Source organism: Bombina bombina, chromosome 11, assembly GCF_027579735.1.
Source record: "Bombina bombina isolate aBomBom1 chromosome 11, aBomBom1.pri, whole genome shotgun sequence".
Taxonomy (NCBI): domain Eukaryota; kingdom Metazoa; phylum Chordata; class Amphibia; order Anura; family Bombinatoridae; genus Bombina; species Bombina bombina.
This window is the reverse complement of record NC_069509.1, coordinates 150,281,164-150,353,252: the sequence shown is the minus strand read 5'-3', so window position 1 is coordinate 150,353,252 and position 72,089 is coordinate 150,281,164. Positions and strand designations below refer to the sequence as shown.

At 35.6% G+C, this 72,089-nt stretch overlaps 1 protein-coding gene across 1 annotated transcript; it reads right to left on the bottom strand.

Moving 5' to 3' along the window:
* Nucleotides 1-24,576: 24,576 nt before the first annotated feature.
* LOC128641718 (putative nuclease HARBI1) lies at nt 24,577-62,313 on the bottom strand. Its single transcript, XM_053694244.1, has 3 exons — nt 62,204-62,313; nt 26,003-26,568; nt 24,577-24,950 (listed from the first exon to the last, which is right to left on the bottom strand). Exons 1-3 carry the CDS (start codon nt 62,311-62,313, stop codon nt 24,577-24,579), a joined length of 1,050 nt encoding a protein of 349 aa, XP_053550219.1.
* Nucleotides 62,314-72,089: the final 9,776 nt, after the last annotated feature.

The window sequence follows — 72,089 nt, the reverse complement described above, 5'->3', positions numbered from 1 at the left end:
TAATTCTTTATCCTAGTTTCTTTGGTTGTTTTTTTTTAACACACTGGCTCTAGTTTGAAACAATTATGCGAACAAAAATGGTTGTCTTTCTCTCCAAAAAATGTACAACTATTCATAACTGATTTGAAGAACTTTGTTCACAGATGTAGTATATTCATCATATATTATCATAGGAATTAGTCAGTTCTCTCTATATATGGCAAAATGCTCCCTGTAAATAAAGTAATACGAGAGCCTTTATTTTAAAGCATATGCCTGAAATTATTGCATTGAAATATAAGGTTATTGGGTGATTGGCTGTGTTGTGTGCATATTTAAATTCTTTTTTTAACCTATGAACTGAAAAAAACCTTGAATATTATATAGATTATTTGTGGGTGGAAATGCAAAATTATTTGAAGTTACCACAAAAAGTTAAAAGGACATGATCCCCAAATGTTGGAGCACTTTATAGTGAAGAAGCATATCTTTAAAAAGTTGACTAGAAAATATCACCTGAACATCTCTGTGGCAAAAAGAGGATACTTTACTTCAAAATTTCCCCAATAGCCAAATCCCATTGTAAAGGGACTTTAAGCAGCCAATCAGGATGCTAGTCCCAGGACTTGCAAGGGAGTGTGCATCTGGCATGTGCATGCAAAGTCATGTTATTTTTCACCCTAATTTAAGGAAGTTTACTATGAAATATTGTGATATTTCAATTAAATCTCATGAGATCACAGTACAGCAAAATGTGACATCAGCACTGATAAAGCTAGTTGGCTGGTGTTTTTTTTTTTCATCTTGCAGCTGTCAGTAGCTAAAGATAATAACTGTTAACAGAGCTCTTACTATTGTGAGTTGAAGACATTTTTTGGTAAAATATCTTTTTTACATTGAGATGCTCAGGTGATATTTTAGTGTCAACCTTTTACAGTTATGTAGCAGTTTCAACTGATATAGTATTTGGGTATTATGTCCCTTTAATGCATGACTGCCTTTATATAAAGCTCTATTATACAGATATTAAAGTAATTATTTTATATAGCTAGTACATATCTGGACTACTTTATGAAATATCTGTATACAAATAAATGTTTTAAAGACTTTTAAACAGTAATTTTATTATCAAAATCTCAGAGTTTTGCTATTTTAGATCAGTCTAGGGATACTCCTTCTTGAAAACTCTGAGTATATTTAGCTTGTCTTTTTACTGTGGCTATCAAAACCAATACGCACATGAGAAACTGGACTAATAAAAATTGTGTAACATTCTTAAAGAGTCACTAAAAGTAAGTTTGTACTTCAATATGTTACTAACATTGCAGTACATTGAGAACATTTTCCTTGATAGACTTTCCAGGTTAAATGAAAAGATGTAGATTAACACCCAATGGGCGCCATGTACTAAATGGCGGGCGGACAGCTTCTCAACTCGCGAAGCTGTCCGCCTGCCTTCGCTACACATGGGCAGTGGATCTGTTGATCCGCTTGCCCGTATGTATCATTACACACTGATCGGAGTGTGTAATGCCCGCCCCTTTAATTGCGCGACCAATCACGCGACTGAAGGGGCTGTCAATCACCAAGAGGGAGCGTGCTCTCAGTGATTTTGCCTCGCCAGCTAAGAGGTGGCGTAGGGTGTAGGAAGCAGTGGTTTAATGACCGCTGTTTCTTACATTGCGGGAAGCAGGCTCGCATATGCGAACCTGCCCCGCAAAGGCTCCAGAGCAGCTTTCGCTGCTTCATACATGGAGCCCAATGTGGGTTTGTGTTTAAAGGGACATTCCGGTCAAAATTGAAATGTACATAGATCAATTACACCTTTGAATAGAAATATATTTGCAATATACAGTACATGTATTGGCAAAAATGCTTCTAGTAAAAATTATCACTGTTTTAATGTTAACTATTTTCTTTGCAAGTGCATGTGAAGCATTGCTAGATATTCTCAGTGCACCACTATTTTAAATACTGCAGCTGTTCAGAGCACCAGTGGGGCTTGCATCAAGTTATCAATTAACAAATTCAGTCTTTACTAGATGATACAAGCAACTTAAGCTCTCTGAGCAAGAACTGTGTTTAAAATGCTGGTGCTTGGTGTATACTAAAATACACTTTTGAAACAACTATAGCTTTTATTAGCAGCAAGTAAATGGGAAATTAGATTTAATACTAAAAAATGTAAGGTTCTACTTTTTCAAAGTAGAAATAAGCAGGCAATGTATTATTTAAATGGGACTAGACTTAGCTAAACTGAGGTGGAAAGGAATTTGGGAGTAGTAACAAATAAAAAGCTAAAGATTGGTGCACAATGCAGGGCAGCGACTTCTAAGGCTAATAAGATACTAGCATGTATTAAAAGTGGCATGGATGCAAGGGAAGAAAGCATAATTCTGTCACTATATAAATCCCTGGTAAGACCTCACCTTGAGTATGGAGTGAAGTTCTTGTGACCGATCTAAAAAAAAAGACATTGCAGACCTAGAAAAAGTTCAGAGAAGGGCCACAAAGCTAATAAGGGGAATAGAGATTTTATGCTATGAGGAGAGGTTAGACAAACTGGGTCTGTTTTCTCTAGAAAAAAAGGCGCTTGAGAGGTGATATGATTACTTTATATAAATATATTCAAGACCCATATACAGTGATGGCAGAATCTCTGTTTATTCCAAGAAAATTGTTTGTGACATGAGGTCACAATGTAAGACTTGAGGAAAGGAGATTTAATCTCCTGCAACTGAAACTTTTTTCACTGTAAGAGCAATAAAATTGTGTAACTCATTACCAAAGGAGATAGTGAATGGCAATACCTTAGATACCTTTAAAAATGGATTGGATACATTTCTGGCTAGAAACATAATTCAAGGATATGATTGCTTGTGTTATTTGGGTCGCCTTTTAATGGGATCAATTTAAACTCAACTGGAGCTTGTTTGTAAGCATATTAGATTTGTATAGGTTGAACTCAATGGACTTCGGTGTTTTTTCAACCTCATCTACTATGTTACTATGTTTCTATGTATGTTACAGTTTTGCTAATACACGTATATAACAAAAATGCTTCTATTCATAAATGAAAAGCATATATGTGTATTCCAGTTTTGACTGGAATGTCCCTTTAATTGCATTGCTGGCCACACCTTTCCACAAGCTATTTTTTTCCACATCTCTACAAGCAGGGAAGTGAGACGAGCCAATCAAAAGCGGTGCCAGGACTCATTGAAAGAAATCCCTTTTTAATTAGCATTACTTTTAAATGACAAGTCAAGCAATGAGACAGCACACAAACGTACATTTAATATGCCTAGTATGTGGGATGCATTCTAGCCTCTCTGGGGGGTAGGATAGAAAAAATATTATGAGGTAAATGAATTTAATATTTCATTTAATGTAATTTACTATTTTAATTAAACATTTTGCAGTGGATTTAATTTTGACTTGTGGCCTGATGTTGCAATCCTAAAATCATTAGCAGGCTCTCTAGTCTGGTTTTTAAGACATAACTTCAAGTCAGAGGTAGAAGTGGCCTCCCCTGCTGGCAAAATTCAAATGGGAACACCTAGTTGCTCCCTGGAGAATTTCAGTGCAGTGGAAAGTACCACTTTTTTTTTGCAGGGAGGTTCATACATTTTAACACAAATATAATGTTTTCAGTTCCTTTGATCTGTTATCAGCAAGTCTCTTTCTTGTGAAGACTGTAATTGGACATCTTTGCTGTGATCATGGTTTTAGATGACAGAAGGTCTGTATTACATTTGCTGACAAAATGTCTACCAAATAAACTGATATATTTTTTCAATCACATTACTCCCACTGATGGGTCTGTTGCATAATGAGGACAATTATTGGGATTAAACTGAACAACAATTATGCTCTTGTTAACTTTTGCCAGGATTTCAAGCCAAGAGCGATAGCAACTGGAGAGCGATAGCAACTGGCCAAATTATGCAAAGCAGAGATTCCCAAGATGCAGGTTCCAGGAATCAAGCAGCAGTGCTGGAAATTTGTGGCGCCAAAATCTCTCTTATTTAATTGGTTCCTTTTGATCTCAAGTAGGTCACTCTAAAAGATCAAAAGGAACCAGTTCTGATGCAAAGTCTGTGGTGCCAAAAACAATATAGTACACATCCTTTTTAAACAAAAGTCAGAAATGTAATTTATATATTAAAGAGGCATGGAAACCAAAATTAAACTTTCATGATTCAGCTAAAGGGTACAGTAAAAAAAAGCTTCTGTTATTAAATGTAAATCTCTTTGCTTGGTATCCAGAGGAAGTTTCAAGGGGGTGTATGTGTCTTGAGCATTGCATGTATAATATTTTTCCAAACATTATTGCAAAAACTGCTGCCTTATAGAGCTAAATATATACAGTACATGCACGCTCCTGAGCATACCTCAGTATGTTCTCCTGAAAAGAAGCTAAGTTTCATCAATAGGAAACAAGAGAAAGAGTTAAATGTGGTAATAAAAAATAATTCTGAAAATTAACTGGTTCTCTCTCTCTAGTAATACAAGTTTAAAGTGAATGTATAACTGCTAAAAAATGTTATTTAAATGAATATAAATATTTTATTTAAAGTGAATGTAAATTTTGATGCTAAAGTGCCCGGTTTTTAAAAATTTGATTAAAAACAGGGGCACTTTATATATATATATATATATATATATATATATATATATATATATGTGTGTGTGTGTGTGTGTGTTTTTATTTGTATATATGTATATATTAATACATATACACATACATATATACACATGTATACACATACATACACACACATTTTGGAGTCATTTCCACTCAAATACCTTAAAACTTGAAAAAGCATTTTTAATAAATTTTATTATTTTATAATGTTTTTTACTGTGTATTTAATGTAAATATTTCACATTCCAATGTTATTCACATAGAAGAAAATATTATTTGTATTTTTAAATATATATATATATATTTATTTACATCTGTATATATCTATACCATTATATATTCATATAGATATATATTTTACAAAAATGTATCATTTATATATAGAAAGATATATTTAAAAATAAAAATAACATTTTCTTTTATGTGAAGAGCATTGGAATGTAAAATATTTATAACTACCGTAGGGTTTAGTACCATAGGTCTATTGCGGTGTCGGGTTAACATGTGCGTGATAATTGTTATTTTTTTTTTTCTTTAGCACACTCCATTAAAAATTTAACATAATTGCAATATCCAGAGTCCTGAAGTTAGCATGTATCAGGTTTTTCTTGTACGCAAAGAAGCTACTTTCAACTTGTAACCCGCCCGTGATAAAAGTTTACTTTGGGCGGTGTTTGCGTGCAAGCGAAAAAATTATTTTGAGTTCCAGTTGTTATCTAGCTCAATATACTTAAACATTTTATAGCATGTGATTTTTGCTTTAGAATGCTTACTAACAACAACAAATATGGACATGCATGCAACACGTACTTATCATTTAATGTTAATTTTTCATTAGATTTTTTTTTTTTTAAACTGTCTACATATTGAAATGCTCTGAATATTCATATTGTTTTCCTGAACCCGATCAAGTAGAAAGATATTACTCAATATAATTCCTTATCTCACACCAACAGTGTATTAATCAATATGAAACTGCCAACAAAATCATGTACAAATTCCTGGCACAACAATTAGAACAATTTATATTTGATGAAGATAATATAAGTTCTTTAGCAAAGCAATCCTTCAACCTTGAAAATGTGCCATGCTCCACAGGAAACAGTTAAACTCCGTGGAAGAAGAGGGTGTGCTAAAGACAAAAGGTGACTAAGGAGGGAGCAGATGTTTGTGCTCCCTAGGACCTCACGTTACACAAAATAGTGATACAATTAAACTAATTATTTGCCATGTAGAGACATCTAAACATTTTGCTAAGGGCTTGGAGTCAATGTTTTTGGTTTGGAATTTTACCGTAGGGTCTCCAAGAAACCGTTAACAATGCTCACTGACTAGGTAATAGACATTAGCAATAATTTATATGCATAGTTAAGTGAACAGCACATAGTGAGACATTTATATCGGCAATAAGACCTATGTAAGCTTTCTTTATAGTATAAGTAATCATTTGCAGTATCATTGTAGACATTTTATGTCAAAACCAGCAGCACTGAAATCAGTTAGTATAAAATGCCAGTCTACCAAATAGTATTTTAAGGTTAGCTGTATTTACTACGCTTATTCTTAGGGTTTGATGATTGAAAGCTCTCTGGGCTGGCAAGATTATTAATGAATGCTCGCCAGTCCTTCTGTTTCCCTGGTGGAATGATCTAAATCCATTTTTTACCCTGAAAACCGGGTGTCTCGCTAAGGGGTGTATACTGCATTTTCATATGAAATGTGCACAACAAAATTCGTATTTTAAAAATTATACAAAACAAATATTTGTACCGCATTCACACAAAAATAAGCAGGAAAAATTGTTTTGTTACAGTGCATCAAAAATCGTAACAAAATTCGTCACCAAAAATCGTATGTTAACAAAAAAGTAAAATTTGTATGTAATTTACACAGGAATAAATCAAATTAAATATGCACAGCGTAAATCGTAATTGTAGTACACTGGATGTGCAAAAATCACACAGAAATTTGAATTTATAAATACAAAATGCAGAGCGTAATTGTTGTTTTTTCGTAAAATGGGCTGAACATGGGCGTTCCATGGGCGTATATGGCAATGTCTCACTAATCCCACCGTAATTCTATAAAGATTTTCGCACTGCAGATATCACAGTTTTTTCTCACCAAGTAAAAGGTGGCAAGCTTTTCTCAAAACAATACAAACACTTATAACCCCAATAGAAAAACAAATGCGTATTAAAATATAGGCAAATGTAAGATGTTATACGCAGAAAGCCGCGTAAAGTGAGTTATATTGGCTGCAGGATTTTAATTTTAAAGTGCTCCCCCTGCTCCCTGCTAACTTCGCACTAAGGAGCGATGTTTCCCTAACCAGCAAGCTCCAATACTTTTAATTGGAGCCATCTCGCAACTCGCAGGGACTGCCCCTTTTTTACGATCATTGCACCGGGGAAGCCCTGCGAGTGTCAGCGAGAAAAAGAAGGTTTGAGGTGGCGAAGATTATATCATCGAGCTCTTAATATTTTTTGTCTATGACAATGTTTTACATTTGTTTGCCCGGTTAACAAAACATCTGTCTGCCTGTCTGTCTATTTATCTATTTCTGTATTTTTGTCTACATATACACTCATACACAAGTATTTTGGCACACAACATGCATGATGCTTGTAAAATAAACATAAAAAAAGCAATATTTTTATTATTTGTTTTTATTATTTATTGTTAAAAACACAAAAATAAATAAGTATAACAAATATACAGGAACTGTGAAAATGTTATACAAAAAAAGTATTTGTACTAAATAGAAGACTCAAATGCAATTTTTAAAATTAAAGAATGAATGTTTCCAGACCACCCCCCCCCCCACACACAATTAAATAAATGATTTGTTTATAAATATATATCTATACTATAATTGCGTTTGTAATGCCTGTCGCCATCGGCAGTTGCGCACGCATCCTCAATGGAATGTTGACAGCACAAAGACAAAAAAATTCACCTGGATGCAGCTTTGCTTGTAACACAAATTATGTGTATATATTATATAAAGATTAAGTACCAAATGGGTGGGAGAATTCGCTGGAATAATTAAAACATAACTTATTCAATACGCAAAAAAACAGGAAATAAAATAAAGGGGTGTGCAATTAAAAACAATAGCTACATGGGGAGTGATATAGAAGGTCTACTATATCACAATAAATAACTGAGTATAATTACCATTAGTTGATATGCATACTTGGGTATTTACAATTTAAGTTGCAATGGATAACAGGTCCCTGGAAAGATTGGTAACTGTGTTACCTAGATTATAAGTGATAACCTTAAATAGTTAGTTTGCAGGGGATGTGTTCAACATATAAAGATAGAACATTCAATACATATGTTGAATGCTATCTGTGTGTTACCCAAAATGTCTTGTTAGCAACAGATATCTTTATCGGATTGAGCACAATAGTACCTAAAGTGCAAATATCATTTACTTAACAGTCAGTGTGATTGGTGCATACTTAGGTATCCTTACTCCACAATCCCAGACAACACAGAGTTAAGAGTAATGTTTTGTATAACCGAGAGGTTAATTAATATATCATCTCAGTTTAATTTGGCAACCTAACCGGTTAATCAAAAACAGTTGGTTTACAAATGTTTGCTAGATAGTCTGGTTTTAGTTTATCTGCAATAATTATGAGAACATTGGTTCATTAGACATTTATTTACATGTCTAATGAACCAAGTTACAGAGTATTGGATAACAAAACTGTTTTGTGTCAATTAGATTTGCAAAATAATATCCATAGAGTAACTGCAATTGTGCTAAAAGTATAATGTTGTTTTTATACAAATGGCTAACTATATCACATAACATGTGAAAACAGGTACCTGGTACTCAAATGGTATTTGTGTCAGTTTTAGTATAATTCAATGTTAAATGAAGTAAGCCAAAATTATTTTGCTTAGTTTGGTAATACTGCCAATATCTCATATATATTAATCTAAATTAATTTGTAGCGATATATGAAGCTGAGATACACCTATAATTGCTAATGTCTAGCGTCTGCAACACCTGTAATTTTGTGATACAATCAGTATTCAGCTTTGACCGTAACACTGTGTTTCTCTTGAAGGTTAGGTAATATTACACTCTAATGTACAAAGTTTTCTAATAAATTGCTAACAGTAGTATGCGAATATATATTAATCGATCATTCCCATTAGCAGCCTCCTAATTAATCTGTATACCATACACATTGGATATTCTGTGTGCAAAGTGAAAGTAAATTCGAGGTTGCTATAGTGATATAAGAAGGATCGCTAGGTAAAGATAACAACAAAATCACCCCAGGTTTAGATAGCCCTAACGAACACAGGAGCTCCCTGACTCCTCACCATTTCCCTAACATGTTTCGGAGAAAGCCCTGAGAACGGCGAAACATGTTAGGGAAATGGTGAGGAGTCAGGGAGCTCCTGTGTTCGTTAGGGCTAGCTAAACCTGGGGTGATTTTGTTGTTATCTTTACCTATCGATCCTTCTTATATCACTATAGCAACCTCCAATAGTGATGTTGCGAACCTAAAAATTTGGGTTCGCGAACGTCGAACTCGAACTTCCGCAAAAGTTCGTGAACGGGCGAACTGCCATAGACTTCAATAGGCAGGCGAATTTTAAAACCCACAGGGACTCTTTCTGGCCACAATAGTGATGGAAAAGTTGTTTCAAGGGGACTAACACCTGGACTGTGGCATGCCGGAGGGGGATCCATGGCAAAACTTCCATGGAAAATTACATAGTTGATGCAGAGTCTGGTTTTAATCCATAAAGGGCATAAATCACCTAACATTCCTAAATTGTTTGGAATAATGTGCTTTAAAACATCAGGTATGATGTTGTATCGATCAGGTAGTGTAAGGGTTACATCGAATGATAAGGTATGGAGGGAATGGATTCAATATAAATGGACCCCAAAATAATTTATAAGCTAGTATATAATATATCTAGGGTAATCAAACCCATGTGTTCCTGAATTAGCTAGTCACTATAAATCTGGTGGGGGGTGCTCTTTATCCGGTTAAATGAGTAGAAAAAACAAAGAAAAAATGGATATACCAGAGCACTCTTAGTGTTCAATTGTAGAACAGTGAGGTAATATGCAGTGGGTGTAAGGTAAAACTTAACATTTAATTGTATTAGTTAAAAAGGTAGTAATGACTACCTGTGTAGTGCATTAAAAGCTGTATTGTGGTACAGTAGAGCTGGTGAACCTAGGAGAGTACCCTTAAAGACGTAGCTGCAACAATGTAACCAAGGTTAAGTCTATAAACAAAGAAGGGAATAAGTCTGCTGCAAAAACACCATAAAATGCTCGCGGATTGCACTTAAAATCTAGAAAAGAGGACAAGCCTCAACCAATTATGCTAAGCTGGTGCAATACTGGAGCAGTGTATATGGCAGCAGAAATTCCAATATTCACAATTAAGGAATGGATACAAAGTATAGCGCTAAGTAACGTCTATGAGGTTGCAGAGCTCTCAATTAAGCGCCTGATGCGCATTTCGCCCTATCCGGACTTTGTAAAAGGCTAACCCGACTGGGTAAAGCCTCACTGTTTAAAAATGGCATGATGGCCAATCAAAGGGGTTGTAGTCCTACACACCCCTTTCACTATCGTACACATGAGCGTCACTCCTAATTGGCTATTGTTTACCACATGACTCCACTCGAGTAGAGTCACATGGGGCAGGAAAATATTGACAGCGCTTAAGATTGTAAATACAATCTGCGCTAGAATGAAAGACAGTGAGTATCATCAGCTAAGGGTGTCACAATGATTCCTGTACTGAGTAATAGTTAATATATCCGCATTTTAAATTAATTTATGCAATAAATACATATGCGGGCAGGGAGATCTTACCATTATTTCAATGACTAAAATAAATATGCGATTATTGGAGAATATTTCTTACAAATATCTATCTTTATATGCTCCCATCGTTTGCAACTATCAGTAGTTATTGAGTACAGATTGTACGTTATTGATCCAAAATTATGGGGTTACTCTCATGTGCGGTAGTCTCAAATATATACCAATAAGGGCTATGTATAGGTATTATTATATGTGTGTAAAGAAACCCGATTACAAAGATATGGATGAAACAGCTGGTGTAATATATCACCCGGGGTGTCTGTATATACTTTCAATCATTGGTTCAAAGACTTCACATCTTATCTATACTCAAAGATTAATCTCTACAATAGTGACCTTATTATTGGATTAAGTATAATTTCAGTATTCTTAACCTTCAACAAAGGATAGACTTGAGAATAAAGTCAATGGTTTGTAATTTTACATTTCCACTAAGGAATGGATATAATAAAAATGTTAACCTCTTAGTTAAGTGGCAAATATCCAGTTTGTTTATTGGGTTCGGTATATTTTCAATATTCTTTTACTTCAACAAAGGATAGGCATAAGAATAAAGTCAAAAATTTGCAGTTTAGTATTATTTCTTTTCACTAAGGATATAACAAAAATGTTAATCTATTAGTGGCAAATATCCAGGTAAAACCTGGTCATAGACTAAAGTCTCATATAAATGCTCTATTCTTCTGGATCATGACAGCAAGGTGACAAGAGGAAGTGTTCTAATGTCAATGTTATTTATTACACTTCCAATAAACAAGTAATTCATTTTTGTTGGTTTGGATTATAGGAAGGAGTTATATCCGTCCTGTTCGTTCAATCCATGTGGTGTTAAAGTTTTCAGCCAAAAGATCCATCGGCACTCAGCCTGTAACAACATATTTTCCATATTTCCTCCTCTAATGCCTGTCTTAATTACTTGTAAAACTGCAATTTTCAGATCTGGTTTGTTACCATGTTTGAGAAGATAGTGTTTCGCCACTGGTGTTAGGGTTTTGCCTTTCTTATTGTCTGTTTCACAGTTTTTTATGCTATTGATGTGTTCTCCCAGTCTGACGCGGAGTTCCCGTGTCGTAATGCCTATGTATTTCACTCCACATTTACAGAAAAGGCAATAGACCACATTTTTGGTTTTACAGTTTGCAAAACTGAACATTCGTTTAGTGTCGCCCACACAGGTAGTAAATTCTCTTTCGTTTGTCATGAATTTACAGAAACTACAGTTCCCACAGGCATAGGTTCCAGTAATATTCCTATTACTTGGATTTCTTCTTGTAAAGTGACTCTTGACCAGTCTGTTCCCAATGGTGGGAGCTCTTCTCCAACTGGTTAAAATTCTTTCTCCCAAGCATTTCGATAGGGATTCATCTGATTTCAGTATGTTACTGTGTTTGTTCAGAATTTCACTTATTTTTGTGCAGTTAGCATTAAAAGTCGTCACAAATCTAATTTCGTTGGTAGTACTTTTTGTTTTGGTCTTAGGAGTTAGAAGGGAGTCACGTAAGGTTCTTTTAGCCCTTTGGTAAGCTACACGTATTACTTTTCGGCTATAACCTCTTTCTCTCAACCTTATTTTCAATTCTTTCGCTCTTTTGTTGAACACTTCAAAATCAGTGCAATTTCTCCTAATCCTCAGAAATTCTCCAGTAGGTATCGCTTTTTTGGTACTTTCAGCATGGCAACTATCATATTGTAAGATAGAATTGGTTGCTGTGTCCTTCCTGTAAAGATCCATTTTTATTTTATTATTCACATCCTTATAGATTGAAATGTCAAGAAATTCTACTTTATCCCTACTTAGATTGTAGGTCAGTTTTAAGTTCATTGTATTATGATTCAGAATGGAAATGAATTCCTTGAAGAGTGTTTCATTGCCTGTCCATATTATGAAGAGGTCATCAATATAGCGGCACCATAGATTGATGTGTTCCGTATATGCTGATAGATTTTCATTAAAGACATGTTCTCTTTCCCACCAACCAAGATAAATGTTCGCATATGTGGGTGCGCAGGATGACCCCATGGCAGTGCCTTGTATTTGGAGATAGAAGTAATCATTAAAGACAAAATAATTGTGTTTCAATACGAATGTAAGTAATTCTATCACAAATTTATTGCGCTCCATTCTGTCACTTGATTGCATACTAAGGAAGTACTCTACTGCTTGGCAACCATATTCATGTTTGATTGACGTATATAGTGATTCAACATCACATGTGATTAATATTGAATCATCTTCTAATGTTAAATCATTCAGTTTACTGAGGATGTCCATCGTATCCCTGGTGTATGATGGTAGAGTCCAGACTATTTCCCTTAGATATAAATCAAGGAATCTGCTCGCTTGCTCACACAGGCTGTTTATGCTTGACACTATCGGTCTTCCTGGTGGAGATTCTTTATTTTTATGGACTTTGGGTAGTAGGTAGAGTGTTGCAATTCTTGGTGTCTTTACTTGTAAAAAAGAGTATTCTCTTTGACTTATTAAGTCATTATCTTTAGCATTATCAATCAGCTTATTGTATTCACTCAAAAATTGTTCGGTTGGATTAGAGAAAAGGCATTTATAGCATGTTTTGTCATTTAGCTGTCGTTTGGCTTCAGTGACGTATTTGTCTTTTTCCCATACCACTATGTTGCCCCCTTTGTCGGATGGCTTAATGAGGACATCTTCCCAAGAATTAATTTCCTTTAGAGCTTGTTCTTCAATTTTACTAATATTGTGTTTAGTATTGTTATCTAGTTTGAGGAAATCAGTCATTACCATTTTGAGATACACCTCTATCTGTGGAAATTTAGATATTGGAGGCATATATTTAGATTTTAATCTAATTTTTTTGTCCAAAAATGTCTCAGTATTTGTTATGTCATATCCCTCACTCTCATTCCATAGCCCAATTAGGGTATCAAGTGTTTGTATATCGGTAGTTGTTACGTCATCTTGAGTATTATACAACTTATGTAATGCCAATTTCCTACAGAAGAGATGTAGATCTTTAACTAGTTCAAATTTATCAATAGAAGGTGTTGGTGAAAAGGATAGGCCTTTAGATAGGACAGATATATGGTTCTCATTCAGTGTTCTTTTAGATAAGTTAATTACTTGTAACTTATCAGATTCTGTTTCTACCATTTTGGGCGTTTGCCCCAGTCCTCCCTCCTCCTGTATCCATTCTCGTTCCTGTAACCCCACCTTGCTCGATCTCTCAGGGTTCTGTTTCCCCCCTTGGCCCCTTCTTGTGGGTTTTTATTAGTTTCTTTTTCTAACTGGCTGGAATTCCTGCCTAAAAAACTCTGATTGTTAGTTTTTTTAGCATTATTTTCAGAGTCACTATCTTCAATGGCTGAAGATTCACAGTCAGATTGATGTGTATTAGTAGGTGGGGGTAGGCTATTGATTGGTCTACGTCTGGACTGTTTGTCGTCCCATGTAAATATTCTCCCTTTTTCGAAATCTTTCAGATCTCTTTTCATTTTTGAACATTTTGTCTGTATGATCTCCTTCTCTCTTTTATCTAGTTCTTCCCTCATCTCTTTGTATGTTTGTTTGAATTTATCTAAGTTGTCGAATTTCTGTAGTTTCATGTTATACTCAGATATTTCTTTGTCTAATTCTGACATAACTTCTACTTCATAGTCAGATAGGATGGCTACCAATATTTCAGAACAGTTAATTAGAGCCTGTTCCCACCTATCCTTGTATGAGTCAATATGAAAGGAGAAACTTGGGAATAACCGGACTCGTAACCCTCGTGGTATTATGTGTTTGGCTAAATATTTGTCATATGCGCTCTTATTCCAGAATGAGCGTGTATGTTTTTTGATTAGGTAGCTTAATGATTTAAGGCCCTCTTCCCAGTTGTCAATTTCAGTCTCTATTGTATTTTCATTGTCATATGCTAGCGAGAAGGTTTTGTCAATATCTTTTATTCTTTGTTCTTGTCTATTTTTGTAATCCTGCGATAGGTTGGACGCCATTGTGTATAGATTGGCTCTAAATTGACTAAAAAGTCACAAAAAAATCCCAAGAGATGCTGTCATAAACAGCGGATAGAAGATAATATCGAATGATAAGGTATGGAGGGAATGGATTCAATATAAATGGACCCCAAAATAATTTATAAGCTAGTATATAATATATCTAGGGTAATCAAACCCATGTGTTCCTGAATTAGCTAGTCACTATAAATCTGGTGGGGGGTGCTCTTTATCCGGTTAAATGAGTAGAAAAAACAAAGAAAAAATGGATATACCAGAGCACTCTTAGTGTTCAATTGTAGAACAGTGAGGTAATATGCAGTGGGTGTAAGGTAAAACTTAACATTTAATTGTATTAGTTAAAAAGGTAGTAATGACTACCTGTGTAGTGCATTAAAAGCTGTATTGTGGTACAGTAGAGCTGGTGAACCTAGGAGAGTATCCTTAAAGACGTAGCTGCAACAATGTAACCAAGGTTAAGTCTAGAAGGGAATAAGTCTGCTGCAAAAACACCATAAAATGCTCGCGGATTGCACTTAAACTAATCTAGAAAAGAGGACAAGCCTCAACCAATTATGCTAAGCTGGTGCAATACTGGAGCGGTGTATATGGCAGCAGAAATTCCAATATTCACAATTAAGGAATGGATACAAAGTATAGCGCTAAGTAACGTCTATGAGGTTGCAGAGCTCTCAATTAAGCGCCTGATGCGCATTTCTCCCTATCCGGGCTTTGTCAAAGGCTAACCCGACTGGGTAAAGCCTCACTGTTTAAAAATGGTATGATGGCCAATCAAAGGGGTTGTAGTCCTACACACCCCTTTCACTATCGTACACATGAGCGTCACTCCTAATTGGCTATTGTTTACCACATGACTCCACTCGAGTAGAGTCACATGGGGCAGGAAAATATTGACAGCACTTAAGATTGTAAATACAATCTGCGCTAGAATGAAAGACGGTGAGTATCATCAGCTAAGGGTGTCACAATGATTCCTGTACTGAGTAATAGTTAATATATCCGCATTTTAAATTAATTTATGCAATAAATACATATGCGGACAGGGAGATCTTACCATTATTTCAATGACTAAAATAAATATGCGATTATTGGAGAATATTTCTTACAAATATCTATCTTTATATGCTCCCATCGTTTGCAACTATCAGTAGTTATTGAGTACAGATTGTACGTTATTGATCCAAAATTATGGGGTTACTCTCATGTGCGGTAGTCTCAAATATATACCAATAAGGGCTATGTATAGGTATTATTATATGTGTGTAAAGAAACCCGATTACAAAGATATGGATGAAACAGCTGGTGTAATATATCACCCGGGGTGTCTGTATATACTTTCAATCATTGGTTCAAAGACTTCACATCTTATCTATACTCAAAGATTAATCTCTACAATAGTGACCTTATTATTGGATTAAGTATAATTTCAGTATTCTTAACCTTCAACAAAGGATAGACTTGAGAATAAAGTCAATGGTTTGTAATTTTACATTTCCACTAAGGAATGGATATAATAAAAATGTTAACCTCTTAGTTAAGTGGCAAATATCCAGTTTGTTTATTGGGTTCGGTATATTTTCAATATTCTTTTACTTCAACAAAGGATAGGCATAAGAATAAAGTCAAAAATTTGCAGTTTAGTATTATTCCTTTTCACTAAGGATATAACAAAAATGTTAATCTATTAGTGGCAAATATCCAGGTAAAACCTGGTCATAGACTAAAGTCTCATATAAATGCTCTATTCTTCTGGATCATGACAGCAAGGTGACAAGAGGAAGTGTTCTAATGTCAATGTTATTTATTACACTTCCAATAAACAAGTAATTCATTTTTGTTGGTTTGGATTATAGGAAGGAGTTATATCCGTCCTGTTCGTTCAATCCATGTGGTGTTAAAGTTTTCAGCCCGCTTCACAGTGCGCAGTGTAGGTGATATACCTGCCCTGACCATGCTTTGCAGACCAGGTATCAGTGGTCAGATGGACCCTTGCCCCGACACTGTGTGCCAGACATGCCATTATAGCAGACTTATATGGCTTTGGCGTTGCTTTTTGGTAATTAGAAGGTAGGCAGCTTGTAGAGTTAATTTTAGCTTAAGTGTAGTGTAGTAGACAACCCAAAGTATTGATCTAGGCCCATTTTGGTATATTTCATGCCACCATTTCACCGCCAAATGCGATCAAATAAAAAAATATTTGTTCACTTTTTCACAAACTTTAGGTTTCTCACAGAAATTATTTACAAACAACTTATGCAATTATGGCATAAATGATTGTAAATGCTTCTCTGGGATCCCCTTTGTTCAGAAATAGCAGACTTATATGGCTTTGGCGTAGCTTTTTGGTAATTAGAAGGCTGCTAAATGCCACTGCGCACCACACGTGTTTTATGCCCAGCAGTGAAGGGGTTAATTAGGGAGCATGTAGGAAGCTTGTAGAGTTAATTTTAGCTTAAGTGTAGTGTAGTAGACAACCCAAAGTATTGATTTAGGCCCATTTTGGTATATTTCATGCCACCATTTCACCGCCAAATGCGATCAAATTTAAAAAAAACTTAAATTTTTTCGCAATTTTAGGTTTCTCACTGAAATTATTTACAAACAGCTTGTGCAATTATGACACAAATGGTTGTAAATGCTTCTCTGGGATCCCCTTTGTTCAGAAATAGCAGACATATATGACTTTGGAGTTGCTTTCTGGTAATTAGAAGGCCGCTAAATGCTGCTGCGCATCACACGTGTATTATGGCTAGCAGTGAAGGGGTCAATTAGGTAGTTTGTAGGGAGCTTGCAGGGTTAATTTTAGCTTTAGTGTAGAGATCAGCCTCCCACCTGACACATCAGACCCCCTGATCCCTCCCAAACAGCTCCCTTCCCTCCCCCACCCCACAATTGTCCCCGCCATCTTAAGTACTGGCAGAAAGTCTACCAGTACTAAAATAAAAGGTTTTTAAATTTGTTTTAATTTTTTTAATAGCATATTTACATATGCTGTGGTGTAGCATCCCCCCCTTAGCCCCCAACCTCCCTGATCCCCCCCAAAACAGCTCTCTAACCCTCCCCATCTGCCTTATTGGCGGCCATCTTGGGTACTGGAAGCTGTCTGCTATTATTTCACAAAAGTGTATCTTGCAGCGCCACAATAAATACCATACAGGCTGTACCTAATAAAGGCGGAATCTCCCAACCAGATTCCGGTGTATCAAATTGGAAATAGATTGCCAAGGTACAGCGCTACACTGCCCCTGATGGGGGTTGTGTGGCTAAAGATGGTGTCCACGACAAGTGTGTATATATATAGAATATAAAAATAATATCAAAATATGGGATAAAATGTAACAATTATTTTTATTCAAAGAAAAATACAAGAAGTATAAGGTATAATTAGAGATAAAACTTAAGGTTGCGGTGAAGCTATAGGTTAAACTCTATATTAGGAGTTATACAAAAATATGCTATCCTTATAGTATCACTGATATAAACGAATATCCAATCTATTAGGATCCTAATGAATGTCCTATTGAATGTCCAGATAATGGTGTCCAAAAGTTGATGTCCAGAAATTAGGTGTCCAGAAAATTAATTAAATTAAATAAGTGTCCAGGGGATTGAAAAATTAGATAGTCAAAAAATTACATATGTGTCCAAAAACGATTTATCCAATTTATCCAAAGAAAAAAACTTAATTTATCCAAAAGAATATATATAAATCCAAAAGTGTAGGTGGGTGGTGATCCAAATCTTCAAATTGTGTATTAAAAATGTGTTAAAAAACTCAAAAAATGCAGTGAATAATTAAAAATTAAAAATAAAAATATGTAAAAAATAAAAAGTTTTGGTTAACAAACCGTGTGGGAAAAAAAGAGTATAAATTAAAGTGTACACCTGAAAATGGGCCCTAAAAATGTGTCAAAAGAGTGAGTCAAAAAAGTGACCTAAAAAATGTCCTTGGTTAAGAATTGGTGAATCCTTGTGATAACAAAAATGATTAAAATATTTCCAAGTGGTCTTTATGTTACCCAAATAAAATGATCATGAAATAGATAGTTGTGGATAGCTCAAAAATGTGAATGTGTGAGGATACTAAGATGATATTCCTCTTCTCAAAAGGTGTATCAGTAGTTAGGATGTCCTCTTGTACCTATAGAAGTGTACAGAAAACAGACATAGTGCAATAAAGTCACCTTAAAAATAGCAATATAAGTATTCTACTCACCAGATATAGTCTGAGCTGCAATACCAGTATATAGCCAACGCGTTTCGGTCCTCAGGGACCTATCTCAAGACTGGTCAAATTACTTGTAGGTAGGTTTTTGATGGGGAATTCCATAATGCTATACTCCTTCAGTTTTTTAACATCTCAGAAACAATTTTACTATACATACAAGGCTATTATAAGTAGTCAAATGACACAGTAGAGAATATAACAAAAATGTATTAGTTGTGGGGGAAGTGTAAGTGTTATGGAGAAAAAGAAAAGGATTGGGAATTGAAATAAGTGCACTTCTGGTTAGTCTATGATTCTCAAGGAGAAGCATTCCTAAGGGTTGAGCTACAGAAGAAGTGTGCTTATTATTTTACTCCTCAAAGTCCTCTTAGGTCCACAATCCTAGACAAGGCAATGTAGACCAATGTTGTTGTTAATTGTAAAGCCATATGATTCCATTGCTTTAAAGTAGTCCATAATATCGATGACATTGGGTCATCTAAGGGGATGCTCTTGAAGCCAAGCTTGAACTAGGGCCAACTTTACTGCCATGAATAAATAAGTGCAAAAGTACTTATATGGAAGGCGAAGGCTTCTTGGATAGATGTGGAATAGCCCTGAAAGCAGGGATTAGGTGACTTTAATATTGTGTATTAAGCAGTAGGAAAATTCCTGAGACCACAGAGTGAGACTATGAGGACAGGCTCACCAAAGGTGTGCAGGGGTACCCATCATTGATTAAATTTAATAGGAGAATTAATAATAAATAATAAATTATTGCACAGGACTAAGATGCCAATACAATACTATTTTCAAGTAGAGTTAATAAAGCATTATGTAATGAATGGATTTTTTGTTATGAGGACTGCCTTGTCTGGCATGTTAAGGGTTCCAGAGCAAAATCCTGCCATTGGTATCTTTGGGTAGAGAAGCTTGTGCTAATTCTTTCCAATGACTCATAGAGATAACATCTCCCAAGGTAGCAAGTTGTTAGAGTCTAGCAGCTTTATGATACTTCATCATATTTGGGGCTACTGCCCTGTTAATTAGCTTAAATGTATGCTTTGCTCAGGTCCATAATAAGTTAAGACTTTGGATATTTACTAATATCGGTGCTAAGGTAGAACAATAAAAATATACTTATATAAAAAAAAAAAGATACCTTACAACAGCACTCTTAGTCAAATATACTTTTTACTCAGTAATTATAGTATACATACACTATAACATACCTACTGTGCACAGTGAACATAAAGCTAAATGTGGCATTAAAAATATCAGGTGAATACTGTTATGTTCCTGCCTGATACGCAACCAACAGTAATAGACAAGAGAAAGCACACAATAGTTGCAATAATATAGCAGCTAATATCCAAACATAATCATATAGAGAAAATTCATAAACAAGAGTTAAGGATACTTATCGTTCACTGTCCGTTTAAGACCATAAAGTTGCACAGTCCGTCAATGTGTTGAAACAATTTTGACGTAATCCTTAAGGTAAGCGATATAAATCAACGTTGTTATTATCCAGTGATAGTACTATCACACAGGCTGTTGAAATTGCCCATGCAGTAAGAAGGGGTAGGGATCCTGGAAAACGTTCACGGCCGAAGACTAGGTATTCCCAGTACAGGCAAGCCATAACTATCACTCAAACTTATTAAAGTTACCCATGCAATTGAAGATGGTAATGATCCTGGAAGGAGCTCCGACAAACGTGCACGGCCGAAGAACAGGTATTCCCGGTACAGGCAAGCCGTTACGGAAACCAGTGTCACAGTCCCGTCACCCTCTCCTTCTACACTCACTCACTTCCTGATGGTCCGGAAACAGATGTATTAGTGACTCCTGCTGCAACCATATGATGTGCGTTTCCTTGAAGTACTCAGAATCTGACTGAGCTTTGAGCCAACGTACGTTTCGCCAATAATTTGGCTTCATCCGGGCTAGTGTATAATAAAGTTTGACATTGCCTTTTTTTAAGGCTGATCAATGTGCAACCGCCTCCGGAAATGTGGCCAGTGAATATAGATTCCTATATCAGCAAATTGTATCATATGGGATGCAAATAAATACATTTAAACATTTTTGCTCCTCAACAATTATATTCATACTTATTGCTTAATACTTGGTGCGTATTATTGTTTAGCCATTTGGCTCCCTTAAAGTGACAGTGATATTCTTATTTTGGACTCTGATTCAGCAACTTTAGTATTTATTATACTTATAATTTACAGAAAGTGACCCAAATTGTTTTCTTCATTAAGGCCTTGGGGAGTAAATGTTCCTAAGTTAAAAATCCACTTACTTTCACGTTGTAGCAATATTTTATCCATATTGCCACCTCTGATTCCCAAATTGACTTTATCAATGCCAATAATTCTAAAGCTACTTGGAGACGAATTATGGTATTCTGTAAAGTGCCTTGCCACACTTGATGTAGCTATGTTGTGTTCAATGTCTCTTATGTGCTCTAAGGTATGGTCACGGAGGGATCTTGTGGTTTTACCCACGTAATATAGGGGACAGCTACATTTTGCTAGGTACACTAGTCCTTCTGTCCTGCAGGTAATCTTGGTTCGGATCCTGTAGACCTTGCCCTTACCATCAGAGAAGAATCGTATTCTCTCTATATAGTTGCAAGCTTTGCATTGTTTACATGGATAACAACCTGGTTCCATGCTTGTCCTATTCAACCAATTGTAACTAGTCTGTGGTCTAATAAAATGGCTATGTACCAGGTTGTCACGTAAATTTGGTGCCCTGTGTGCTGTCATAAGGGGTTGAGTGGTTAGGATTTGATTCAATTTTGTATCTGTTTGAAGAATATACCAATGACGCTTCATTATTTTCCTTATATCCTCCCAATTTTCATTGTACCCTGTTATAAACCTAATTTTCCCTTGTTGTCCTGCCTTGTTATTTAATTTATTCCTAGAAACACTGAAAATACTTTGTACTTGTGACTGATCACATTGGCGTTGGTATGCATCGCTGATCAGTTTTTTGGATACCCTCTATCTGTAAATCGTTTCATTAACTCTTTGGACTCTTGAATAAAGTCTTCATTAGTCGTACAATTCCTTCGAGCCCAAAAGAATTGTGATACCGGAATTTCTCTAATTTGATGCTTAGGATGAAAGCTGTCTGCTCTTAATATAATATTATGGTTGCAGCAGGAGTCCCTAATACATCTGTTTCCAGACCATCAGGAAGTGAGTGAGTGTAGAAGGAGAGGGTGTCGGGACTGTGACACTGGTTTCCGTAACGGCTTGCCTGTACCGGGAATACCTGGTCTTCGGCCGTGCACGTTTCTCGGAGCTCCTTCCAGGATCATTACCATCTTCAATTGCATGGGTAACTTTAATAAGTTTGAGTGATAGTTACGGCTTGCCTGTACTGGGAATACCTGGTCTTCGGCCGCAAACGTTTTTCAGGATCACTACCGCTTCTTACTGCATGGGCAATTTCAACAGCCTGTGTCATAGTACTATCACTGGATTATAACAACGTTGATTTATATCGCTTACCTTAAGGATTACGTCAAAATTGTTTCAACACATTGACGGACTGTGCAACTTTATGGTCTTAAATGGACAGTGGACGATAAGTATCCTTAACTCTTGTTTATGAATTTTCTCTATATGATTATGTTTGGATACTAGCTGCATATTATTGCAACTATTGTGTGCTTTCTCTTGTCTATTACTGTTGGTTGCATATCAGGCAGGAACATAACAGTATTCACCTGATATTTTTAATGCCACATTTAGCTTTATGTTCACTGTGCACAGTAGGTATGTTATAGTGTATGTATACTATAATTACTGAGTAAAAAGTATATTTGACTAAGAGTGCTGTTGTAAGGTATCTTTTTTTCTTTTATATAAGTACTACTGCCCTGTTAATAAGGGTTGTTTAAGAAATGGCGGGTTTACCCTTGGTCTTTTATTATACCAGATTAATTTATTGCAGAGCTGTTGAAATTTGGCAATCATAGATTTGGGTATTTGAAGCAAAAGGAAGTGAAAGAGGTATGTGAGTTTCAGATGGAACTTTATTTTAAAAGAAGCTACCCTTCCTTGCCAGGAGAGAGAATTGACATCACATCTGTAAATGCTGTATTTAAAGTCTTTTAGAAGAGGATTCAAATTAGCCGAAATAATGGTTGAGAGATTGTGAGAAAGATAAAAACCTTGATGCGTGATTTGTTGAATTGTTAAAGTAAATGTGTAGGAAGAACATTAAGTCAGGAGAATGAATTCTGATATATTTCATGCACAGGCTTTGATTTAAAAAAAATCTTTGTTTACATTGACTAATTGAGAATAAAGGAGGTAATGATCTATGTGTATCTAAGGTGAAAATATTATATTCACAGCAAGAAGTGCTGTTTACTGGTGGGTACCATGATTACCAACTGCTTGGAGATATTTGGCTGGAAAGGAACACAGTCTACAAGCTCTATAAAATACTCAGGGAAGCAAAGGTACCACAAGATCTTGAAACGTCTTATAAAAGGGGTTTTAAGAAACTTTAATGATTTTATAGATGGCAAGATCTTAGTGGCAGTTAGCAGGGATTTTTTAGCCAAGGTACATAAACACAACGTTTGGAGCAAAATGTGTAAGAATTCATTACTTATTGTTTCAATGTATAAATAAAGAATAATTATTCATAATTAATTATGTAAATTCACCAACTATCATAAAAATAATCAATCATATATTTCTTTATATGTGTCAAGAAAATATCTAGAGGATTTTTCAACAAACATGTGTCATTCTATTGAATTTTATAGCACCATTTACATCCATACTCTATGTCAGCAAACACAGCAAGGCATGAAGCGGGTAAGCGAAGTGTACATATAATCAATTATTAAAAAGACAGGATCATCATTAAAAGACATTTTGCCAATATTCACTGAATTATAAGTAGAATAAGTAGAGTGATTTCATACATGATGTCCTCTATTTTTTATCTATAAAAAATGTTCAAACGGCAAACTCATCATCTCCCTTTTCTACTCTGTACTGTTATTTAACCTCAGGGAGATTAACACAGTGAATGGTTAGCAAATTGACCATCACCATGTTTAGAATTTATGAGCAAACAGGGTGCAGACCTTTCATGTCTCACTTGGGTAAAAAGACCAACTTTACTACTAGCTTATTTAACATACAGTGAGTCTACTGCAGCTAAGCATGCTGGGTAGTAAATGCAAATGAGGCTCAGCTTATATGACTACCTAATATCAAAGATTATATTTTTTTATGTTAAACACTAGACATATCCCCAGACAAAACAAAAGTGTTTTGAACAAATCATTCAATGGCATCAAGTCATTTACTGTTGCATAATCTTGACAAACTTAAAAGATATTTATGAACCAATTATTTTGTATGGGAAATTTCTTCATAGCAGCAAAAGAGCATCCTAAACTAAAAAAAATAAAGTACTAGCTAGTGCTACTGCTACAAACCAGCAGCACAAAAAGAGTCAGGATTCTCCAAGAGCAAAATTGAACATACCTGTTGGCTGACACAGCAATCAATCAACTGACAAGAAATTTGCTCGATATAAATAGAAGAAAAAACAATATAGGCAAATAAACTTTTTAAATTTATAACAGGATCTAATCTGAACATATTTATTTTTAGATTACACATCACTCTCATAATCCAAATTTGGAAAAAAAATGTGTAGAACTTTTTTCATTTTCGAATTCGTGATTTTCATGCTTGAACTTCATCTGAAATGTTTTCAAGTTAACCTGTGTATATAAGAAGAGATTGTTTACAAATATTCTTAACAAAAATTATTGCATCAATACATAAATAAAATTTAATTTTGATTTTATTCACCAACGAAATGACTTTCTATCAATTGGTTACGTGCATGTGTACCCCCTTCGACTACATCTTGAGAAACAGATTCCACACCATCTTCCTCATGTATTATTTTTTCTAGTTCCTCTATGTGTGATTGTCGTAAAGTGATGTTATGCAACATGCAACAGACCAACACCATAACAGCCACTTTCTCAGGAACGTATTGAAGGGTGCCTCCGGATTCATCTAAACAACGAAAACGGTTTTTGAGCATTCCAAATGTCCTTTCAATCACACTATGAGTGGTTTTGTGGGCCTCATTGTACCGCATTTCTGATCTTGTTCGTGGAATATTTACAGGAGTAAGTAGCCAGTTCTGACAGGAATATCCTGCATCTCCTTTTGAAAAATAAAGAGTTATACAAATTGCAATGTCTTAATATATAATTAATATATTTAAAAAAACATTTCTATTTTTTTAATTGTATATATATATATTTAAATTTATTGAAATATATATATATATATATATATATTTACAAGAAAGATCAGCACTCACCAATGTAACAACCACTCGAATGCACATGCCTGATCTATCGTGATGAATTATTGCATGTGAGATGCCTGATCTATCGTGATGAATTATTGCATGTGAACAAGGCTCCAGTGGGAGCTGAAACGTTATGCTTTGTATTAAAGGAAGGTGTGTTGCTTAAATCTCGTGTGCTGGCTTTTGTGGCGTGGGACTACAGGGATCAACACCAGGTCTTGTCTCTATGCTTCTACTTTTGTCTATATATATATATATATATACAATACATATACAGTATATATATATATATATATATATATATACACACAAGATACAAAAGACAGCACTCTCTGGTCTTGAATGTAGCAGTGGTTTTTGTTTGCAGTGACATTTCGGGGAAAGCTTCCCCTTCCTCAGACCCTAGGGTCTGAGGAAGGGGAAGCTTTCCCCGAAATGTCACTGCAAACAAAAACCACTGCTACATTCAAGACCAGAGAGTGCTGTCTTTTGTATCCTGTAATATTACCTATATTCTAGCACCCTGGCATTTGTGACAGTCTGTGAGAGTGCACTTGTTCCAGCATCTTATATATATGTATATAGATAAATACAAGCAGGTATGGCACTCAAAATCCAGTGACCGTGGTGCTGCAGCAAATAGAACATATAAACAAAGAAAAGCAGGGAATCTACTGCATTTTAAAATCCGGTAATTTTATACGCTTCTAACCATTAAAAAATATTATGATTTAATAACGCACAGTAGATGGGTTTCTTTTTCATTTTCATAATCATACCTAGTAGCCATCCTTCTGGCATTTGGCCTTCCTCAAATTTATTATACAGGGCAGACTGTTTGAGAATATATGAATCAAACATGATCCTGGAAATCCTGAATGGACACTCATAATTTTCAAACCAGCATCACAAACCATCTGGATGTTCAAAGAATGAAAAAACTTCCTGTTGCGATACATTTCTTCTTTTAGATGTGGTGGCCTTACTCTGACATGAGTACAATCAATTGCACCTAACATATTTGGGATTCCAGCAAGTCTAAAAAAATTAAGCTTTACAGAATGCCATTCTTCAGAGGTATTTGGTAAAAAGACATAACATTTGAAAACAGACAAAAGAGCATCAATCACTGTAGTTAGGTGGTGTGAAAAAGAAGGTTGGCTCATGCCAACAACTATACTAGTAACAGATTGAAAGGAACCAGTTGCTAGAAAATTTAAAACAGCCAACAGCTTCAACATTCTGGGCAGAGCATGTGTCCGAGAAGTAATGGGTTCCAGTTGACCAGATATTTGATTGTATAGCCTTTCAATTGATTCTCTACTCAATCTGAAACGCCTTATGATGTCAATGTCAGAAAGTGCCTCAAGTCCTGATCTGGGACGAAAAAACCTTGGAATCCTTCTGCGCCTTCTTTGAAGCATAGCGATCTGTTGAACAGCTTGATCATCTATTCTTCGTACCATTCTATGCATATAAATAATATAAAACATTGAAATAATAATTTCCATAACTGATTAATATATGTGTTGTAAATGGTGCTTGAAGATATATTTTGCGACAACAGAATATGCATGTAGAAAAGCTCATACGTGACGAAATATGATGCCCGGATAGAATGGTTGACAGGATGATAAATTGAATAATAAGCGTATATTACATCGTTTACAGTATAAAAATAATTGTATGGATCTTCGAACATATCTCGGCGTTCGAGCTGCGGACATATTCCCGGATTTAGAAATATATCATTTTTTAAATCCGATTATGGTTTGATAAATTTGGAAGTGAATTTAGATGCGGATAATATTGAGAATACAGTGTTGAATGCTTGATAAATTTCCCCCAAATACTGAATAGTTTAATTTGAACTTCTGAAAACTTTCGTGCCTACAAAAAATCATTTCCCACCTTTAGAGTGATGGCAAATTTGCCCCTTTAAGGGCATATATTAAAATAGCGCTCCACTTGTAATCTAGCTCAAAATGTTTGTAGTTCTGCATGTGTAAATGGTGGGTGTATATCTAAATAAACTGTATTTCCATCTGTGTTTACGGTAGAGGAAAGATTTATCACTGCTATTAATTCCCAGATCCATTAAGATACTAGCAATGCCCCTCTTAAATATATTAATTGTATAGGTCTACAGTGATTGAAGTTTGTGCTTTAAGGTTATAAGGTTGCTATTGCATTTCTGATTATAGCTGTTTATTGCTACTGATCTGTTTAATGAATTACCCCTTTGTGACCAAAACAATAAGAACAATGTATTTGTAATTCATTCTTTATTCCTATGCTCAATTTTTTTTTAAAAATTGATGCTAGTTTCCAATTTATTTGATTGACAACTACAAAGTAATCAGATTTCTGAATGACCCCTGGCTTTCAAAGATGCCATTAAAGGCAGTTTTAGACAGGATAAAAATGAGAGAAGAAATATATCTTGCAGTATTCAAATACTCACTATGGATATATATATTTTAGGTTACAAAACATAATATTTTTCATAACAATTTATGTTTCAATAGACCAATATATTTTAATTTTTTTACAATATATTAATTATAACTATGAAATAAGTTAAATAATAAAAATGTCATTTTGAAAATAATTATAATTAATAATTAAAATAATAATGCACAAATAAATATACACTGTAGAATTAAATATAAAGATTACAGAAATATACATTAAAGTGTATAAAAGTTGGTTTTCAAAAGACTTGCAGAAGAGATCAAATTTATAAAACCTGTCTTTTAAGAGATGTGAATATAAAATTGTTGAATTTTTATATAATATATTAATATTTTAAAGCATGTTGCTAGTTTATTAATTTGCTGCTTGATATTAATAAACATACTTGTAACAAACTTTAAAAAAATAATAATCACATTTTAATTAAATAATTTGATAGTAATTGGTACCATTAACAATTATATAGTCTAATATAATTGTAAACAAATCAGTAAAAAAATGAAAATATTATTTGTGAGATTGCTGTAAATCAAGAAATGTTTTCCATGACTTCCTCACCAATATGCTAACAACTTGGCATGCGTTATATCAAGACATTAATCAATACATACGTTTAATTCTCTTGTGTTTTGTCAAATAAATTGTAATAAGCTACACTTAATTAAATAGATTTATTGAGAAATTAAGCCCAACAAGGCACATTTATTTTATATTCTACTTTGTAAATGAGGGTGATGCATATGCAAACCTTAGAGATATGTTGATACAGTTGTCCACCACTGATATAAATTTAATTTGGTTGCTTGTTTTTCATTTGACTCTTGTATTTCCATGATACAATTATTTTCAGTTCACATTATTTTTTGCCCTAATTAATTCTTTGTACCCTGATTAATGTATTAGTGGTTAATGAAAGGACATTTTTTAAAAATGTGTTCATAACTTAAAGGGACAATAAAGTCAAACGTAAACTTACATGGAATGGATAGAGCAATATATTACAAACAACTTTCAAGTTTATTTTATTATCATTTTTTCTTAGTTCTGTTTGTATCCTTTGTTAAAGAGTAATCCTAGGTCACCTAAGGAGCGTGAAATTGTCTTCAGCTCTCAGGGCAGCAGCGTTTGCAACAATGTTTATAGCAATCTTATACAAAGTTGCAAGCACCCATGCTAAAATTACATTCAGTTTCCTTAGATCCTAGCTAGATTTACTCTTCTACAATTGGATACAAAGATAAAAAATCAAATATAATAATGGAATTAAATTGGAAAGTTATCATAGTTTAGTAAAATAATGAATGTTAAATTATAAATTTACTCTCCCTTTTCAGCTGGAAGCATAAAAGGTTAATAAAGTACTTATTGTAGTATTTTCTTTGCAAATACATAAGTCTACAAGTGATCAAGCCCAAAAACAAGAAATTCAGAAAATGAACTATCCAATGATTTGTTGATGATAAAATACATAACATAATCTATTAAATCACCAAGGAAATTATTTTTGTTCAAGATTTGACAGCAAAGCACCAAGCTGGCTGAACATATGATTGGTTGTGTTTAACACTAGATTAAGATACTCTAAATTAAAATCTTATTTTCATACTTTATGATAATCTAAGGGGGCTTACTACACAATTTATATAATTTAAATTAAATAATTCTACAATTATTGTGTAGAATGTGTGTGTCTTGTGAATCCCAGTATCAATCAAAACAAAAAAATAAGAGCAGCATAAAGTAAATAAAATCTAGGGGGCCGAAGATCTATAGGTCTCTGGGTTGGCGAGATTATTTAAGAAATTATCGAAAGCCACATTTTACCCTAAAAACAGGGTGTCTCGCTAAGGGGCATATACTGCATTTTCATATAGGGAGGAGATAGATACATTACAAAAGTGCACAGTAAAAATCGAAATTTAGAAATCATACTAAATGAATAATTGAACCATTCACACATAAATACTCAGGAAAATTGTATTGTAAATGTTCATCAAAAATTAAAAGAAATTTACTCACCACAAATCGTATTTGATCAAAAACGTAAAATTTGTATGTAAATTATGCAGAAATAAATTGTATTAAATGTGCACAGGGTAAATTGTAATTAAAGTACACTGGATGTGAAAAAAAACCCACAAAGAAATTCATATAAGTACAAAATACAAAGCGTAATTGTTGTTTTATCGTACCATGTGACAGCCATCAGCCAATCACAAATGCATACAGTACCATGTGACAGCCAGCTGCCATTCACAAATGCATACACACTTATTCTTGCACATGCTCAGTAGGAGCTGGTGACTCAAAAAGTTTAAATATAAAAAGACTGTGCACATTTAGTTAATGGAAGTAAATTGGAAAGTTGTTTAAAATGACTGCTCTATCTGAATAATGAAAGTTTAATTTTGATTGAGTGTCCCTTTAAGAATACAAGTATTTATTTTGGCGCTTATTATGATTTGAGATGCTACCCAAATTAGCAATTCCCAGTTTAAGAAATTGCCAAAGTGGAAGAGGTGGGGCAAATAGAAGCTTGAGAATTCATCTCATTCAGAATGCCAGCTGTTCTGTGTAGAAGGAGGATAAAATTAGACAATATTTCTAAAACTGGAAACCAAAGCCAAATACGTTACACTTCACTAATAATTTAAACAGACAAAAAATCCCAGATGATTAGACAGAATATTACTAAATGTGCTTAAAATGTTATGTTCTTGCCTTTAAACAATTTTGATAAATGCTCAGAAATTTCAGGTCCATTATAGAAAATAGCAAAGCCATTCAATCCTTAGTGCTCTCTCCCAGGTATTAATAGTAGACTCACAAACTGAATAATCTTGGCTGCAAAACTATAACAAAATGAGCAGTCTAAATATTTCACATTTTCCTTTAAATTTTTGCAATCTATCTATCATCTATCTATCTATCTAGCTATCTATCATCTATATTTTTATCTATCTATCTATCTATCTATCTATCTATCTATCTATCTATCTATCTATCTATCTATCTTTCTATCTATCTATCTATCTATCTATCTATCTATCTATCTATCTATCTATCTATCTATATATCTATCTATTATCTATCATCTATCTTTCATCTATCTATCTACCTATCTACCATCTACCTATCTACCATCTATCTATCTATCTATCTATCTATCTATCTATCTATAATCTATATTTTTATCTATCTATCTATCATCTATCTATCATCTATCTATCTACCTATCTACCATCTATCTATCTCTATCGACCATCTCCAGGGATTGTTGGTATCCCATGTCTAATCTATATAGCATCTATCTATCTATCTATCTATCTATCTATCATTTATCTATCTATCTATCTATCTACCTATCTACCATCTATCTATCTCTATCTACCATCTCCAGGGATTGTTGGTATCCCATGTCTAATCTATATAGCTTCTATCTATCTATCTATCTATCTATCTATCTATCTATCTATCATCTATCTATTATCTATCTATCATCTATCTATCATCTATCTACCATCTATCTCTATCTACCATCTCCAGGGATTGTTGGTATCCCATGTCTAATCTATATAGCTTCTATCTATCTATCTATCTATCTATCTATCTATCTATCTATCTATCTATCTATCTATATAAAATATCAGCAACTGGATTGCTAGTACATCAAAAGATATGAGTTTAGCAGTGATAACCATTAATGGAAAAAAAGTAACATCGCAAAAAATGCATCTAATGCAGTTCATTTTAATTAACTCTTGCATCCCTCTTTCAGATCTTGCTTGCCTATACAAATCTATATGAAAAGGAAATAAATAAACTGTTTATTTTCCAATCCCAATGCAGTGCTGCTGCATACTTCTGCTTGTGCAAATTATAGGCAGCTCATCTGGCTATCAGACCATGTATGCAGGGGGTAAAGTGGTAGTTTTTCATTTATTTTATTTATATTATTTTTGTTAGTTAGATATCTTTGTCAATTAAATTCAATACTATATCAATTCAGAACAGTTCTTTTTTAATATTCTTTATCTGATATTTTTTAACTATTTAAAGGGATAGAAATGTCAAAATTTAAATGTGTATGGGTGCATTTAATTTTAAATACGTACATATCCTGTGAGGGACTGTGCACTAGTATTCAAACAGCACACCTTCTCAGCAAGTCAGCAGTAGCTTGTATGACACAAATTATGCCTTCACAGAAGCAATACACAGCATCTTAAACTCTCTGAGCATGAAAACTGGTGCACAGGCCCTCACAGGATATGTGCGTTAGCCACAGAAAAATTATAATACATTTTACCAGAAACATTTTTGCTAGTGGAAGTATATTGCAAAAATGCTTCTATTTCACATTGAAACGCACCCATGCACTTTTTTTTTTTTTTACTTTATTATCCCTTTAATTTTGAAAAAATAGAAAAATGCAAGAACATAAACTGAGAGTAGCAGTGGGTTGTACAGTTTATGAAGACTTTTAATGATGATTCATATGATATAGACCATAGCCAACATTATAGAGAAGAAAAAATATAAATGTAAAACAATAATATTAAAAAAGTAAGAGGGGAAAGATGAAAATAGGGCTAAATCTTCTATTTAAAGGGACACTCAAGTCAAAATTAAACTTTCATGATTCATATAGAACATGCAATTTTAAACAGCTCTCCAATTAACTTCCATTAACAAAATGTGCTCAGTCTTTTTATATTTACACTTCTTGGGTCACCAGCTCCTACTGAGCATGTGCAAGAATTCACAGAATATACTTATGTGCATTTGTGATTGGCTGATGGTTGTCACATGATACAGGGGGAGTAGATATAGACATAACGTTGAAAAATGTTTTTAAAAATATCTACTGTTCATTTGAAGTTCAGACTAATTGCTATTGTATTGTCTTTTTAGCATGCATTCATTGATAGTGCAAATCTACTGTACAGTATTTCTGGTCCTTTTTTTTCTTCATTTTTCCATTAACATTCTATTTAAAGATGTTTAACTGTGTGATATTATATTTATTTAGTAAAATGTTACTATTATTTAAAAATGTGTGAATGTTTCTTTTTGTAAGATTGTACATTGTGTCAACTTAATATTCAGCACAAATCATTTGAATGCTGACATTTTTTTCCAATGAATCAAAACCAAACAACAGAAACAAAAATGTTATCTTAATTGTAGAAAGTGATATCAGATGGATTATAGTAAATGTCATGTCTATGCAGATTTGTATAATTGGGACAATAGGGATTTACCAATCTGGAAGCAATAAGCTTTCCTTATAATAGGGGCATGAAACCTTGTCTGTGGACAATTATTGTATGACAGAATGTGGCTCCTTCTGGAACTGTCATTTTGTGCATATGAATCACCCAATAAATTTAAAAACATGTTGATAGCCAATTAAAAATAGCAGCACAAGTCAGATGTGCATTCTGTGTTCTAAACATATGCTTAATATATTGTCTTGTATATCTCCAGACTCATTATCAACACTTATGTCAAGTTATTTAAACAAGTATAAAACTAAGCAATTTTAACACTTAAAGGGACATGAAACCCATTTTTTTTAATTTAATTATTTACATAATAAATTCAATTTTAAACAACATTTCACTTTACTTCTATTATCTAATTTGGTTTGTTAAATGCACTACTGGGAGCTAGCTGTTAATTGGTGGCTGCACATAAATTCCCCTTGTTATTAACTCACCAGGTGGGTTCAGTTAGTCTTCAGTAGTGCATTATTGTTCCTTCCACAAAGGATACCAAGATAATAAAGTACATTTGAAACGTGTTTAAAATTTTGAGTTTCAAGTCCATTTAAGGGAGGATTAAAAAAAGATAAAAATTTAAGTGTTTCAGCAGTACAGTTAATATGTTTTCATATGAATTTTTAAATGTATATTTACAGGTAAAATAGAGATATATAAATGTTTTTTGTCTGGGTTTTTGTTCAGAACAAAACTTAAAATAAATTTGAACCACAATACACATCGACTCACTATCTCAATACAGTATCCTATAATACAAAACAACTGACCTAAGGTTTCAAAATTTTATGTAATGGTGAGATTCTATCAGCTATCACTAGTTAAAGTAAACAACTATGAATGCATTTAACCCCTGATGCTGATAATAATTTAATATACTGTAAGTGAATAATTTATACATATATGGTGTATATATATATATATATATATATATATATATATATATATATATATATATATATATATAAGAGGGAGACAAAGAGAGAGAGAGAGAGAGAGAGAGAGAGAGAGACAGAGAGAGAGAGTTAGATAATGAAAAGAAAAAAATTAAAGGGACACTGAACCCAAACTTTTTCTTTCGTGATTCAGATAGAGCATGCCATTTTAAGCAACTTTCTAATTTACTCCTTTTATCAAATTTTCTTCTTTCTCTTGGTATCTTTATTTGAAAAGCAAGAATGGAAGTTTAGATGCCGGCCCATTTTTGGTAAACAACCAAGGTTTTTCTTACAGATTGGGGGATTAATTCACCCACCAATAAACAGGTGCTGTCCAGTGTCTGAACCAAAAATTGACTGGCTCCTTAGCTTAGATGCCGTCTTTTTCAAATAAAGATAGCAAGAGAACAAAGAAAAATTGATAATAGAAGTAAATTAGAAAGTTGCTAAAAATTGCATGCTCTATATGAATCACAAAAGAAAAAAATCTGTGTTCAGTGTCCCTTTAACATAATTGTATACTTTTAAAAACAATGAGAAGTTTATGATATGTGTTTTCTATGACAGTCTGGGAAATTCTAATGCTATTTCTGTTCCTTTTTAATGTTTTATGAGCACTCTGACATTATTTGTTTAAGACAAATGTTATTTTTCTCTACATTAAATGTAACATTTTATTTAAACAAAACATATTTCAAATAACATTTATAGCATTTGCAAGTTAATTTTCGTAGACGTCAATGAATGTCAATGAGAATTTACATTTGAAGTGCTGTTTTTATGTTTTTATTTTTTAAATTAAATATCATATCTGATATAGAGAAATATAACATTTGTTCAATTAAAAAAATATATGTACATTTGTTCTATAAAAATTTGAATCATAGAAAAATGTCAAGAAGAATATTTGTTGAAATGTGAAACAGACATTCCTCTGCTTTGTGTTTTTCTTATTAAATTGTCACTTTTGCTGAGGTTCATAAAAAAAATAGGTTTTTGTATATATGGTTTCTTGGATTTAAATGAACTAGTCACTGTTTATAAAGCTCAGTAAAAAAATAAGTGATTGTTTCATTTAATACTAAACAAAATTCAGCCGTAATTTCCCTTCCCCTTTATAGTTTCTTGTAAACTTGAATTCTATTATTAAAGAAACAAACCACAATACTTGAATGTGATTAATGGATTAATATATGAAATGAAGGTATGTGAGAATGTGTGTTTGTTAAAATAATGAATGTTGATGACATTTGTTCATTGTAAACCAATGCTGAATTTTTTGATGCAAAAAAAGGTAACATTGGTATGTTTGATTATTAAGATGTTGATTCTCATAGACTTCAATGTAATTAGATTGAAATTAATATTCAAATGTGACATTTAAATTTTAACATTCACTCAATGGAAACACTTGAAGGTCAACATTTTGACATTTTTCCATCCCTAATAGAGTAATGTAACTTGTTGTATGTAATTAACAAATATTTTGCTATTAAACTATATTACAATGTTGATCTAGTTTATAAGTCATCAATTGATCAACTGTATAAGAAACATCAATGTGGCATTTCCTGTGTATATTATTCTGCAATAATAGGATCTTCATTAAAGTAATTGTTAGAATTAGCAATTGCTCATAGATAATGATTATGAAATTAAATAATTACAAGATCTGTCAAATAGCCTAATGTCAGGCTGATATTTAGTGATCGGGCTACTGGTGGTTACAAGGTAATTTTATAGGAAAAATTAATTATAACTTGGGGATATGGTGACTTATATACAATTATAAAAGCCCTTTTAACATGCTTCTTATTGTGAGGCCCATTATAGTGTTTTTAATTTGTTTTAAATAAAACTTAAATTTTATTTATTCAAGCCCTGTAACACATAATATGTAGAAATGAAGTTGACACTGCGCTGTTCTGTCTAACCATATACAGCTTTAGTCATATAAAGGGCTTTTTTTTGTATGAAAGGTTGAATTTTAATTTTATGTTGTGTTGATTAACTTTTATAATTTTTAGAGTTTAAGCTAATCAAGGAGTTTGATTTTATGAATAATGTATGAATACAATCACGTGATACTTTTATAACATTTATTACACTGTTGTTCGGCAGATAGTTTATATTATATATTAAAGGAAGAGTCTAGTCAAAATTAAATGTTCATGATTCAGAAAGAGCATGCAATTTTAAGCAGCTTAAAAAAAAAATATTTCACACTAAAGTTTTAAGGGCTCAGATTTGAGATCTCGGGTGTTAGAAAAAAAAAGGCAGGCAATGGGCTTTAACATATAGATACATACATATACATGTCTTGAGTTGTGTATATATATATATATATAATGTAGAGAAAATAACTCATTGTGTAAACCATTCACAAATCTACACAAGTCAGAAGACTTGCTTTTCCCCACAGAAACTCTCCGATTACACTGTTTCCAATGCAGCAAGGGATTCTGGGTAAGACATGCAAATCAAATGAGGTTCACAATGACTCACCTTTTTACTTTTAGCCTGCTTTTTAAGGCAGACTTCCCTTTACGCCATAGCATCATCGCATTACACAGCTTTTACGCTTAGCTAGGGTTAGTACAGTGATTCAGACCAATCCCAGGACAGCTGTTTCGTGGTTATTGCGCACATCAGCTGGGAGTAGGTTGAATCACTGCTTGGAAAAGTTCATTTCTGGGGGAAATACAACAACAATTAAAATTATGGGGAGGCGAAAAGTGAGTTTAAAATCCTCCACTAAATACAAAATGTAGAGAAAATAACTCATTGTGTAAACCATTTACAAATCTAGACAAGTCAGAAGACTTGCTTTTCCCACAGAAACTCTCCGATTACACTGTTTCCAATGCAGAAAGGGATTATGGGTAAGACATGCAAATGAGGTTCACAATGACTCACCTTTTTACTTTTAGCCTGCTTTTTAAAGCAGACTTCCCTTTACGCCATAGCATCGCCGCATTACACAGATTTTACGCTTAGCTAGGGTTAGTACAGTGATTCAGACCAATCCCAGGAAAGCTTTTTTGTGGTTATTGCCACTCATCATAATATATTTGTCTATTTGTGTGTAGATTTGTATTTATGTATTTATATATGTTTATATGTATTTACAGACAAGTATACACATATAAACACATAAATACATATGTGCACATATATATATATGAATATATATATATATGAAATATATATATATATATATATATATATATATATATATATATATATATATATATATATATATATATATTGGAGCCATTTGCAGTTAAGTAGATGAAAATATGTAAAATCATATTTATACATTATTCAGATTTAATAAAGGTTTTAACTATATATTTACAGTAAATATTTCACATTGTTCTTCACATAGGGGAATATGTTCTAAGCATTTCTAAATAGATATTCCTATACATATACAATATATATAATATAATATATATATATATATATATATATACCTATATATAATCAGGTATGTATATAGGTATAGACATATACTGTACCAAAATACCATCAGATATTTGTAGAAATATTTATGTAAGAATAAAAAAGAATATATTCTTCTATGTGAAGAAAGTTGAAATGTGAAATTTTCAAATTTTCATGTTAGGTCAGCGCACATGAGATAATGAGATCTGGTTTGCGCCAGAGTGGGGTGTTTTTTTTTCTCCATTGACTTCTATGATGGGGACACATCAATGTGCAGGCAATATTTTAAGTTCAGCTTTTCTTTTACTTTTAACTCCTAATATGAGCACAACCCGATGCGTGCAAAAAGCTCAGTTCTAGCGCAATTAACCCTCAAGCTGGAGTGTTAATTAGTGCTCCACTTGTAATCTGGCCCTTTATCATGAATTACATTTTTTGAGCTTAATGTTCATTAAAGATAAGATTCATATAAACTTATTATTCTACTGATGGGTCTCATTGTTGGGGCGTCAATGCATTTCCCTTTTGAATAGAATCATTTTTTGCAGTACACATGTTTAAGCAGAAATGCTTCTAGTAAAAGCTTTCACTGTTTCAGTGTGAGATATTTTTATTTTTTTATTTTTATTTTTTTTATAAATAAATCTTTTATTGAGATTCTTGAGAAAGAGAAAGAACAGTACAATATATATAAGTACATAAGCAATACAACAGATATAATCATATTTCACGTTGTTACTCTGTACATCCGTCTGCGCATCAGCTAGTCTAAACGCTAAAGATCTGCTATATAATGATGTAACATCTAACATGAGAATCTCTAATTTTTAGTTAAAGCTCTTGACAACACAAGATATATAATAAACCAATGGTTACTGTGACGGTTGCGTAACAACCACCTGATATAGGAAAACGCTAGCTTTGTCACTAGTATAACCATAACAATGTGATATCATATAACAGAAGTACGAGTAATAACATTCAAGTTTGTATGCAGCACATTAAAATGTATCATAACCTTCAGGACTGCACAGGTTTGGTTCCCTAGCACCATTGGTAGATCAATCTCATAGAGGGAGAAAAAAAAAGAAGGGGGGGAAGAAAGAGGAGAGGAGAGAAGGGAGGAAGAAAGAAGAATGATTCTCTCTTCCATCTAGTGTGATCATCTATTAAGGAGAGTTTGACGAGTCTGTTTTGACTTATAGTAGTCCCGTGGTTTATTCATCTATATCATCTAAAAGGGGTAAATTTCCATTTCTCTAATGTAGTCTATAATGGCTATGACTTTGGGGAAGGTAGGGGGTGTCGGCTGTTTCCAGTCTCTCGCCACAGCTAATTTTATGGTCATGAGTAGATAGAGTGCCAAAGCTCTGTCCATTTCCCGAAGCTGAGACATGCCATGGTGCAGAAGGCCTAAAGCCGGTTCCATTGGTAGATCAATATGTAGGGTCTGTAGAGTGTTAAAGATCCTTCTCCATAATCCCTTTATTTTAGGGCACTCCCACCAAATATGTGCTGGTGTACCTAGGTTACCACATCCTCTCCAGCAAAGCGGTGAGGTTTTATAGTACTTATGTAACGTGGTGGGAACTAAGTGCCATCGTACTGTGAGCTTATAGTAGAGCTCCCAAAGGGTAGCGCAATGTAAGTATGTTTTGGCTATCACCAGCTCTCTGTGCCATTCAGAAATATTTGTCGTTATGTGAAGCTCCTTCTCCCATGTTAGATACTGACTAAACTTGACAGTCGTTACGGGGATGATTAATACATGATAATGAAAAGAAAGTGATCCCTTAAGCGGTTTCCCCAAGTCCCATCTAGATTCCCACGAAGTTCTCGGTCTAGCAATGTTTTTCCCCATTCCTCAAAATGTCAGTACACTTATGACACAGATATATTCGAAGCATAGTGAATCGGGGAGGCCTAGTTGGTCTCTAGCTGTTGTGAAGTCAATTAGTTTATTACACTAGGAAATGCAAGCCCTCCCAAGTGGATAGGTTTTTGCATAATTATACCATTAGTTTGCTGTCTCAGAGTCGAGAGTATGCTTGGAGGAACATTCACATGGAGTACCTCCATTTTGGTAGTATTGAGTTTGTACATACTATATGTACCATAAGCATGGATAGTATCAAAGACAGCAGCCATGGAGGACACAGGTGAAGTTAAAAGAAGAGTGACGTTGTCTGCAAACAACGCAATTTTATGCTTGGAGCATCCAAATTGCATGCCAAAAATCTCCTCATTTATCCGAATGGCCTGAGCAAGGAGCTCTATCGCCAGGGTGAAAAGGAGGGGTGACAGAGGACAACCCTGCTTCATGCCATTAGCAATAGTAAAGGAGTCCGAGCAAAATCCCACTCCGCATACTCTAGCTGTCGATCCAGAATATAAGGCCTGGACTACCGAAAGGTAATGCTGAGGAATATGGAATGTCTTGAGAACCTCCCAAAAAAAGTCCCACCTGACCCTGTCAAATGCTTTTTCTGCATCTAATAACAGGGCCAGGAAAGGGGTACTTCGTTTCTCGGCTTCAGATAGGATCGCCCAAATTCTTCGGGTATTGTCAGGTCCCTCTCTCCCCGGAACAAACCAAACCTGGTCTTTATGTATGATTGAAGGGATAATTGCAGCTAATCTATTTGCCAGAATTTTCGAGTATAATTTGCTATCTGAGTTAATCAGCGAGATGGGCCTATCAGTGTATCTAAATATGCATCATATACCAGCATTGTAAATACTATATCTGCTCTCAAAGCTGGCAATGACTTGTTTTAACTAAACAGAGTCATCACCCACACCATACAAGACTCCATCAGCTCTATAAGCAGACACACTGATCAGAATGCTGGTGCATGAAGCATATTTAGCTATATTTCAGTGTACATGTAAAATAAAAGGTCTAATGGATAGGGATATAAAAATCTAAATTTAAATGTACATAGAAGCCTTTCTGCAATATACTTCTGTTAGCAAAAATGCTTCTATTAAAAGTTATTACTGTTGTTCAGCTGCATATGCACAAATGCCACATGCACAGTATTCAAACTCAGAGAGCGATGGTGTTCATTGTGCCCTTGAAGACTTCATTTGTGTCATAGAAGCAAATGTTGACTCTCTGAGAAGGTGTGGTGTTTTAATACTGGTGGACGAGCCCTCACAGCATATGTGCGTATGCCACTGAAAAAAAGTAATAACTTTTACAAGGGAGCATTTTTGCTAGTGGAGGTATAATGCAAAAATACTTTTACATTTTTATTGTGTTTTTGAAAAGCCGATATCCTTGGTAGTGGAACTATAGCGAGAAGTTAACGGTTGCAAGATAAATCCATTGATTTCCATGTAGCTAAACTACGGAATTCGTAAAGAATTCTACTGCCCCTAGTGGCAGGTACAAATATATTTATTCAGCAATTTCCGGTGTTGCAAAGTTACTCTCTATCCATTTGATTTGACTATATGTCCTGTTTTTAATAACCAAAATAAAGGTTATGTTTTATTTACGCTAGCGCTCTATGTTCTCTTTTTTGTAGTGCAAAGTTACTCTTTTCAGCAAAATATTAGTTTCACCTACAAGTTTTTTTGTTTTCTTTTAAATCTACGCCATTCCGATTCTAATTTGTATTGATATATTAGAATAACTATGGTCATTTGTACGTGCAGAATTATATGTATAGGAATTGTAGTGGTGTGTAAGATTCTAAGCATTAAAATACTGTCTGTGTAATGTGAAAGGAAGCAAGGGGTTAAACCAGGGGCAGAACTACCATGGGTGCAGCATTCGCAACTGGACCAGGCCCGACGGGAGGTCCCCCAGGGGGGGCCAGCTTCAGCAAAGAAAAAAAAATGCAACTTTTTTTTTTCAATAACTAGTTCCTTCATGAATTGAATGATGATCCCTGATTCCTGACTGTGGTTCGCACATCGGTGCCTCCTCCGCTCCTGACTGACTGCACGTGTAATCAGTCAGTGAGAGATTAGCATACTCAGTATTAGGGGGATCCAGACAGCAGAGAGGAGGTGCACATTAGCAGTGGAAGGAGGACTACAGATAAAGGTGTGCAGTATAGAGGAGACAGTTATGGAAAGGAGGAGTGTGGCAGAGGAGAGTCTGCAGGCTAATGCGCAGGCACTTGCGGCAACAGGGAGCCTTGGTTTTGTCCGGGATTTCCAATTCTGCAGCAGAGAAGCTGAGCTTGTGCCACTGCCTCTGAGAGCAAGCGGTGTCCAAGAGGGGATTTAAAGCAAGCACGGCTGGGATCAGTTGTCAAAAACTGCCTCAGACTCCCACAAGCTCATCTCCCGTATGTTTCCAAGTAAGATCTGCACAGAGTTACATGTAAATGTTGCCATCTGCTGCAGAAGGGTTATGTACATTTATTTACAATGCTGCAAATATACGAGAAGGGGTAGATGGATGCTCCTCTATTTAAAGGGACAGTCAAGTCAAAAAATGTTTTTCATGATTTAAATAGGGCATGCAATTTTAAACAACTTCCCAATTTACTTTTATCACCAATTTTGCTTTGTTCTCTTGGTATTCTTAGTTGAAAGCTAAACCTAGGAGGTTCATATGCTAATTTCTTAGACCTTGAAGACTGCCTCTAATCTGAATACATTTTGACCACTAGAGGGCATTAGTTCACATGTTTCATATAGATAACATTGAGCTCATGCACGTAAAGTGATCTAGGAGTGAGTACTGATTGGCTAAACTGCATGTCTGTCAAAAGAACTGAAATAAGGGGGCAGTCAGCAGAGGCTTAGATACAAGATAATTACAGAGGTAAAACATGTATTAATATAACTGTGTTGGATATGCAAAACTGGGGAATGGGTAATAAAGGGATTATCTTTCTTTTTAAACAACAAAAATGCTGGTGTTGACTGTCCCTTTAAATTATATCTTGCATTATAATTGAAAGGTTTTCTTTTTTTCATTAAAGAAAAAAAATATGTTTTTAAGGTGCCCTTTAAAATGTATTGGATATTGAGTAATACCTATAACATGCATATGTATCAAATTCACATTTTGAGGGGGGTGCTTCTTAGATTCTTGCACCTGGGCCCTGTGGTTTCTAGTTACGCCTCTGGGTTAAACAAACGCTGCTTCTCATACTCCCAAATTTAAGCATTTGTAAATGTATAGCCTCAAGCAGGACATAACAGCCATAAAACGTGTCTCCCATTGTGTTATTTCTTCTGCAAATTGAAAAGGTGGTTTCTATCTAGAAGAGAAATCATAAATAAATGCATTTCTAAACTCAGCATCTTTGAGATAACAATCTCCCTTAAATCATATGATAAATACGTCTGAATGATTTATTTTTTTTGTCCGACTAGCTGTGCTTTAAGGAAGATATGTACAAGATTACCTCAGCCTCACTAATATAGGCAGTATCATCCTTTCGGGCAAAATATAATATTCAGTAAATTATTTGACATTGCAGAGTAAATTTAAAGGCATAGAATCATATGAAATAGATATAAGTATATTTTTGTAAACACAGACCTCCCAACTGTCCGTATTTAAGAGGGACAGTCATTAATTCTGAGCTCCGTCCTACTATCCCTCTGAGACAGTCATATGTCCCTATTTGCAGAATTTCCCTTATCTCCACCCACAGAACACTCCAACACACCCACAAACTGACCAGACACACCCACTGACCAAGTAAGCCCACCCTCAATGCTGCTCACTAACCTTACCTCCCAACACAGCTCCACCCACAAAAATGGTGACGCCGCCTATCAACCTCCTGAGTCCCTGATACCCAGCCGCAAAGGTTGGGAGGTATGTTTTTTTCTTAATGCAGCAAATGTTCAGTTTCAATGCAATTCAAGGTAAAACACGCTGTTCAAACATATGTACGGTACAGCTGACGGAACATGCATACTTGAGGGACATCTGTGGAATTTTCACAGGTGTATTTTTTGTTGCAAGAAACAATACAACTTTTTTTCTAGTCCGTATTTTTAAGGATAGCTATTTAAAAATACATTGTGTCCTCCACGCAACTACGTTCTTTAGCTCAAGTCAAATGTTCTCCAACTGTTTTCTGGAAAAATCTGTTTAAAACAATAAGAAAAGTGTTGGAAAAAGTGACCAGTGGAGGACTTTGCTTCTGAGCAGTATGGTTAGCAATAGGTTAACACTTTCCTGCCGTTAGGACGTTTCATGCCATCCTAACTGTGCTGGGCTTTAGTGCCATTAGGACGGCATGGAGAGTCCTAGCTGTGTGGCTGTACTGAAGCCATAACGGCTTCCTAACTGGAGGTTATGCTTAGCATCATAGGCATCCCCCCCCCCGGACTTGATCCCATCATTGAAATCACACAATCGCGTAAACGATCGTGTGATTTCAATTTGTTTACATCAGAACTTAGTTCCTTCCGATGTAGACAGTTTATTCCAGGTGAGAAAGGGTTAATGGTGTTTATTATTATTATTTTTTACTTTTTTAATTGGGAGTAGGTTGAAACTAGAGAATGGTTCAATCCATTATGAAAGGAGGAATATGTGTGTCTCCACATAACATATCATAGAATATTAATGATAACCCTTTGAACCCTAATTCAATGATTCAACTCTTCCAGTACAATATATGTCTGCTTGCACACATTGTCCTCCTAAACAAGGAATAGTATAGAGTAAAACACATACACCCACCATCTGCTAATTGTTTATCTTTATTTGGTCACTCTTTTTCAGTTTGCTGATTGGCTGTAACAGAAATAAACTATTTCAGGCACTGATTCCTTCCAGCTGTGTTTGACACTTTAGGGCACATGTACTGTTCTAGAATATGTGTCCATATAGGTCACACATTTTTTTTATAACATTTCATTTTTAATTGCCAGAAAAATACACATATATTTTGACCTTTATGGGAGCATATTGTGCACCCAATCATAACTTCTTTTTCAATCTTGCTGTTTTACTCAGTTTTATTCGCTCATTTTCCATCTAAGATTTGGGAATAAATGTTGTTGCTAACAAGGTTGTCATAAAGCTTCTGGAAGATGACACTGATGGGATATCACCATTATCAACACTTGATTTGTTTTTGATGAAGATTTAATTGTTTAAGTATGCCCTCTGCTCACTGCTAACTTATTTTACCCATCAACGTTTCCCTTTACTTTCTTTATTAGAGATCTCATAATTCGCAGGAACTGCCCTTTTTATAAGTTAAGGTCGGCATGAAAAAAAACCACATCTGATCCGGTGATGTTTAGATAATCGGCCCAATAAGTGGAGTTCTTTATGTAGTTCTGTGTTAATTTATTAATAAAATTAGTTTACTTAAAGGGACACTGTACCCAAAAATTTTCTTTCTTGATTCAGATTGAGCATGAAATTTTAAGCAACTTTCTAATTTACTCCTATTATCAAATTTTCTTCTTTATCTTGGTATCTTTATTTGAAATGCAAGAATGTAAGTTTAGATGCCGGCCCATTTTTGGTGAACAACCTGGGTTGTCCTTGCTGATTGGTGGATAAATTCATCCACCAATAAAAAAGTGCTGTCCATAGTACTGAAACCAAAAAAAAGCTTAGATGCCTTCTTTTTCAAATAATGATAGCAAGAGAACGAAGAAAAATTGATAATAGGAGTAAATTAGAAAGTTGCTTAAAATTGCATGCTCTTTCTGAATTACAAAAGAAATTTTTTGGGTACAGTGTCCCTTTAAGCTGTTAAGAAGTACTAAAAAGTGTTTGGATTTCACTAGAGCTCAACACACTTAAAGGGACATTATACACTAACATTTTCTTTGCATAAATGTTCTGCAGATGATCCATTTATAAAGCCCATCTGAGAGTGTTTTTGTAAAAAATTATAGTTGTGCTTATTTTTGAATAACGTGCTGATTTTCAGACTCCTAACCAAGCCCCAAAGTTTTAGATGTTTACTGATGTATCGGTGAAGGATGAATAAGGGAGCGCTAACAAAGTTATTCCATAATACCCCTGACTTATAAAAAATGTCTGAGTGTAATTGAGAGTGTTCTATACAATGAACGAAATTCAACTAGGTGGAACTCAAATAGTGAAAATCAAAAACATAATTTATTGGTATAAACACATAGATAAAACAGGAAACATAAAATTATAAAAAACAAAAAGAAAAAGTAGTGGATATGGCCATTCCGAAGTTCCTTTACAGATATGAAATAACTGTGCACAGATAAAAATTAACTTTTAACTTTAAAAACCATAGCGTGTCAGGCACAATAAATGAGTTCAGATGTGAGGTATAGTATCCAATGATATAACAATGATATGACAATCAAAATGTAGCGGCCACATCAAAATGTAACAGTCAAAATGTAACAATCAAAATGTTGCAAGCAAAGTGTGGTATCCAACATGTATAACATGAGATAAAGTATACAAGACAAGGTAGAATAGAAAATAAATAAATAAATAAATTAATTACGGTGATGCTAATAATTATAGTCCAATGTCCTAGTAGAGCATATAGTCTCTGAATGAGAAACTGGCAGGGTGGATGCTTTATTTGTCAGATGGTAAGAAAGTGTGTTTTTGTCCGTTACTCACTTTTACCGTACTCGTAGGTGTTTCTCTCTTAAGTTGCACCAAACGTGGGTGCGTTCTGTGTGTTTTGATTTTCATTATTTGAGTTCCACTTAATTGAATTTCATTCATTGTATAGAACACTCTCAATTATACTTAGACATTTTTTATAAGTCAGGGGTATTTTGGAATAGCTTTGTTAGTGCTCCATTATTCATATACTAGAACAAGGGTAGATTTTCCATTTTTTGGCGCAGTTCTTATTTCACTCTCAGTGTATACTGATGTATACAGACTTCAGACTGCTTCTGTTTGTATAATGGATCTTTTCATATGCAGGGGAGGGGGGAGTTTTGCTATTAGCCCCTTTCAGTGGGTGTCCCAGGCTAATGTTATCAACAGTGCTAAACTGGGAGTTTCTAAGTAAGTAGTAGTGTATATTACATGCAGTTAAATGAAAATTGGTGTATACTGTCCCTTTAACTCACTATTTAAAGTTTATGGTGCAGTAAAAAAAGTTTTGGCCACATTAAAATACTTTGATTAAAATAATTAGCCTTCCCCTTTAACACCAGTTTGTGTGTTATTATGTGTGTGAGGTTGTGCAAAAGATAATGCACCCTGTGCTTATGATTGCGTTCCACTTATAATTAGGGTTGCCACCTTTAGTGTACAGAATACACACTATGTATAATAGCACATAAAGAGAAACGCATACCTAGATATTTACATTCTCACACACTCTTTATTTCACGCACGCTCACACTCACACACACTATTGCACACTAGCACACACTTATACACACATACAGGCCCATTTATCAAGCTCCGTACGGAGCTTGAAGGGCCGTGTTTCTGGCGAGTCTTCAGACTCGCCAGAAACACAACTTATGAAGCAGCGGTCTAAAGACCGCTGCTCCATAACCCTGTCCGCCTGCTCTGAACAGGCGGACAGGAATCGCCGGACATCAACCCGATCGAATACGATCGGGTTGATTGACAGCTCCCTGCTGGCGGCCGATTGGCCGCGAGTCAGCAGGGGGCGGCGTTGCACCAGCAGCTCTTGTGAGCTGCTGGTGCAATGTTAAATGCGGAGAGCGTATTGCTCTCCGCATTTAGCGAGGTCTTGCGGACCTGATCCGCAGTGTCGGATCAGGTCCGCAAGCCCTTTGATAAATGGGCCTGATACTCTCTTACACACACACACACACTCTTTCTTTCTCCGTCACACACACAAAGACACTCACACACATACACACACACAAAGACAATAATGCTCTCTCACACACTCTCTCACTCACGCTCACACTCTCATACATACTCGCCCTCACACACACACACACACACACACACTAGCACACACTTATACACACATAATATCTCTCTCTCACACACACAAAGATAATAATGCTGTCTCACATATACACACTCTCACCCACACTTCTTCACACACACACTCACCCTCACACACACTCTAGCACACTATCACACACCTACACACACATAATATCTCTCTCTCAGACACATACACAAAGACAGTCACACACACAAAGACAATAATAATCTCTCACACACACACTCTCACACACTAGTACACACACTCTCACACACACACACAAATACACTCACAGCTTCACACACAAAGACACTGACATATACAAAAACACACACTCACACACACAGACACACTCCCACACTCAGACACAAAGATACACACACACACACAAGAGATAAATTACTGCACGCATGTGCAGTATTGGCTGTGGCTGTTTCCCACCAAACAAACCATGCAAGTGTCTGGGTCTGATTCAGGTTCAAACCCGGACACACAAATGGAAACCCAAACTTTCCTGGACATTCCAGGACAGGCAGCAACCCCTAATCTAACCCTATGTGTACTATAAAAAAACACTAAATTGCAAATTTTGCAAAAAACATACATATAAATCCCAAGTGTTTTAGTTTTCTTGGTCTATCAATGAAACTGAGCCTAAATTAATAATCTAAATAACTATATTAAAAGATTGCCAATCAGAAATAATTAAGCGAAGCAAATCAATAAACATTTACTAAAATGAATTACATTCCTAAATAATAATTAACTAAAGCATAAATCACTACAATGAGTTAATAGTTATCAGTCTAGAAGTAATGAACATTTGCTAAATTGTTTTTATGTGCAGTAGCATTAAGGAAACAGAAACACCCACCCTTTCAATTTTCAGCATAGCTGACAGATATTAGTTGAGCTAATAATCATGTCAAACTGTAAGAAAATGAATAATTTTATTACCATATTTCTTATTGACCTAGCCATTTTGTCAGCAGATAAGACCAGGTTTGCAGGAATTATCTAGCAAACACATTTGCGACTATAAAAGAGAAACTAGAATTAATAATAATTAAATGAAAATTAATTTAGGCTAAAATATCTAAACATTAATTATTTTTAACTCCATAACAAAACATATATTGTGAAAAAGGCAATACTAGTTAATAATTAGGTGTTAACTGCTTACAGATAATATGTACAGTATGTGTGTACAGGCATAGGACTCAATTTATATATTAGAAGATAATATCTTGGGAGAACTGGCAAGGCACTTCTGCTCATTCAAGCCTGATACCGCAAGTTAACATGCAACCCAACATTTTTCTCTCATGATTCCGATGGATAGAGCATACAATTTATATTATTATAAGTATATTATTATAAGTATAATTTATACTTATATTATCTAATTTGCTTAGTTATTTTGGTATTCTTTGTTGAAAAGCATACCTAGGTAGGTTTAGAAGCTAGAAGCTACCTGCTGATTGATGGCTACTCATATACAGGGAGTGCAGAATTATTAGGCAAGTTGTATTTTTGAGGATTCATTTTATTATTGAACAACAACCATGTTCTCAATGAACCCAAAAAACTCATTAATATCAAAGCTGAATATTTTTGGAAGTAGTTTTTAGTTTGTTTTTAGTTTTAGCTATTTTAGGGGGATATCTGTGTGTGCAGGTGACTATTACTGTGCATAATTATTAGGCAACTTAACAAAAAACAAATATATACCCATTTCAATTATTTATTTTTACCAGTGAAACCAATATAACATCTCAACATTCACAAATATACATTTCTGACATTCAAAAACAAAACAAAAACAAATCAGTGACCAATATAGCCACCTTTCTTTGCAAGGACACTCAAAAGCCTGCCATCCATGGATTCTGTCAGTGTTTTGATCTGTTCACCATCAACATTGCGTGCAGCAGCAACCACAGCCTCCCAGACACTGTTCAGAGAGGTGTACTGTTTTCCCTTCTTGAAAATCTCACATTTGATGATGGACCACAGGTTCTCAATGGGGTTTAGATCAGGTGAACAAGGAGGCCATGTCATTAGATTTTCTTCTTTTATACCCTTTCTTGCCAGCCACACTGTGGAGTACTTGGACGCGTGTGATGGAGCATTGTCCTGCATGAAAATCATTTTTCTTGAAGGATGCAGACTTCTTCCTGTACCACTGCTTGAAGAAGGTGTCTTCCAGAAACTGGCAGTAGGACTGGGAGTTGAGCTTGACTCCATCCTCAACCCGAAAAGGCCCCACAAGCTCATCTTTGATGATACCAGCCCAAACCAGTACTCCACCTCCACCTTGCTGGCGTCTGAGTCGGACTGGAGCTCTCTGCCCTTTACCAATCCAGCCACGGGCCCATCCATCTGGCCCATCAAGACTCACTCTCATTTCATCAGTCAATAAAACCTTAGAAAAATCAGTCTTGAGATATTTCTTGGCCCAGTCTTGACGTTTCAGCTTGTGTGTCTTGTTCAGTGGTGGTCGTCTTTCAGCCTTTCTTACCTTGGCCATGTCTCTGAGTATTGCACACCTTGTGCTTTTGGGCACTCCAGTGATGTTGCAGCTCTGAAATATGGCCAAACTGGTGGCAAGTGGCATCTTGGCAGCTGCACGCTTGACTTTTCTCAGTTCATGGGCAGTTATTTTGCGCCTTGGTTTTTCCACACGCTTCTTGCGACCCTGTTGACTATTTTGAATGAAACGCTTGATTGTTCGATGATCATGCTTCAGAAGCTTTGCAAATTTAAGAGTGCTGCATCCCTCTGCAAGATATCTCACTATTTTTTACTTTTCTGAGCCTGTCAAGTCCTTCTTTTGACCCATTTTGCCAAAGGAAAAGAAGTTGCCTAATAATTATGCACACCTGATATAGGGTGTTGATGTCATTAGGCCACACCCCTTCTCATTACAGAGATGCACATCACCTAATATGCTTAATTGGTAGTAGGCTTTCGAGCCTATACAGCTTGGAGTAAGACAACATGCATAAAGAGGATGATGTGGTCAAAATACTAATTTGCCTAATAATTCTGCACTCCCTGTATGTCTCTTTTCATTGGCTTTTACTTTTACGTCATGTTCGCCCATCCTTACTTCTTACCCGCTCCACCACCTCTGAGTTGGCGGATATAAATCACCCCAAACACGCTTGTTCAGGGTGATTGACAGGCCCTTCTCTTGTGCTATTGGTTGGCATTATACACAAGAAGCCACGCTGACAGGTTCCCAAGTTGACAACCTTGTCCCCACCTGACTTTGTAATTGAGGTTCTATGACTGTGGCTATCATTGTCAGCTATAGACTCAAGCCCAGTTTCCAATATACTTAAAAGTTGGACTATGATAACATCTTTATTTCTATATTAAAGGGACAGGAAATCCAAAAATAGATAGAGAATACAATTTTAAACAACTTTTTTATTTAGTTCTATTATCTAATTTGTTTCATTCTCTTAGTATAATTTATTGAAGGAGCAGCAATGCACTACTGGTTTCTAACATGGGTGAGCCAATGACAATCGGTATATATATATATATATATATATATATATATATATATATGCAGCCACCAATCAGCCACTAAAACCAAGATTTGTTGCTGCTCCATAGCTTACCCAGATAAACCTTTCAGCCAAGGATAAAAAGAAAAGGAAGCAAATTAAATAATATAAGTTAATTAGAAAGTTGTTTAAAATTGTATGTTCTGTCTAAACCAGGAATGTCTAATTATGACTTTACTGTCCCTTTAAGGGCTTCATTTAAGAAGCTGCAGATGCTTTAGAGCGCCTTGGTATGAGTGAGCCTGCAGCCAATAGTTAAAGGGACACTGAACCCACATTTTTTCTATCATGATTCAGATAGGTCATGCAATTTTAAGCAACTTTCTAATTTACTCCAATTATCAAATTCTTTTCATTCTCTTGGTATCTTTATTTGAAATGCAAGAATGTAAGTTTAGATGCCGGCCCATTTTTGTTGAACACACTGTGTTGTTCTTGCTGATTGGTGGGTAAATTCACCTACCAATAAACAAGTGCTTTCCATGGTCTGAATTAAAAAAATAGCTTAAATGCCTTTTTTCAAATAAAGAAAGCAAGAGAACGAAGAAAAATTGATTCTATCTGAATCATGAAAAAAAATATTTTGGGTTCAGTGTCCCTTTAAGAAGCAACGGTCATAAGACTGCTGCTTCCTAACCTATACGCCAGCTCTGATCTGGTGATTTTCTATCCCCCCCCTGACTTGTGCAACCGGGGTGATTGACAGCCGCTGCTCACGGGTGATTGGCCACTCGAGCAGGGGGCAGCCTTGCACAAGAAGAAACTAGCTGCAGTGTTGAGCAGACAGGTTTGGAGATGTCTGTACTGCATTTCTTAAATGGAGACCTAAATCTTTATTTTCAACTTTGACCTTAACCTTAAAAATACCGGCCATGTCAGAAAATACCATCTGGGTGGCAACCCTAGGAATATGCTATTGAAACAGTAGTTTTGCTTGAATTATTTTTGAAACTTTATTTGAAAAATGCTTCTTTTTAACATTTAAATGCATCCATGCACATTATAATTTTGAATCTTAAATCCCTTTAAAGGGACAGTTTTCTCCAGAATTTTTATTGTAGCACTGTCAAAATTCACTGAGATAAGAGGCAGCCTTCAAGGGCTTAGACAGCTAGCATATTAGCCTACCTAGGTTTAGCTTTCACCAAAAAATACCAAGAGAACAAAGCAAAATTGATGATAAAAGTAAATAGGGAAGTTGTTTAAAATTGCATGCCCTATCTGAGTCATGAAAGTTACATTTTGACTAGACTGTCCCTTTAAATTGTAAAATAGTTGTAACAGAAACTTTAAAGATGTATTTCTGGTTACAAATGACCCACATTTACAAAATAATCCCCCCATAGAGGAGTGCACGCAAGGCTTCAGTTTTGTTTTTGCCCTGGCGTGTGCAATGATTTAGTGACATCACATGCAAGGGGTAACCAGCACACTGTTTAATATAGGAAGATGTTTTTTCTAATGCAAAACCGGCACGGAAATAGCTGCCAGTTAGAAACAAAATTCAACATCTAAGAGGTAATATTTCCATTCTGAATAATAGATAGAAACGAAAATATAACAGCTGCCTTGAATGGTATGGCTGTCATGTTTATTTATGACTTTCTGTGTCACTGTGATGTGCGTTTGGAAGCAATAAATGCATTTTTTTCTGAATATAGACTTGTCGGTCACCATTATTAAGATAGAGGGCATCCTTTAAGCCATTATATATCACTTGCAAAAAATAAGAACCAAACACTTAGAATTGATATTATGGCCTGGATTCATTAGGTTAAGTACTTACCAATGGCCATGTATTCTCTAACCCCCTCTTTAACAACTGAAATTTTCCTTTATAAAAAAATAATATTATTTATAGGTACAATCACCTAGTTAAAGGGACAGTCTACTCAAAATTATACTTTAATGAGTCAGATAGGGTATGCAATTTTAAAACTCTTTCCAATTTACTTTTAACATTGTGCTCACTCCTGTGGATTTTAATATGAGTCAGCGCTGATTGGCTTAATTGCAAGTCTGTCAAAAGAACTGAAATAAGGGGGCATTCTGCAGAGACTTAGATACAAGGTAATTACAGAGGTAAAAAGTATATCAATATAACAGTGTTGGTTATACAAAACTTCGGAATGGGTAATAAAGGGATTATCTATCTTTTTAAACAATAACAATTCTGTAGTAGACTGTCTCTTTAATAGATGAAAAGATTAATAATAGGCTTAATTTTAAATTGTAATGCAAACCTATACATATTAATGAATATTTCTGAAGCTGAAAGCATCTTTCAGAAAAAGAGAAACACCAGAAGAAAGGGTCATAATCTAAAGTTGGATGGTAGTAGCTAAAAATACATATAACTACAATTAAATACGTCTAATACATTTTATTGATAAGTGTTTGCTTGTCTACATCTATTTATTTAAAAGTTGCAAAGGGCTTAAACACTTATTGAAAGTCAGCTATGGAGCAGCACTGCCAATCCTAAACTGAGCATAGCTAGGTTATTGGTGGCCGTGCACCTACGCCTGATTGGCTCAGTGGCTACATTGAGCTCCAGACCAGTAGTGGGTAGGCATTAGCTCTATAAGAAGATGATCTGTTGGATGAGAACATCTCAATGCACCTTTATGTTCCCTTCAGGAGTAATTTGGTGAAGAATTACTTTACATAGAGGTTGGTTGAGTCATGTAAAAGACTTATAGTATAAGAGAAAAGGACAAATACTGTAAGGGAAGTTAAAATGCTTGGAATATGGCTAGAGGCATATATACAGAAAAAATAAACAAAAAGCCTTTAGCGCCAGTGTCAGATATGCAGTCATGACTTATAGGCCTAGATTTAGAGTTCGGCGGTAGCCGTCAAAACCAGCGTTAGAGGCTCCTAACGCTGGTTTTGGCCGCCCGCTGGTATTTGGAGTCAGTGATTAAAGGGTCTAACGCTCACTTTGCAGCCGCGACTTTTCCATACCGCAGATCCCCCTACGCCATTTGCGTAGCCTATCTTTTCAATGGGATCTTCCTAACGCCGGTATTTAGAGTCGTTTCTGCAGTGAGCGTTAGAGCTCTAACGACAAGATTCCAGCCGCCTGAAAATAGCAGGAGTTAAGAGCTTTCTGGCTAACGCCGGTTTATAAAGCTCTTAACTACTGTACCCTAAAGTACACTAACACCCATAAACTACCTATGTACCCCTAAACCGAGGTCCCCCCACATCGCCGCCACTCGATTAAAATTTTTAACCCCTAATCTGCCGACCGCCACCTACGTTATACTTATGTACCCCTAATCTGCTGCCCCTAACACCGCCGACCCCTGTATTATATCTATTAACCCCTAACTTGCCCCCCACAACGTCGCCGCAAGCTACTTAAAATAATTAACCCCTAATCTTCCGACCGCAAATCGCCGCCACCTACGTTATCCCTATGTACCCCTAATCTGCTACCCCTAACATCGCCGACCCCTATGTTATATTTATTAACCCCTAATCTGCCCCCCTCAACGTCGCCGACACCTACCTACACTTATTAACCCCTAATCTGCCGAGCGGACCTGAGCGCTACTATAATAAAGTTATTAACCCCTAATCCGCCTCACTAACCCTATCATAAATAGTATTAACCCCTAATCTGCCCTCCCTAACATCGCCGACACCTACCTTCAATTATTAACCCCTAATCTGCCGACCGGAGCTCACCGCTATTCTAATAAATGTATTAACCCCTAAAGCTAAGTCTAACCCTAACACTAACACCCCCCTAAGTTAAATATAATTTTTATCTAACGAAATAAATTAACTCTTATTAAATAAATAATTCCTATTTAAAGCTAAATACTTACCTGTAAAATACATCCTAATATAGCTACAATATAAATTATAATTATATTATAGCTATTTTAGGATTAATATTTATTTTACAGGCAACTTTGTAATTATTTTAACCAGGTACAATAGCTATTAAATAGTTAAGAACTATTTAATAGTTACCTAGTTAAAATAATAACAAATTTACCTGTAAAATAAATCCTAACCTAAGATATAATTAAACCTAACACTACCCTATCAATAAAATAATTAAATAAACTACCTACAATTACCTACAATTAACCTAACACTACACTATCAATAAATTAATTAAACACAATTGCTACAAATAAATACAATTAAATAAACTATCTAAAGTACAAAAAATAAAAAAGAACTAAGTTACAGAAAATAATAAAATATTTACAAACATAAGAAAAATATTACAACAATTTTAAACTAATTACACCTACTCTAAGCCCCCTAATAAAATAACAAAGCCCCCCAAAATAAAAAATTCCCTACCCTATTCTAAAATACAAATATTACAAGCTCTTTTACCTTACCAGCCCTGAACAGGGCCCTTTGCGGGGCATGCCCCAAGAATTTCAGCTCTTTTGCCTGTAAAAAAAAACATACAATACCCCCCCCCAACATTACAACCCACCACCCACATACCCCTAATCTAACCCAAACCCCCCTTAAATAAACCTAACACTACCCCCCTGATGATCTTCCTACCTTGTCTTCACCATGCCAGGTTCACCGATCCGTCCTGGCTCCAAGATCTTCATCCAACCCAAGCGGGGGCTAGACATCCACTGAAGAAGTCCAGAAGAGGGTCCAAAGTCTTCCTCCTATCCGGCAAGAAGAGGACATCCGGACCGGCAAACATCTTCTCCAAGCGGCATCTTCTATCTTCTTCCATCCGATGACGACCGGCTCCATCTTGAAGACCTCCAGCGCGGATCCATCCTCTTCTTCCGACGACTAGACGACGAATGACGGTTCCTTTAAGGGACGTCATCCAAGATGGCGTCCCTCGAATTCCGATTGGCTGATAGGATTCTATCAGCCAATCGGAATTAAGGTAGGAATTTTCTGATTGGCTGATGGAATCAGCCAATCAGAATATAGTTCAATCCGATTGGCTGATCCAATCAGCCAATCAGATTGAGCTCGCATTCTATTGGCTGTTCCGATCAGCCAATAGAATGCGAGCTCAATCTGATTGGCTGATTGGATCAGCCAATCGGATTGAACTATATTCTGATTGGCTGATTCCATCAGCCAATCAGAAAATTCCTACCTTAATTCCGATTGGCTGATAGAATCCTATCAGCCAATCGGAATTCGAGGGACGCCATCTTGGATGACGTCCCTTAAAGGAACCGTCATTCGTCGTCTAGTCGTCGGAAGAAGAGGATGGATCCGCGCTGGAGGTCTTCAAGATGGAGCCGGTCGTCATCGGATGGAAGAAGATAGAAGATGCCGCTTGGAGAAGATGTTTGCCGGTCCGGATGTCCATATACATATATATGGTCTTGTGTGCTAGTGTGTGTATCCAAGGGGATTTGCACTTTCATATTAACTGTCTTGAAGGGCTTGTCCGTCCGTCCGTTGTTAAATGGGACCCGTTCTGTTTGGATGAGTGAAACGTTCAGAGCCACCAGGAACATCATGAAGAACAAGAAAATGATTTGAAGAGTTTGTCCCTAAATGTTTACTGTCACAGGAATCTATCTATCTATTTATCATCCATCTATCTATATCTATCTTTACATGGTGGGGTAATTATCACTGTAGTTTAATAGTCAAGGAACATGTTACTAGTCAGGATAAAAAAAAATGACTAGTCTACTCAATGTTAAAAATAGTAAGACACCAAATCATGCTTATGCATTGCGTTTCTTTATGGACTGTTGAGAATTTCTAGTTATCTTTATGTGAATGAATATTTCCTGCATCTTAATTACCAAAATCCAGCCATCTTGATTGCTACCCAGATTGATACATTGGACTCCATTTACCCAGGTGGCCCTCGTTTCACAATGGTTCAATTTACACCGTTTCAGAATAACAACCTTTTTTTTCAGTCATGTGATTTTTTCCCAGTCATGTGCTATTGAAAAGCATTGAGAAGCAGTGCATTTATTAAAATAGCCAGTAGGTGGAGCTGTCCGCTTGTGTTGCAGCAAAGCCAAGCAAGCTGAAATTAATCAGTTTCACTAGAGCTGAGCTATCGAGCAGATTTCAAAGGAACAAGATCTTCATGTCTATAAATCAGTCCAGATTGGAATGCATAAAAAGAACTGTTTGCAGAAAAATGCAAGTGAAGTCTGTGTTGTGTGATTATTTTATTAGGTTTATAATGCTGTTTAGCAAATGTTTTTGTTAATTTAACTTAGTTAAATTATTTATTCTGTGTTGTGTGATTATTTTATTAGATTTATAATGCTGTTTAGCAAATGTTTTTGTTCATTTAACTTAGTTTAATTATATATTCTGTGTTGTGTAATTATTTTATTAGGTTTATAATGCTGTTTAGCATTTAAAGTCTTAATTTCAAAGCTTTAAAAATAATGTATTAGGTGTTACTTATGACAATTTTGATTGGGGCCTGGAACCTCCCTCCCTCACTTCCCATTGACTTACATTATAAACTGGGTTTCAATTTACAACGGTTTCGATTTACAACCATTCCTTCTGGAACCTAACCCCGGCGTAAACTGAGGGCTACCTGTATTAAGCTGCGCAGGCAGCTTTGGAGCACCTTTGCTTTAAAGGGACAGTACACTGTAAAATTGTTTTTCCAAAAATGTATTTTAAATGACTTGTTATACCAATATTTGAGAAATTGGATTTTCAGGTTTATTTGTGTATCTGAAGTAGCTGGTTTTGTGCTTTGAAACCACAGCCTATTACAATGGGTTGAGCTTCAGGTAATATCAGATCTCATTATGTTATCACTTTCATGTACACAGACTTGCTTGCTTATCTTATATTTGTCTGGAACACCAAAGCTCAATACATAGAGAGAACAATGGAAAATTATCATTTTATTGCTTAACTATCATGCCCCCCACTGAGGGTGTAATCTCTTCTGCTGGCTGTGTTTACTTAGGCTTGTTAATAGCATATACGCCAGTATCAAAACTTTCAGTATAGGTTGGGAAACCACAAGCTAAATCAGCTATTTCAAATGCTGAAATATGAGTAAAGGTGCTACTTGCAACCAATTTAATACACTCTAGCAGGTAAAAAGGATCATTGGGAATAACTTAAAGGGCAGAAAGTTTTTGGGTGAACTGTCCCTTTAAGCTCAATGAGCAAACCTGCAGCCGATACATAAGAAGCAGTAGTCATCAGACCGCTGGTTTCTAACCTATACCCCAGCTTTTAGTTGGCAGATTATAATCACTCCAGACAACTCCGACCAGGGTTTATTGACAGCCCCCGTTCTTGCGCAAAGCGAAGCTTGTCCGTTGTTAAATGGGGCACATTCTGTTTAGATGAGTAAAACACATAATTTAGAACCAAAAAATGATCCAGAGAGTAGTGATGTCGCAAACCTAAAAATTTTGGTTCGCGATCGGCGGACTCGAATACCGCAACTGTTCGCGAACAGGCAAACCGGCGAGCCGCCATAGACTTCAATAGGCAGGCGAACTTTAAAACAAACAGGGACTCTTTCTGGCCACAATAGTGATGGAAAAGTTGTTTCCAGGGGACTAACACCTGGACTGTGGCATGCCGGAGGGCGATCCATGGCAAAACTCCCACGGAAAATTACATAGTTGATGCAGAGTCTGGTTTTAATCCATAAAGGGCATAAATCACCTAACATTCCTAAATTGTTTGGAATAACGTGCTTTAAAACATCAGGTGTGATGTTGTATCGATCAGGTAGTGTAAGGTTATGCCCGCTTCACAGTGACAGACCAAACTCCCCATGTAACGCACCGCAAACAACAGCAAACTAAAATTAAATAACACTAGCAGACTGATGTAAAAATTTTTTTTTTTTTAAATTTACACTAATGTTACAACCGATATGAGTGGTGGCACTGAGGATGGAAGTAGGCACAGTATATGCTGTGAGCCTGACACACAGGCTGGCACTAGTGGCAGGCTGGCCTGGCAACTAAAATTAAATAACACTAGCAGACTGATGTAAAAGTTTTTTTTAAAAAAATGTACACTAATGTTACACCATATATGAGTGGTGGCATTGAGGCTGGCAGTGGCAGGCTGGCCTGGCAACTGAAATTAGATTACACTAGCAGACTGATGTAAAAGTTTTTTGTTTTTTTTTAAATTTACACTAATGTTACACCAGATATAAGTCGTGGCACTGAGCAGCAATTAGGCACAGTATATGCTGTGAGCCTGACTCACAGGCCTGCTGGCAACTGAAATTAGATTACACTAGCAAACTGATGTAAAAGTTTTTTTTTTTTTTAATTTACACTAATGTTACACCAGATATAAGTCGTGGCACTGAGCAGCAATTAGGCAAAGTATATGCTGTGAGCCTGACTCACAGGCCTGCTGGCAACTGAAATTAGATTACACTAGCAAACTGATGTAAAAGTTTTTTTTTTTAAATTTACACTAATGTTACACCAGATATGAGTGGTGGCAGTGAGCAAGTAGGCACACTATATGCTGTGAGCCTCACACACAGGCTGACAGGCAGGCAAATGCAATTAGATTACAAAAAAAAAAAAAAAAAACGACTGAAGTTCTAGCCCTAAAAAAGGGTTTTTTGGGGTGCTGTCCTTACAGCAGAGATCAGATGAGTCCTTCAGGACTGTAGTGGACACTGAATACACTAGCCTAGCTATCAATTTCCCTATAAAATCAGCAGCAGCATCACTAACCCTCCTCTCACCCTCCTCTCACTAAGAATGCAGGATCATAATGAATCTAAAATGGCTGGAGCTGGGAGGGTCTGGGAGGGAGTGTCTGCTGCTGATTGGCTGAAATGTGTCTGCAGACTGTGAGATACAGGGTCAAAGTTTACTCAATGATGACGAATATAGGGCGGATCGAACATCGCATATGTTCGCCCGCCGCGGCGAACGTGAACAAGCTAAGATCGCCGGGAACTGTTCTCCGGTGAACTGTTCGCGACATCACTACCAGAGAGCCTGTCCTTTCTAATTTTGTTCTCATAACTATAAAGCAACATATTCAGACCTGACATCATTCAAACACTGAATATCAAGCTGACCTGAAAAGACTCCAACTGATTATTTATTTTTACACATTCCTCTAATGACAGTCATTAACTTTCCACTAATTTTTATTACCAAAATCTGTTCTCAAACCAATTAGCAAAATTCGTCATTGTTTTTTAAATCAGACATTAGCTATTTTTAGTTTTTTTTATATATTTGATTTAAAAAAAGGGACTAATACATTTGCAGACTTCAGCAGAATTCTTCCATTATCTTCTTATAATATTTATTATCAAGATGCCACAGATAAAAGATATCTGCCAGGAAAATCAGACTCATAAAATTGCTTTTATATAATAATATTTAAGCACAGCTCCCACTACGGGCTAGATTACAAGTGGCGGGCTAGTATTAGTGCTACAGGACCTTGCATAAAGAGTTAAGGCAAAAAATGAAGTTGCTCTATATATATATATATATATATATATATATTTTACAAAATAATAATCAGATATATTTAGAAATAATTTATTTAAAAATAAATAGAACAAAAAAAGGCTATTGGAATGTAAAACTCCGCTAGACGTAAGCTTTTTGCATGCATCGAGATGCACGTGCATTACAAGTTAAAAGTAAAAAGTTCAGATCGCACGGTAACCCGATGAGCTCAAAAAACTATAATTAGAATATCATGACCGTGTTAATGTATTCCCCTATAGACTTCAATAGAGAACAAGATATGTTGCTGAATTTAAAGTATAAAAAATAAATTTATACCATCAAATTAAAAAAAAATCATGGAGGATATTTACAAACATCTTACACTTTTTGCGCGAATAGTTGGAGCTTACTCATAATTGGTCGATACTGAGACCGGTGTATTTGGATTTGGAAAAATACACCACATAGCGGTGATTAACATACGCCAAATAATAGGCTAATGACCACTTTTTCTTAACTCTCGGCTGCAGGTTCGCACGAGTTGATGGGACTCTGAAGCTCATATCGGAGCTTCATAAATGGAGTCCTTTAGGGTATGTGAGAGGTGGAGTATACACCTCTCAAAATATAAATTAAAAAGGGCCATACATAGATGAAGTCTTCTGCGTAACCAACACAAAAAAATCACTGGTTACAACTGGCAGGAATTAGAGTCATCTGCATGTTTTCAGTAATGCTGTATCTGAAGTTGTTTTTTTAATAACAGTGATTATAGTGGCAGCAATTATTTTCTTTCATTATTTGTTTTAAAATAAATGGTATGAAATGCTACAACTGAAGCCTAGTGTAATTATTCATTGTTTTCTTTTTGAGTATGTTGCATGTTATCAATGAAGTGTCGCTTTATTTCCCCTCAGATCTAGTCACCTAAGTTTAACCCTTTTGTGGGGGTAAAACATTTAGGGGTCGATTTATCAATGCTTCAAGTTCAACTGATAATACGCTGGAATCTTATGTCAAATTAGACGCAAAGTTGATCCGCCGTAGGTAACAAAGTGACAAGATCCTCAAATGTTGAAATGTGTGACGTAATATACGCTCCGCGATATCAATCCGACGAAGAGCGATGCTTGTGTTATTCAAGCAGAATACTGATCATCTGCCATCACATTCGACTCTATTTGACCCTCTTGCCAATTTATCAAACATTCAACAGGTACTCTTGCGTCTATTCAGACGCAGCGTACCTATCATTCAAACCGCCACCCTTGAGGCCGCGTATGCCATAGAAATCAATTGGAGTCTGAAAACACAGAAAGGTTATGTGTGATGCTACAAGACAATGAAGCATATTAGATAATAAAAGTAAATTAAGGAGATGTTACCCTACTTGTATATTTACATTTCTGCGGTGTTTGCGTTAAGCTGTAATTTTCCTCTTACTCATTTAATGTACCCACACATATTATATATAATTTTTCTCGCAATTAAATGGAATTTCTAAAGATAACATTATTGTCATCGAATCATATAATTTACCAAAACTTTTTTTTTATAAAACATGATGACAAAATTGAAAAAAACACACTTTTTCTAACTTTGACCCCGAAAATCTGTTACACATCTACAACCACAAAAAAACATGCATGCTAAATAGATTCAAAATTTTGTCCTGAGTTTAGTAATACCCAATGTTTACATGTTCTTTGCTTTTTTGCAAGTTATAGGGCAATAAGTACAAGTAGCACTTTGCTATTTCCAAACCATTTTTTTTTTTTTTTTTTTAAATTAGCGATAGTTACATTGTTACACTGATATCTGTCAGCAGGGCCGGATTGGGCTGCCGGGATACTGGGAAAAATCCCGGTGGGCCGGCAGCTGCACAGGGCCGGATTGGGCCGCCACATAGGCAAGAAAGTTAGTAGGCTCAAGCAGCTCGCCACGGCCGCCGCCACCGCTCTGCCTCCACTTCATCTCCAATAGGCAATGGCATTAGGAAATGCAAGTGTGAGAGTCAAGGGGCGGAGAGCGGACCTATGTGGATTGAGCCTTTTCTGAGCCATATGCAGAGACACTGACTCTGTCCCCGGCAGTGCTCGGCTCTTCTCCCCGGCTCCGGCTGCATCCTCAGGATGGCTCTCTGCCCGCTTCTCCCTGCTCTGTGCCTCATACACACCGGCCTGCCTCATCCTGCTTGGTGGGACCCACGGATTCAGCTTCCCACAACAACACACGTTAGTACTGCCTGAGGCGCGGATCTGATACTGGGGATATAGCTGCAGCTACAGATCTAATACTGGAGTATGCCTGATATACTGAGGTCTCGCGGTAATACTAGAGAGATTTCTGTGGCATGATTACTCTGATACTGAGATGTCGTGATGATTACAGCTCTGAGCTCTAATACAGAAGTGATGCTCTAATATAGGGGTGATTCCTGCGATACAGAATTCATACAAAGTATTAGTGGGTTATTTTTTCTAATACCAGGGAGATGCATTAATTACAGGCGCTGATACTGGAGTATGCCTGGGCATCAGCTCTAATAGCGTAGGGATACCTAATACAGAGCCTCAGTACCTGAGTGTGCCTGATGTACACAGTAGGGTTGGGAGTGTGGGGTTTATATTTGCGGGGGTACTTGGGGTGTATCTCTAATTTTGTGAGTGCAGGAGGTTTGTCTTGCAATATAATTCTTTGGATGCCAAGGGTATATATATATCAGTGGAAGAGTTAATATGAGAAATGGTTAGGATATTGCACAGATATGAGAAATATTAACTATTGCTCACTGCATATGCTTTAACATAGCTAATTTCATTTGGTGCCAGATTGTCAATACAATCCTTCTGTTAACCCTCTAATGGCCTTGCATGTTCTGTACACTTTCCTTAAAGTGAGGAGACAAAAGAGTGCACAATGTTATTGTTATACGTGTATTATGGTACATTGAAAATCTCAGAAAATTATGCTTTTAAAACGGTATAGCACAAGACAACATTAAACAGTGTGAGGTGAGGGAGGGTGTCTGTACATTGCCGGGGAGATTGGGCCAGAGGGGGGCGAGTCTGAGCCGGAGGGGGGCTGCGTTGGAGGGGGTGGGGCTAAGATGAAGGGGCAGGGCTGACTCAGAGGGGGGCAGGGCTGGGCCGCTCTATACAAATTTCCAGGGCCGGTCTGATTTCCCAGTCCGTCCCTGTCTGTCAGGAATCCCTGAATAACCATTTACATGTATATATTTTTTTTTTATTAAACAACCCAAAGTATTGATCTAGGCCCATTTTGGTATATTTCTTACCACCATTTCACAGCCAAATGCGATTAAATAAAAATATTGTTAACTTTTTCACTAACTTTTTCACAAACTTTAGCTTTCACTGAAATTATTTACAAACAGCTTGTGCAATTATGGCACAAAAGGTTTTAAATGCTTCTCTGGGATCCCCTTTGTTCAGAAATAGCAGACTTATATGGCTTTGGCATTATTTTTTGGTAATTAGAAGGCTGCTAAATGCCGCTGCACACCACATTTGTATTATACCCAGCAGTTAAGGGGTTATTTAGGTAGCTTGTAGGGTTAATTTTAGCTTTAGTAGAGAGATCAGCCTCCCACCTGACACATTGCACCCCCTGATTTCTCCCTGACCCCCCTCAAACAGCTCTCTTCCCTCCCCCAGCTCACAATTGTCACTGCCATCTTAAGTACTGGCAGAAAGTCTGCCAGTATAAAAATAACGTTTTTGTTTTTTTTAAGATTTTTTTTATTTTTTATACTTTATCATTACCTCCAACCTCCCTGATTACCCCCCCCCCCCAAAAGAGCTCTCTAAGTCTCCCCTCTTGACCTATTGGCCGCCATCTTAGGTACTGGCAGCGGTCTGCCAGTACCCAGTTTACTACAAAAATTGCCCTTTTTTGTCTAAAAAATAAAACCCCCAATTTCTGTAGTGTAGCTGCCCACCCTTAATACCCTACCCTCCCTCCTAGATCCCTTCCCCAACATTTTCCCCCCTCCCTCTCCCTCTCCCTGTGTTAACTGAATGTAGCGTGCATGTGCATGCTCCCGCCTCCTCGCGCGCTCCAGTAATCATAGAGGGGACAGGATCCGGATATGCACCATAGCCTCCCTGCTATGGCTCCTACCCACCAACAATTGGCACCATCGCTGGCCGATGCAGAGAGGGCCACAGAGTGGCTCTCTCTGCATCGGATGCCTAAAAATTTTTTATAGCAGGATGCCTCAATATCGAGGCATCACTGCAATAACATGAAAGCGGCTGGAAGTGATCACGATCGCATCCAGCGCTTGAAAACCCTGAGGACGTACAGGGTACGTCCTTGGTCATTAAGTGACAATTTTTGTAGGACGTACCCTGTATCCTTAAGGGGTTAAAGGGACATGAAACCCACATTTTTTCTTTCATGATTTAGAAAGAGCATGACAAAGAGCATGACACTTAAACAACTTTTACATTTACTTCTATTATATAATTTGTTTTATTCTCTTGATGTCCTATGTTGATAAGCATATCTAAATAGTCTCACTAGCTGCTGATTGGTGGCTGCACATAGATGCCTTGTGTGATTGGCTCACCCACGTTCATGGCTATTTCTTCAACAAAGGATATCTAAAGAATGAAGCAAATTAGACAAAAGAAGTAAATTGGAATGTTTAAAATGTATTCTCTATCGGAATCATGAAAGAAACAATTTGGGTTTCATGTCCCCTTAAAGGTATACTAAACCCACATTTTTTCTTTAATGATTCAGAAAGAGCAGGTAATTTTAAGCAACTTTCTAATTTTCTCCATTTATCCATTTTTCTTCATTCTCTTGCTATCTTTATTATAAAAATCAGAAATTTAAAGCTTAGGAGCCATTTTTGGTTCAGAACCTGGGTTACGCTTGCTTATTGGTGGCTAAATGTAGCCACCAATAAGCAAGCGCTATCCAGGGTGCTGGACCTAAAATAGGCTGGCTTCTAAGCTTTACATAACTGTTTTTAAAATAAAGATAGCAAGAGAAAGAAGAATAATTGATAATAGGAGTAAATTAGAAAGTTGCTTGAAATGGTATGCTCTATTTGAATCATTAAAGAAAAAAAATGGGTTTAGTGTCCCTTTAAGATTACATTTTAGGAATATGGGCAAACCAAAAAAGCTTTGAGGTTATCTACCATCAAAATCTGTATTTATATGCTTCTCTATTTCTTTGTAAAACATATTTTATGTTGAACCTATGCCCCACTCCTCATATATAAATGATGAGTATTGTTGCCCAACAGTGTCATAAATAAATAAAACATTTTAACGTTGTACTTATAAAATAAAAATGTGTTATTTTTTAATTAAAATAATGTTAAAAAAAATATTCCAGTTTGCATGTCCCTTTAAATGGAATGAGATGTGAAATAATGAGCATTGAGGACTAGCAGCAGCAAACTATGAATTATTTAAAGGTAGTTTCATGTGCATCATTAAACTCTTAACTGCTTGGTGGATATAGGAGGTTACAAAACATCATTGGTGTGTAATGTGTCGCAGTATTCTACAGCAGCAAAGGAGTTAAAAAAAGGGCAACACTGGATTTTTTCAACCAATTAGCAAACAGAGTAAAAACTGGAACTAACAATTACCACATCCAAAGCTAAACTTTCTGGGCAGTTCTCTACATAAATACATTTTAGAAATTGGCTATAATAATAGCAACTTTGGTGTCTATCAGCTGTAGGAGCTACTGCACATACATGAGGTGAAGGCCTCACAGCAGTCAATCAACTGCCTCAGTAAAAGTGAGCAGGTAATTGGCTGTTAGCGCAGGCCCCCTGGAAGCTTCTCTGAGAGAGTCTAAAATACGTCGGGCAGAGAGACAGGGAGAGGGCGAGGGAAGGAGGGGGGCACTGTAATTTTGCTCTGTTGGTTCATGTGTGTGCAAGACAATCTTTTATATCTTAAACATTGTTTAATACTTGCTCTCCTATGTTCATTATTACCATGTATCTAGGTAACTATGTACCCATATCTTCTGCCTGTGAAACCAATGTAAGGTTGTATACAATATGGCTGCCCTGTGTATAAAGGTACACCATGTATCAGATTACAAGTGGCGTGCCATTTAGCGATTTAGCTCACACGCAAACACTGCCAGAAGTAAACAGTTAATGCGTGGGTTAGTGTGCATATTACAAGTTGAAAGTAAATTGTTGGTGAGTGAGCGAAAGCCAGCGCACGCTAACCTCAGTGCTTCGGATATCGCAACTGCTTTATCTTCTCCCCATAGACCTCAATGGAGCGTGCAAACTGAAAAAAAGCCTAACGCTTTTCCCTCGAGCACTAACTTGACAGGCATTAGACCAACTGTGCTAACCCAAAGGTACTTATAAATATTTTATATTCCAATGCTCTTCACATAGAAGTGAATGTTCTATTTATTTTTATCTGATATTTATCTGATGATTTTTTTTGTAAAATATATAACTATACCTATACTGTGTGTGTATATATATATATATATATATATATATATATATATATATATATATATATATACATATATACTGTGTGTATATATATATATAGATATATATATAGAACATTTTTATTAAATAATATTTAACAGAAATAATTTTTCATGAATTTCATTCATAAATATATATGAATATACAGTATATATGATATAGATATATACAGATATATATATATATATATAAAACATTTGTATTAAATATTAATATTGAACAGAAATGATTTTTCATGTTTTTTATGTGTATATATGTGTATACATGTATGTATATACTGTACATATATACACATATAAACATAAATACATATGTTTACACATATATACAATATACTTACATAAACATGTGTATGTATGTGTATATATATATATATATATATATATATATATATTTATATATAAAAAAAATTTCCATTCAAATACCTTGTCATATATCATATACCTTTAAACCCTTATAATATATTTTTAATATTTATATGAATATTTTAATTTGATAGTGTATATATAGGTGTAACACTTTATTTTAATGTATTTATGTTGTGTTTGTTGAAAAAGACTTCAGTCATGCTAACCCAATAAGCGCAAATGTATTAAAATACCGAGAGCACTAACGTAAGTAAGTATTTTATGCTGTTGAGTGTCTATTTTTACGTTTTCCCCTGAACAATAAGGGTCCGATTCTCTAAAGCTCTCCTTTCAGGTGAGATTAGCTAGAAAGATCTGTCAGTACCACAAGATCCTTCAGAAGATTCTAGGAAAGCTTTTCCTTGAGAGCTGTGTATGTCTGTAAGGGATGTTAGTATGTGATGGAGATACACATACTTTACAATAGAGTGCACAGATTAAAAGCATAAAGTAAAACTTATAATAGATACAATTAAACTACATATTTAAAAGGAATAGTAAATGGTAAAAATGCCATACTTTATATAAAGTGCCTTACTCTTTAGCTATAAAGCACATTTGTAGCTGCTATATTAAAGGAATATTTTTGCCTTTAAAACCATTCTAAGGTTTCTAAAGGCTGCCCTAAGCTCAGCATGTACAGCACCGGCAGTTCAGCCAATGAGAATGCTGCCACTTTGGTTCCCAAATTAGACAGGCCGCACATGCGCCATCATGCCCCTCCTCTTTCAAATAGCCAGAGAAGGAGTGGCACAATACAAAGCTATTAGTGCGAGCAGTATCTTTACACTTGGCTATACAGTTCTATTCTAAACATCTGACAAAAATGTGTATGCTTGCAGTCGACTTGGAGATCCTAGTAGAGTGTTTTTTAAAGGTAAAATATTGAGAACCGCAAATATTTAAAGGACCATGATACCCAAATGTTGAAGCACTTGAAAGTGATGCAGCATAGCTGTAAAAAGTTGACTAGAAACTATCACCTGAACATCTCTATGTAATAAAGGAAGATATTTTACCTCAAAATTTCCTCAGTAGCCACATCTAATTGTAATGTGATTTTAAGCAGCCAATCAGAATGCTAGTCCCAGGAATTGCAAGGGAGCATGCACCTGGCAAGTTCAGGCACAGTTATGTTATTTACATCTTCAGTTTATTTCAAAATGCAAATTAAAAATTTACTCAAATGTACAAAATTAGAACCTTTTTTATTTTTCTAATAGAACTTAAGTCTAGCAACCTTTCCAAGTAGGCTGAATAGGGGCATTCCATTTGAGTGTCCAATGTTTCTTTACAGGTCTTATTGTATTCTCTAAGCATTTTACCCCTGCTGGTCTTGCTGTTTTATTATGCCAAATGCATGGTGGCATGTTTGTCTCAAAGTGCAGAATGCACAATTAAAATGATAGAAAATGAACTCATTTAAGAAACACTAGAAGGAAATACAAATTAACATGTAGAAAATATGTCGCTATATGATTTGTGTTTGGATGAAAAAAAATGTTATCTGTGCCATGTGCTCTTTATTTAATTCTCTAATCTAGCGAGCTTAAATCCTTTCTATGGTAGGAAGCTCACCACTCACCAGGACTTTTAAGTGCATTCTTGTTTTAGGCCCTAAGTTTCAAACAACAAAACTTTATGTATTGATTCTTGTGGAGGTGCATACATATTTTCTTAATATTTGTTTTTAATAAACATCCTTTACCTTTGCTCTTATCCCTGCTTGATATAATTTATTATTTTCTCTCTGTCACCTCAATTTATATCTCTCTATTAAAGGGACAGTGAAAACCAATTTGCATGTAATAGACACTACTATATAGAAGAATATGCACAAATGCTGATCTAAAAACTCAGCATAAAACCTTTTAGAAACTTATTTAGAAGCTCCTGTTTTAGCACTGTTGATGAGGTTGACTAGGACACCCAGTGAAAGGGGCTGGAGAAACAAGAAGAGCAGGCCCCCCTCCCCCAATTCCCTGCATGTGAAAAGACAAATAACAAACAGGAGCCAGCAGTAGTCTGTAAACGCGTGTATACATCTGACACTGTCTGTGGGGCTTATAAAAAAATAAGCAAAACCATTTATACAAAGAAAAACCTAGTGTACAAGTCCCTTTAAGGCTGTATCCATACTGCTCCTTTCTCCTTTTCTTTCTTCTTATAAATCCCACACACTTTTATTATTACTTTTATTTTATTATTATTATTATCGTTTATTTGTAGAGCGCCAACAGATTCCACAGCGCTATAAACATAGGCGGTATACAAGGAAACATTTATAGGGATCAAATGGGTACAGGGCCCTGCCAAGAGTTGCACTGTTGTAGTCAGCTCTTAAGAAGATGATCTACAAACAGCTGGGCTCTTAGGCTTAAATGCTAAGGGGTTCAACGTACACTCTCCTCCACTGAAGCACAGGTTTTGCAGCAGATAATAAGTAGATGGTCCATCAAGTCTGCTCTTATTTCCTTCTGATATCAACTTAAAAATGAAACACAACATTTTTCTTTCATGATTCAGATAGAGGATACAATTTAAAAGAAAACTTTCCAATGTAGTTCTCTTATCTAATTTGATTATGATATCCTTTGTTAAAAAGCATGGCTAGTTAGGCTAAGGAGCTGGGAGCTAGCTACTGATTGGTGGCAGCACATATATGCCTCTTTTCATTGGCTTACCAATGTGTTCAGCTAGTTCCCAGTAGTGCATTGTTGCTCCTTCAATAAAGGATACCAAGAGAACGATGCAAAATTGGTAATAGAAGTAAATTGAAAAGTTGTTTCAAATTATATATTCTATTTTAATCACAAAAGAGGAAAAAATAGTTGTATGTCCCTTTAAAGGGACAGTCAAGTCAAAATTAAACTTTCATGATTCAGATAGACAACAAAATTTTAAACAACGTTCCAATTAATTTCCATTATATAAATATACACAATATTTTTATATGCACACTTTATAAGGCACCGGCTCCTAATGAGAATGCGCAAGATTCACAGGATATACAGTTATGCATTTTGTGATTGGCTGTCACATGATGCATTAAAAAGAAAAATGTAGCTAACTTTCACATTTGTCAGGAAAATTGAAAGTCAAACTAAGCGCCTTTACATTGTCTTTTTATCATGCATTTATTGGTTATGCTATTCTACGGTGCATGGTGGTCCTTTTAGTGACGGTAAGGGAGTTATTTCAGAATGATTGCATATAAATCTATATATTCCATCATAAATATAAACACATTATTATTATTTTTAACCCTTTGGCCTCTAGTTATCATTGTCTGTCGGACCTGATCCGACAGTGCGGATCAGGTCCGACAGACATCGCTGAATACGGCGAGCAATATGCTCGCCGTATTCAGCATTGCACCAGCAGCTCACAAGAGCTGCTGGTGCAACGCCGCCCCCTGCAGACTCAGCAGGGGGGTATCAATCAACCCGATCGTACTCGATCTGGTTGATTTCCGGCAATGTGCTCAGAGCAGGCGGACAGATTATGGAGCAGCGGTCTTTGTGACCGCTGCTTCATAACTGCTGTTTCGTTAGCACCAGAGTGGGAAACTCTGCGATGGCTCAGAGCCAGCGTTAGCACTCAAAGGGTTAAAGTAAATGTTGCTAAATTATTTTTAATAAATATTTTCTACCTGCAGTTGATTCTTCCCCTCACCCTTAAAGATGATGTAAAGAGTGGTACTTCCTTCCATACCTACTATTTGAGGCATGCTCTCAGATAAAAAGGCTGATGAACTGTATATGAGCAGTGTATTTGCACTTTAAATAAATTGAAAGCATCCGCAAACAGTGAGTTGCAATAACCTAGCTGAAATACTGTATACAGAGGTGTGAAACTCTTTTCCTCTGTGAACAAACTGTACGTGTGTGCAGTTTGTCAGTCTAGATTACCAAGAGTCAGGAGCACTCCTTAATTGAAGTGAATTGAACTTGCGTCACGTATCACATTGACCGTGTCACATGGAGAGAGAAAATTATGTTACACTATTTGTCCTTAACACCTCTAAGGAAAGTTTAAGATGCACAACTTTACTCCTGGATCTACAACCTCTGGCCCCTGTGTGCCCCCCTGCAACAGTTTTAGAAAGTGTGTGAATATTTATTTTCAAATATGTTGTCAAGGTTTTCAGGCTGACAGCACAGTGTTGTACAAAAAACTGCCACTATATATAAAGGAAGGTTGCACAAGCGCATATTCTCTGGCATGAATTACCCAACAGGCAAGAATGATTAATGGTCGCTCAGCCTGCATACAGCTATTACAGTTCCACCTTAACAGGAGTTCATTGTTTATGCAAAAATTCCAAAAATATAATTAAAGACAAAAATGAGAATTTCAACAGATTCATGCCAAATTGTACAACTCAGTACAAATTATTACTATTGCTTTCTTGATAAAAAAATAGAAACAAACAAACAATTTAAATACATATTAATAAAAAAAATTAGCCTGTATCAGTTTTGCCTTTCTTTAGTCAAGAGGTTTTTCATACGTTTTGGCAATACATATTTTGTATATATTCACACATCCCAACAATCCACAGACCACCCAGACACTCCCACAGTCACTCAGATATACTGTGGGGTTTAAATGTGTAGATAACAGATTGTTGTCTACACATTTAAACCCCACAGTATGCTTATTGGAGATCGACATTTAGTCCCACAATAATTATATATAGTGGATTCTCAGTGGGAATTATGTTATTCTGGAATGATGTCTCATAACAAATATGTCTTAATACTTATGTCTCTGTACAATTGTATGTCCATATATATTTATCCTGACGTGTACATAGACATTTACATTTATTAGACGCCTAACCACGCCTAGTAATATGTTCATGACTTTTGTTGTCAATATATTTACCCAGATCACACCCTAATGGATTTCATACTATTCCCCCTTTATCAATTGTTGTACAAGATAAACTCTCGTGTTGGATTGTTATTGACAATTTTGAACATATCAGTATGTATATGGGTATACGATCATAGCTGTTTACACACTGACTATTTGT

What these genes read in the sequence shown, in the direction of transcription:
- LOC128641718 (XM_053694244.1), bottom strand. Translation starts at nt 62,313, where the DNA reads ATGAGGCAGGCCGGTGTGTATGAGGCACAGAGCAGGGAGAAGCGGGCA. An exon ending in CGAGCACTGCCGGGGACAGA is followed by an intron (nt 26,569 to 62,203) that starts GTCAGTGTCTCT and finishes TTATATGCATAG; the next exon opens with AATGGTACGAAGAATAGATG. An exon ending in CCAGATGGTTTGTGATGCTG is followed by an intron (nt 24,951 to 26,002) that starts GTTTGAAAATTA and finishes ATTTTTCAAAAG; the next exon opens with GAGATGCAGGATATTCCTGT.